At 39.5% G+C, this 64,164-nt stretch overlaps 1 protein-coding gene across 1 annotated transcript; it reads left to right on the forward strand.

The window, feature by feature from the left end:
- Window positions 1–35,860: 35,860 nt before the first annotated feature.
- On the forward strand, window positions 35,861–56,531 carry Dapl1 (death associated protein-like 1). The gene is made up of 4 exons (XM_013028490.1): window positions 35,861–35,954; window positions 44,314–44,401; window positions 47,387–47,447; window positions 56,252–56,531. The coding sequence occupies exons 1-4, from the start codon at window positions 35,897–35,899 to the stop codon at window positions 56,366–56,368; spliced, it is 324 nt and encodes a 107-aa protein (XP_012883944.1). The 5' UTR covers window positions 35,861–35,896; the 3' UTR covers window positions 56,369–56,531.
- Window positions 56,532–64,164: the final 7,633 nt, after the last annotated feature.

Genomic DNA, 64,164 nt, shown 5'->3' on the forward strand with positions numbered 1-64,164 from the left:
GCTTATCACAGAAACCAATCTGTTCTGAGTCTGTTCTAGCCACCACCTGACCAAGTGACTAATGGATGCCCCAGAGTTCTCCCCAGGGCAGGACACAACATCCTTGCTGGGGAGCCTCTGAGCTGTAAACTGCTCTTTAGGACACAGGTGGTTAGCCTTTGTTATATCTTGGACCCCCTGCATATTTCATTAAAAGAAACCAAACGATCAAGTAATCATCTAATCTTTCTGCTGCTGCACTGAGTATATCTGTTGTTTTAGGATAGTGTGTGCAGAGCTAGAAAATGATACAAAAAAATCCATGTTCTCTCTTGCTTTGAAAAGTCAGATATTATTACTACTGTGGTAGTGTCCTGCTGTATTAGTGTTTCAACCCTGTGACAAAACCTGAGGAAAATAACTCAAAAGAGGAAGGATTTATTCTGACACAATTCCAAAGGCTTCAGCCCATGGTCATTTTGCTCCATCACTGTCGACCGTAAGGTGGGACGTAACATCAGTGCCAGACTCTCACCTCCAGAGCCTCCCTACTGCTCTGGTCTCTCTTGACACCAGCCTGGGGGCAGTGGATATGGATATGCCTTTTTATAGTAGTGAGTGAAGGCATGCAGTGTTTGAGTGAAGGCATGCATTTATTAAGTGGAGGAATGCAGTGAAATGTGATTGTTGAGCTCTTTTATTGTGTGCCAGCTACCTTCAGAGGGTCCTACAGACTGGACAGCATAAACAGTAGAACTTATTTTCTCAGAAAAATAAGGAGGCTAGAAGGCCAAGATCAAGGTGTCAGAAGGAATCATTTCTCCTGCAACCTCTTCCTGGCTTGCTGCAGCTATCTCATTGTCCTCACATGGCATGTGAGGGTCCCTGGTATCTCCTCCTCTTTCTCTATGGGCACCAGTCATATTTGGTTGGGGCTCCACTCTAATGGCCTTTTTTTAACCTAATCTGTCCTTTAAAGATGGTATCTCCATAAAGTCTTATTTTGAGGTGTGGACTTTAGGGCTTCAAACTATAATTTTGAAGAAATACAATCAGCCCCATGAGTGATTTGCAATCATTTATTGAGCAAGTTAAATGGTGCCTCCTGATAATGCAATGGGCTTGTAATCACTCTTCTATCACTACTGCCATGAAAGAATATAAAGAATATAAAGGGCAGCAAATTAAGACTGAAATCCCATGGGCATCAGCCCTCTTTGCAGTGCAGTAGCTTTATTAGCTGACTTCCCTGAGAGGGGCTACTGAGTGTGATTAAAGAACAGTGTCTAAGTGTGCTTTTCCAAAACTCCAGTAACTTTCACACCACTTTGACAATAAATGAACAATTCCTAGTCACTAAATTGGAGGTGCTTTTTGACTTGATAGTTCCTGGAGACCAACTTAGAGAACAGCATCAGTCCTTCAGATCTGAATGTGCAAGGCTCTAGACTCTAGTTCTTGCTGACTAGGTAGAAATAGACTGAGGTAGAGATAGACCAGGTAGAGATAGAGTTTGTCCCCTCTCTCCTCCAAAGCAACAATTACATTTAAGCCCTAACAACACTCAACATGGCTGTATTTAGAGATAGAGCCTTTAAGGGGATTATTAAGGTTCAATGAGATCAAAACTGGGGTCCTTGTAAGAAGAGGAAGAGACTTGGGAGTTCTTTCTTTACTCCTGCACAGAAGTAAGGCCGTGTAAAGAAAAGAGGGGGCATCTCTGTAACCAGGAAAAGTCCTTACCAGAAGTCAATCTTGAACTTGGATTTCTCATCTCCAGAACTGGAAGAAAGTAAGTTGTTGTTGCTTAAGTCACCTCATCTGATTTATTTTGTTAATAAGCTTGCAAGAAATAGGAAATCCAGGTCCTGACCAAGTTGTACTGCATGAGAATCTGCATTTTATTTTACTTTATTATTAAGTAGTTACACAAAAGGATCAGCTTATGAGTATAAGGCATCTTGGTCAATGTCACCCCCATTTTTTGTTCTCCCCCATTTCACCCTCTCATCCCTACGCTCAAGTGACATAGTTCATTTTCTTACACAATGTCCACTGAGTATAATTGCATCTTCTTACCCTCCTCCACTTTGTTCCTCTGGAGCATGTGCATTTTAATAGGCAGATTTGTGTGCACACTGGGGCTTGGGCAGTCCTAGAAAACCTGCTGCCTTAAAACTCCACTCTGTTCTTGATACAATAGGATAGGTAGTCATGAACTTCAGCTATTTAGTGGAAAGACAGACAAACAAATTGAATAAAAAATTCTAATGACAAGTATAAGGAACTGCTAGTCTAAAGCAAAAATATGCAACTGCAATGCACTTCTTTCTGAGAACTGCCCAACCTATGTTCTTCCAGGGCTAGTCATACTCAGCACTCCATCAGGGATGGATGTGCTACCCATGCCTAGCCAATCAGATTTTTTTAAGCTCTATGACAAAACAGGTACAAGGTGAGAGAAAGATGCTGAGAGAAAAGAGGTCTCTTTCTTGTGCATCATCAACTGTAAGGACATAGGCCAACAGCTGCCAAGCTTCAACAGGAAAAAATGAGAACACCTGCAAACAAACCTGATAATATTGTTTGGACCCCCAAGTGCAGCTGTATCCTTGGATTTGCCTGTTGTATAAGCCAACTTGTGCTTAAGTTAGTTAGGAATGGTTTTTTGCCACTTGTAATCAATATATTCAAGAATTAAAACAACTTTCCTCAAACTGTTTGCAATAAAGCAGTGTTCATTCCAGAGGTTGACCAACCTGGAACCCACTTGTTACAATTTGGACATAGAAAGTCCTCAAAGACTCAAGTGTTAAAGATTCATCCTCAATTAGTGGCATTATTGAGAAGCGACTGAATCGTGAGAGAGTTATGAAGTTCACAGCCGAATGGTCAGGAGGACTAGGGCTAGCTGGAACAATTAAGTCATGGAGGGGGCATATATTTTCAAATACAGGTTTGTCTTCTTATTCTCTCTCTACCTCCCTCTCCTTTCCCCTCTTTCCCTCCTTTTATATCCTCTCTGCTAGCTTTCCTGACTACCACAAAATGAGCAACTCTGCTCCACTGTGCCTTCTGTCATGATGTTCTACCTCACAACAAACAGAAACGACAGAGCCACATGACCATGGACTGGAAGCTCTGAGACAGTAAACCAAAGTGAACCTGTGCCTCTTTAAAGTTGACTTTTCTCAGGTATTTTGTCATAGTGATGGACAGCTAACCTAACAGCCACCTCTTTTGTTTACTGTTCTATACCAGAAATCATGCTGAATGCCAGGATACTGACACGTAGCCCTTATCTTTTTGCTGACAATCTAGAAGCTGAGGCCAGAGAAGAGTGTGATCAAGACATAAGCAAGCCATGCAGTACAAGGGCAGTCAGTGCTGAAATGGCCTGAGAACAGTGTTGAGAATATCAGAGGCTGGTGGAGGAAGCCCAGAGATCTAGAGCAGGTGAAGGTTTGAGAAAGAATTAACATTTGGGGGTGGGGGGTGGGAGGGGAAAGGGTATACTCAGTGGCAGAGCACCTGCTTACTGTGTACCAGGCCCCAGGCCCTGAGTTGACCACTACCACCAAAAGAAACAACAACAGCAAAGAAGAAGCTGGGTACTACACTAGTGGTTCATGCCTGTTAACTTAGCTACTTAGGAGACTAGGATCTAAGGATTGTGGTTAAAGCCAGCCCCACCAAGAAAGTCAGAAGTGGAAGTATAGCTCAAGTACTAGAGCAGCAGCCTTGACCAAAAAGGCCCTTAGTTGAGGCCCTCAGTTCAAGCCACAGTACTAGCACAAACAAAAATAACCTTAGGGCTGGGAAGGTGGCTCAGTGGTAGAGCACTTGCCTTGCATGCCTGAGGCCCTGGGTTCGATTCCTCAGCACCACATAAGCAAAAAGAAAAAAGCCAGAAGTGGCACTGTGGCTCAAGTGATAGAGCGCTAGCCTTGAGCTGAAGAGCTGAGGGACAGCGCCCAGGCCCAGAGTTCAGGCCCCACGACCGGACCCCCCAAAAAAAATCTTAGCATTTGAGTAGACTACTAACTATGATGTGGAAAATAGTGTTCCAAGCTGAAGAATCTGCCTATGTGGAACACTTGAGGCATGCAGCCCATGAGGGCACTGGGACCTGACCACCAAGGGGAGGACAATGGTAAGAGGTAAGACTGCATAGGCCACCCGTGACACCATGGAAAGACCTTGTCCAGCCAAGAGCTGGGTTACATCCTGAGCAACAGTGAGCTAGTGGGTATTCCTGCACAGACTGCTGACCAGGCATAATTTAATAAGAGGTTGAATGAGATTAATTAATGGAGGGTGAATGAGATGATTAAACCATGAACACCTGATGGTAAGATTGACTAGTACACTGTAGTATTTAATAAATACTTGTTGAATAAGGGGGTGGCAACAGTATTAGTGGGAGAAAGAAAAAAGCGAGACATTTGGAGACATTGTTGAGCTAGAATCAGATTTATCAAACAATTACAGGAAAAGTATTAAAGAGCAAGTAGCAGTTTTTAGGTAAGGATTATCCCTTCTTCTGAAAGCATTGAATTTGAGGATCCAGGGCCTCCTGGATGAGCTGTGTGTAAGGAAGTTGGCCTAACAAACCAGTTGCTCAAGAGAAGCTAGAAGAACGATGGAAATGTCTCTGAAGTTGCCATCATAGAGCAGCTGTTCAAAAGACAGAGTGTTCACCAGGAGAATTAACCTCAAACAGATATCATTCAAATTAGGACTCTCCAAAGGAGTATGTAATACCTAAGGTCCTTTGTAACCATTGCAAAAAACAACAGACTCTGCATATCTTCCCTACCCCTAAATAAAGAGGCAAATGGCGCCCTGCTCCAGGGGCAGATGAGAAAGATAGCTGACATACATGATAAAAGTATATGCCATGGCATACTTGTGGGTTTTTTTTCTTTAAAATGTGTGTGTCTTTATGTATCCTATGTCTTCCTGACAATGAGAAGCTGGAGTAAGGAAGGGAAATGAGAAGCATTTAATTTTTTCTCTATATATTTTCTTTAAAAAAAAACTTGTTTGTTTGCAAGTGAAACCTTTATTTCAAAGAGCATTTGAAGATTTTAATCAATTAAAAGACAGCCCAGTACTTCAGGTCTCTGTTCTAACACGCTTGGTGGAACATTGTGGTTTTAAAGTAGGTGCCTCTTTACCAAGTCAGGACAAGTTTCTAAGGACTGGCTGTGCAAGAAGGTGGCTTCTTGGTTCCAGAGTCCCTCCCTGCCAGCCTTCTAGCCATCTCAGGTCAGGTAGAAACTTGTCTGATGCACATGTGTAGGAGAGGGCAATCTCCACCTCAGTAAATATGGGAGTTCCTGGCTACAAAGACACTTGTCAAACAAGGCCAAGGCAGGAGTACTCATCAGAAGTTCATGGAGGAATTTGACACTCTTTGCCCAGACTAACCCCAAGTTTATCATAGTCAATCTAAGCTACCATGGAAGAGATCATTGAGCCAGTGATCACGTCTAAAGCTGGCTTTTCCCAGGGTTGAAGGCAGGTGGATGCATGTTGTGAGCTGGCTTTGTGTGTGGGGTGGGGGGGTGAAGTAGATTTCTGGCTGGTTGAGGTGTCTTCACTGCCAGCTAGGGGAAAAGCCATCAGGTAGACAGGTCCTGAGAGCTACCAAGGTGAAATAAGGAGAAACTAGCTCAGAAAACACTTTATAAAGGCCGAGGAAAAAGAATCCCATCTAAGGCATTAAAAAGATTAAGAAAGACATACAAATTAATTTGGAAAACAACACATTATATTTATGATGCTCTTTAAGTATGAAGAAAGGCAGACATCAGTGATGGGCTACCCAAAAGGAAGAGGTGCTTCCGGTACATCCTGTGTCCTCACCCCACCAAAAGCTGTGCCTAACAACCTACTGTCCTCGGCAGAGGAAGCTGGGAGGGAGAAGCCAAGACAACTTCAATGCCCACCCCACACCCCATTCATTGCATTTGGCCCCCCTCCATTCCACCAAAGGGCAACCTTCCTTTTTCCACAGCTAGTGTCTCTGTCCCTCTAAACTACTTAAATGGTTTTATTTTCATGCATGTATGTGCTTCAAATCAGTCGATTCTGACTACATTTTAGTTAAGGGCTTTTATCAGTAATATGTGATGTCTAGGTATGCATCAAACAGTCTGGGGCCAAGTGGAAAATAACATGTTTTTAAAGAGAGGTTAGAAATGATAAGCTAGCAAGCCAAGCTGGCATCTTTCTCTGGGATCAGGGCAGAAGCACAGCTGGTCATAGCCTATTATTCTAAGGTACCCTCAAAAAGGACCACCAAGAGCAAGACCAATTCACAATTCAGAAACAATCACAAGGACCTGCAATCTAAAGCAATTCCACAAATCTCTGTATGATAGGCGTGCGGCTGTGTTAACCCGTGTCCCATTTAGGAGGCTTAGAAGACATTGAAGGTGTGGAATAATTGGGTTCTGTGAGGGCTTGTTGTGGGAATGGAGAATGCTGCAGTCTTTGTAGCATTGGCATGATAATCCCATACCCAGAGAATTAACACATAACCATGAAATCCACAGCAGGATGTAGTATCATATAGCTGTGTGTTGCAGCATTATTCACAAGAGCAGAAGCCCAAATGTCCACTGAAGGACGAATAAATAGATATAATGTGGTCTATATATAATGGGATAGTCCGTCTTGAAAAGGAAATTCTCTTTTGATGATACTGGAGTTTGAATTCAGGACCTCACACCTGCTGGGCAGATGCTAGTAATAGTTGAGTCATGGCACCCGTTTCTCTCCTTTTTGCTTTGGCTATTTTTCAGATAGCATTGTTAGTTCATGCTCAAGGCTACCTGGACAAATATCCATCTGTTTATGAGTCATTTAGCTGGGATAACAAGCATGTGCCAGGGCACTCAGCTTTTATTAGTTGAGACAAGATCTCACAAAGTTTTTCTCCCAGGCTGGTCCTGAATCTCAGTCCTCCCACTTTTTACCCCTTAGATAGATAGGATTACAGATGTCAGCCACCATGCCCAACCTAAGGAAGGAAATTCTTACATCTACTACAATGCAGATGTACTTCAAATATTATGCTAAGTGAAATAAGCCAATTAAGACAAAAACTATAACTCCACTTATATGAATTACCTATGGGAATCAAGTTTATAGAGTTAAAAAGTTCATATAGGTTAAAAGTGAGATCCCATTGCAACAATGATACTTACACAACACTATGTTGGAAATGAACCTTGAAACATTGGTGGGGGGTGTGTGGGGGAGGTAGGGGAGTGAAGAGATAGTGGGAGAAAGACAAAAAAGGGGATAACAATGCCTGACAAGAAATGCACTCATTACCTTACTGATGTAACTGTCACCTCTCTGTACAGCATCTTTATAATAATATAACATTTAAACAAGAGGTTAAAAAGATTAAAAAAGGAGCAGGAGGGGAGGGAATAATAAGGAATGAATATTAAATGGGTTTTATTTTATTGTGGGAAGGTTAAAAAGATCTGGAATGGACATTGGTGACAGTTACATGACACTGTGAATGTATGTCAGGCCATGGAGTTGTACACCTAAAAAATACTGGAGAGGTCAATTTTATGTTATACATATTTTGTCACACATTTTTAAAAGCCTATACTAGGCCACAGAGAATAGAAATAACTATAATGTATGCTCCTTTGCATTTCAGTAGACTATTTTCCTTCTCTGAAAGTTGGTTATAGTATCAAAACTTGTGTGTGGGGGAGTGTTGGGGTTTGTTGTTGTTGTTGTTGTTGTTGTTGTTACCATATTGTCTACTTGGTGATTTCTCTGTCCTGAACTGCCACAGCCAGCACCTGCTGCTACCTCTGTTCAACCAGTGAGTTCACAGCCCGCTGTGGCTGACCCTGTCCTCGACATTTTAGCCCTTTGGGTCCCTTTTGACTTCTAGTTGTGTCAACTTCACTGCTATTGCCTTCTGAAAGTCCTTAAGCAAATAAATTAAAAGGCTTATCTTTATGCCCTGGCAGATGGCATGCTAAAGAGGGTAGAAATTTTTATTCAAATTGTAGTATTTTAAAAGTTCTTAGAGGAAGGCATACCATCTACATGGATCTAGAAGTGTAGCCCAGATATAATGGTTCTGGGTTTCTAGCTCCTGTCATTTTCTGCATTCTCTTCTCCACCATGTGCAGAAGCAAAACCCAGGCAGACTAAGGAAATGCCCTCCGCTGGGAGCACTTTCACCCCCCTCTCTGAAACACTGAATCTCTGAAGTCTTGGGAATCTTAAAGTAAGCTTATCAGAACATTCTTTCTGGAAATATTTACTCAAAGGTATTTTAGTAAATAAACTATCCATATAGCTATAAATATACATTTATATAAAGTACATTTGCATGGTGTTTTAGACTTAATTACTTTCATATGCATCATCTGGTTTGAACTTCTCAGGGACAGTAGGAATTAGAGAGGTAGGCAAAGATCATCAGGTCTCCATCTTATAAGTAAAGAAACAGAGCCAGAGAGGTTTTACATGGCCCAAAATTAAAGCCAACCAATCAACAAACCATTACTCCAAGTCTCTTCTTCCCCTACTTCACTATGTGGTCAAAAGAATTAGCTAAGACCATCATAATCACATCTCTACATTTCTTTTGTTGTAGGGCTTGAGCTCTGGGTGCTATCCCTGAGCTCTTTTGCTCAAGGCTAACTAGCATTCTACCACTCTGAGCCACAGCAGTTCTTCTGGTTTTCTGGTGGTTAATTGAAGATAAGAGTCCCACAGACATTCCTGCTTAGTCTGACTTTGAACTGCAATCCTCAGATCTCAGCCTCCTGAGTAGCAAGGATTATAGGCGTTAGCCACCAGCACCTGGCTTCCATCTCTACTTCTTATTGTACATGGAGCTCTAAGCTAGCAGTAGGGTACCAAATTGGTTCTGCCTCCCCTCTAGATGGTTTGGTGAAAAAGATGGAATATATTCAATAAAGAGTAACCCAGTGCCCATCACCCAACATGCTCTAAAGACAGTCTATGTTGTATTTAACACATCCTACTCCTCTCAGGATGTGAGCAGCAGGACATAAACCACATAAGACTGAGTCTCTGACAGTCCCTATGACAGAGTTTGAGAGATCCAAGACTCTCAGAAAAGGCATGCTCTTAATGATGTATGAAACTCTAATGAAAGCACTGACTAAATAAATGTTGGTCAGTCCTGTGGTCTGGCATGTCCAAACATGGGCCTTCTCCACCTTTTCCCTGATAGACCCCAACAATGACTCACTTTCTTGCCACAAGCCTAGCCCAGAGTCTCACGTGTCTTTCCTATGGATTCTGCCTATCTGATCACATGTCCAGCCTTGCTTTCCATAATTGCTCCCTTTTCCTCAGCACTTTCTCCTCCCTCTCTCCTGGAATCGTGGTGCCTACCTGTCTATAGAAAGTAAAATCCTTAGACAAAGACTATTCAAGATTATCTCAGCCAGTAAGCGTTTATGAAGCTCCCATACGTGCTAAACATTTATGACCTTTGAATTTGAGTGATCGGTAGCCATCAATCACATTAACAATTAACCAGACATTTAAGTCCACAATTTAATTTATGTGTAGGTGGAGCAGGTGGCCAGTGGAAACTGCCAAAGGCCTATCCAAATTATCTTCCTATCAGAACAGGCAGCAAAACCTAGGAGACTAGACACAGCCTTTAAAGAGGCCTTTGCTGACTGAGTGTTTTTAGATTCTAGTAGCCTTGTGCTGCTAGCTGAAGGAAGGTTTCAGAGGGACACTGAAAGGGAACATGTAGATGGAGGCAGAGAAAATGGAAATTCTGAAACACAAAGCATTGGTCAATCCAACCTCATCTAGGGAACAAACAATACTTAATGACCTTGGGCAATCAAAGGTTTATCTAGGGCACCTAGTATCAGAGAAGGGAGTGTCAGAGGGAAAGGCAGCAGCGGGGAGGTCCTTTCTCTGGGTTTCACCCTGGGCCAGCCCTGAGCACTGGCAATAGAAGTCTATAGAAGGCATACACTTCAGGTCTGAACCTGGAAGGGAACAAACGTATGGTGGCTGAAGTCTTCTGGACACTCTCCAGTGCTGTCTGAATTCTTTGGAAAACAAGACCAAAGAGGCCTCTTCTTTGGAGCTCTCAATGAAACACTTCTCTGAAGCCCTTGTTCTGCACTGAGACAAGGATTCCACAACCTCCTAAAGTCTTCTGAGTAGAACAGGATCCTCCGCTAGTTTTCCCATCCATCCAGTGCACTGACCAAATGAATTTTTGCATAAAATTAAAATGGTAACTACCCTTCCTTTTGGTGGTCTGCCATATTGTTAATGTGCCAAAAAAACAGCTGAGATTAAAGCCTAATGGGGCTAAGAGCAATAATCTGTAATGAGCATTAATAAGAGCCATTAGTGGAAAACCATTAGTGAGATTGTTGTTGGGATAAATTGCCTTTGTAAATGGCCTGAGATACTGTGTGGTCCTCAGATAATAACGTGCTGCTTTTGATGCTCTGTCAAATCCAACATTTAGTGTTTACCTTCTCCTCCCCATAGTTACTAGATACCAAAATCATATCTGTAATGGGAACTTTATGGAAAAATTGTTTAGCTATTTTATATTTACAAGATGGAAGCCATCATGTGACAGTTTGCAACTGCTTAGTTTTCAATGATTTTCTTGTTTTTGTGCTTGTGAATATATGAACAGGGTGAACTGGGGTTCATTAATAGTACAAGACTTGTTCAGTGTACAAGCTATGAGTTCTCCTTTTATGGTTATTTTATTGAGGGATGTGTACTGTGTCCAATTGATTTTAACTGGAAGGACTTTTGCCAGGACCCCCCTTATGGTTCTGAGATAGAGTTGGCCAAAAGAGGAATTTGTGCAAGAGTTGGAAAGCAAGAGTGCTGCAGCAGCCACTATTTCCTAAAGGTGACAGACAGTGAGACAGACAGGTGACAACAGCTTCTAGCTTATCCTAACTCTTTCTGGCTGTGATCAGCTTTGCCCAACTGCCAAAACTACTGACCAGCGGCATCTTGCAGACCATATTCAGTTCTTGATTTCAGACCTTCAGAAGCAACTGTGATAAAGGATAATGTCTTTAACCAACTTCTCTTCATTGTCCTCCCCTACTCACTGGGTCTATCTATCTCCTAATCTCCCTACTTGTTCCAAATTGCCACCAGATCAGCAGCTTTTCTCTGGCCTTACAAATCCTTCCCTTTCTTCCTCAGCTTTTCCCACATGAATCCTTTCCTCCATAACTTTCTTAGTAATCCCACTTTCCCAGTTCAACCCTGACTGATTCTTTGCCTACCATGTTGGGAACCGTCAACCAGCCAAGGAGAATTCACACCAGAGACAAGAATTGGCTCCACTCTTCTTATTTTAAAGAAAGGCATGTAGAGCTAAACTTAGTATCTATTAATTCTCACCACAAAGAAGCACCCTATATGGCAATGTTCTGTGTACATTCTATTTTTGTCATAATCTGAAACAAGAGGGCCTGATCTTGTAAAAGGACTAGGAAGGTACTAGTTTTAAATTGCCCCCTTTCTATTTCAAAGGCGGTAGTAAATTTTCTGTATTTTCTCAATTTTACTGGAGAGTACACAATAATTCACAAAGGAAAAGAAATTGGAATCAGGGATCACAATGTTCTGTTTAAGTGATAAGCTTCCATCTTGATTCTTGAACTGTATATAACAGCAACATAGTATTCACATATTGTTTTCACCTTTAAAAGTATATTATACATGAGATCACCCAAACGCTGGGATGTCCTTTATTATTCACATATATCACCCTTTTCCCCACCCCAAAGGTATCATCTCAAACCCTCCAAATGTAGCTTCTCCTAATTATCTTGTGAAATCCTGCACAAGCTGCAACCAGTTTATGTTTACCTTCTGGTCTCTCTATGCTTTCTGAAATGCCCAAGGGACATCCTGAGCCTTGAACCCATCTGCTGTGACTTAAGAATATTCTACTGTGTGGTATTAAGCATGGCAAGAGGACTCACAACATCACATACATTATCAGAATGGTTCACTAGAGAAGGGAAAATGACAATTTAAGAAAACTTAGTAATTCACTAAAGAAACATCTGTTCATGGTTGAGGTAATCATTCAATGGAAAGTGAAGGAGCTATGGTACAAATTCCAGACAACAGCCAAAAGGAACCTAAGGGAACTGTTATATCTATATGGCTATGAACAAGTCACACTGGTATAGAAAGTACAAGCTATCCTAATATATACTTGCCCTTCTAGAGGGTTCACATATTACCTGAGTCCATGACAGCCACCAAAAATAGTGATTCTATTTCCTATGGCTTTTTGCAGTTAGACATAGACATGTGACTGAGTTTAGGTCAAAGGAATGCAAGAAGGAGATTGCATGAAAGTTTCCAAGAGTTTCCTTGAGACATCTGAAATGTAAGTCTTTCATTTTCCTCCCTTGTTTCACCGTATGTCTTAAGATGTAGAAATTTTAGATAGAACTCTATCTTGGACCATGACAAGAACTGACTTTAGTGACTAGAAGTCAACAATTGGCTCATTGGAAGAACATTCACAGAGCATGCACTACGTCTCTCTCTTCTCCCCCCCCCCCACCACCCATACACCTTCTATCACCCATATACCTTGACTAAACCTTGGTTGCCAGTGATTGAGGATCCCCTTGTATTAGTCAACTTTGCAGCACTATAGCAAAATGCCTGACATGGCTACATTTATAAAGAAAAAAGATTTATTTTAGCTTTCACTTTCAGAAGTTCAGGGCATGGTGCATACATCAGCTGTCTTGGTGAAGGCCCTCCCAACTGCAGTAATATCATGGTGGAGATATGTATGGAAACATTACATTGCCAAACAGGAAGTCAGAAGAGACAGAAAGACTGCAGTTCCACAATCTCCTCAAAAAACATGCCCTTAGAGACCTAAAGACCTTTCATCAGGGCCCACCTTCCAAAGGATACATCATCTCCCAACAGGGCCATCCTGGGGCCCAAGCCTTCAACCACAAAAGATCTTTGGAGTAGAAAAACAAACCACATGCAAACCATAGTACCCCCATGGCACACAGAGAATTTTATTTTTGTTATTTAAACCATGTTTCAGATCTGTTTTGGAGATTAAATTCTAACAAATAGTATATTCTTGACTATATCTCAGTGTCTTTAATATTACTAAGATATTGGAGGAGATGGGGAAAAACCAGTTGTTTAAGGATACAGGTGGATCTGATGCAACAATGAGAAGTACAAGTTGTCATGTCCAAAACGAGCTTTACAACGTCGGTGCGGGGGGGGGGGGAAGTAGGGGGGAGGGGGGAAGGAGAAGGATTGGGATGGGGGGAGGGGGGAGGCTGGGAAGGGATAGGAAGGGTAAACAAAGGAGGAGGCTGCAATGCTTGGTAAGAAATGTACGCATTATCCTGCCCATGCAATTGTAACCCCTCTGTACAGTATGTTCACAAATAAAATAAAATAAAATTAAAAAAAAGATTACTAAGATAAACATCTAACTGACATTAGTTACACATTGTTAAGAATACTGTTGATATAATACCTAGTAGAAACAAATGCTCTTGCTGTTTTCTGGAGCTTTTTGGCATTAAAAAATCCTTATTCTCAAAAATATCAGGACTCTCTTCTCTGGATGTTGGAAGTAAAGAGAAGAAAAAATAGAAGAAAAGTCATAAATTTGACATTTGCCATTTTGCCTGTCTACCTGGTTAATCTACTTGGCATTACTAGAGAAGGACAAGATGTCTCTTGTTTCATGGACCTCTTATGCATGCTCCTCATGGACTTGTGGGGTGAGACGTTCATGTCTTGTAACACGGGAAGTCAGTTACCCCTTTCTTCGCCATGTTTTGTTATACCATGGTCTGTATACACTGTGTCTTGAAACAGCTTCCTGTTCAGTTTCACTAGGGAATTTCCACACTCCCCTGTTGCTCCTCCAGGAGTGCCAGCTCTCCTTAGCCCACTGATACCCCTTCTTCCCTGCCACTCCTGACTCCCTGCCTTGATATGAAATAAGCTTGTTTTTATAGAAGTTGCCCACTGGTTAACCATTCCTTCACCAAGATGTGTGAAATGTATCTTTGTCCCTTGTCAGTAGAACACGATCATTTGTTATGACAAGGACACCATTACTCCGGGCATTTTTCTGGTCCCCACTGAATCTTTGTGAGTACCAAAGAAGGGTCAAATGAAGCCACATATCAGCTTGTTTCTCTTCTCTTAGAGACCCTGCTCCCTAACACAGTTGTTTAGAAAGGGTTTTCTCCCCAAAGCCGATCCTCCCTCTCTGCCTCTTTCTCCATGTTCTGGGAAGTACATTTGGGCTTTGACCTTGTTTCAAGTCTGTTTGTGCAGGGCCCATGTCTCCAAGATGCTTACCCCTCTAAGATGTTTAACCAAAGGCCTACTGATAGGAAGACTCTGGGAGAAAGTTTACCCAGACTCTCCTGTGGCCTGACTTTCCCTTTGGGAATACACCTTTTTCTGGAAGCTTCATCAGCTTCATCAGACTTTTTCAAGGGTCCGTCTATCAGCAGTGAAGAAAGGGACAGTCTTTATATTCCACTGCTGTGTGGAGCAATGCCCCACTAGGCTTAGCCAGCCATCCCCTGAGTCACCAGTTCACATGATAGATAACTGTTCCTAGTGAGCATGATCTACAGTTCTACACATGCATTTAAAGGTGGGAAAAGTCTGCCTTTCAAAAGGCTCTAATATTAGCTGGTAAAATAATTAAAATGAGCACATTTAATAGCCTGGATATGACTGACTTTACTTGATATGTTAGTCAGGATTCTACAAGAGAAGCGAAACCAATGTGGTAGACATATGTTACATTTATTACTATGTGGGTTGGTTCATTTGATTAAGGAAGCTAACAAATCTCATGATCTGCCACCTATGAGTTGGGAAATCAGGAAAACCAATAGTGGAACTCTGTTTGTATGGAGGAGTGAGAACCTGTGGAGAGTTGGGGTGGGGAACACTGGGAAAAGTCCCAGAATCTGGAGGCCAGCCAAACTAGGAGCTCTAAAGTCAGGGGCACATGATACATATATTGCATCTCACAAAGAAAAAGTTTGCCCTTTCTCTCCCATTGTGTTCCAGCTCCTACCATGACTGACAAAAAAAAAAAAAGACTTTGTTCCAGCTCTTAAAGGACCAAATGGAATTATCCAAAATGGCAGAAGTGGATCTTCTTAGGTGAATTCAAATGCTAACCTCTTCCAAAAGCATCTTTACAGACACACCAGAAATATTTTACTAGTTTTCTGAGAACCTTTCTTTTTTGGCAGTACTGGGATTTGAACTCCAGCCCTTATGCTTGTTAGACAGTGGCTCTAACTTCAGAGCCTATTTTATGCTGGTCTTTTTTGTAATAAGGCCTATCACCTATGTTAGACTACTGGGAAGCTAGGACAACAGGTACACACATCACTTCATTGAGACAGTGTCACAAAATTTGCTGCCCAAACTAGCCTCTAGCTAAGATCCTAACACTCACAGGCTCATAAGTAGCTAGGATTACAGGCATGAGCCACCATCACCCAACCTTTCTGGTAAACTTCTATGTTGACACACAAAATTAACCATCATGTTTGGGAACTGAAATAAAATCAAATGAATGTAACCTTTAGCTCTGGGCCTTAAACTACATATTTAATTCCCAAAAGAGCCCATCAGCCTTGAGAGAAGAGGGAAAGGCATAATTCTTCAGTAGCACAGAAAGGTAGCAAGACCATTTCATTTTTTGTCTAAGACAGTCCTGGCACAATCATAAATAGAATATTTTATTTTCTAAAACATCCCATTTGGAACAATGGTCTCCATGGCCACCTGAGCAAGATACCTTCAATGTGATGGCCAGCCCACGGATGGTACCGTAGTACAGGTGGTACCTGTAATGCTTAAGAAAGTGGGCTCGGTGGTCCAACTCCTGAGCTCCAGTATTTGCTTCCCTACCACACTACTTAAATTGTGATCTTAGCTATCTATTTATAGACACTGTTTATTTAAACACAAAAGGAATTTATGTAAAGGATTACTGGTGGTCATCCAAAGTTGCCAGGAGCTAGAGAATCATGCCCAGGGACTAGACTTTTTGGACCACACCAGAATTGCAGTGCAGATGTAGTGTAGTAAGGAAGCTACTGCTGGATCTTTGAGCATTATGGCATCTCCATCCCTCAACTGCCAGCACTGCAGATCCCACCACATGGACTCTACTCAAGGATTCCTGATGTCCCCAGGATTTCCTGCCACAGACAGTATTGGCTCTTAAGAGGGCTCTCCATCACCCCTGTTTCTCTGTGTTTGCAGCTCCCCCTTCACAGGCCATTTCATGTATCTCTTGGATAGTCATGTTTGCTTTTTTGAATCCCCCTACACTAGAAATCCTGGCCTATGATTTGAACATTGGGGAATAACCTTATTCAAATATATGTATGAATATTTGAGTTAATTGGCATAAGGCTCATTCTCCAGTGAGGCTATAGACCACTATAGATAAAGAAGAAACAGCAATGTAAAAATCTCCCACTTGAACTATAGAACTTGTGGGTGGGAATGGGGGAGGGGGAAACTGGGGGAGCATGAGCTAAGGGGTGACATTGTCCAAAAAAGAAATGTACTCTTTACCTGACTTATGTAACTATAACAAAAAAAGTTAAATTTTTAAAAAAAACTTTCTACTTAAGCTCAATATATTAGTGAGTTCTGTTTAGACTTCCTTTGGAAAAGGCATTACATACTGATAAAAAAATCATTAGTCCATCCTTAAATCTTTCCTTGCAATACACTCTGATATACTATGGCTTCCTTCTTTATGACTATATTGGGTAATTTTTTACCGACATTGTCCAGTACTCTGGACAGTCACAACCTAGGATTTATACATTAGCCACTGACCTTGCTAAATCAACAGTTTATTTTCTCAGAGCCCTGTGGTTTGGGGCTCTCTGGAGAAGGTGTAGGCAGAAAAACATGGTTTTTCCAGCTCTATTGAGATTTACCCCATTGGCTTGGCAAAGACATTCAGGCAAATAAGTCCATGGGAAGACTGAGCAGAATCAGCATTAAATGGAGTAGCAGATGCCATTCAGGATGGTCTCTCTGAAGCTGCCATCCCTATCCCCAGTGAACAACCAAAATAGCAACTGTGAGTGCCAGACTCCCAAATTAGAAAGCTGAGCCTGGACTCCTGTTGTCCCAATGAATTGAATGGACAATGACCAGATTTGAAAGTGATTCAAATGTTTCAGCACTCAAGCATGCCACTGGGAGAAGAGCTTCTCACTGTGCTAGATGGATTTTTTCTGTTTTAATTACAAACTGTTAGTGAACTATATTAAAAATTGTAAATAATAAGAAATTTTTATTCCACAGTTGGATGCCGTGTTTCTTCCAAATATTCACCTTTGAGTCTGTGAGGTGCTTGTGACCTAGAATGAAAGAGATGGCAGGGAGTTGGGCTATTTTGCCCATCTAGATCTGAATCCATCTGACACACTGTGCAGGTTTGCTAATGTTTCCTCTCCCCGAGCCATGAAATCATATAGAAAGCAAATTTGAGACTGATCAGAAGGCTATTTCTGCTAAAGGAAAAACAAAAGGCTGAACCTTTGTAACGCAAAAAAAAACCCCACAGTTTATATGTACAAAATGACCAAATCAGGGGGAAAAAATCCAAACTCAGTATAAATGTCCTTGAATAAATCCATTGTTGACCTTGCGGGACCTCAGCCAGCCTGCAAGCATCTCAGTGCAAATTAGAATGGAAAAAACAAACCCCACTTTGAGGTAGCTGAAGCTTTGAGGGATGCATCGCTGTGTTTCTGAAAAGGGCTGGGAGTGTATAGTTTAGTGTGGGTCTCAGTTGGAATTTAGCTCTCTCTGCCCTGAGCCGGGTACCTGAACTCACTCCACATGCTGTGTCTCAGATCAATTCCCTGATAGGCTTTCAATGGTACCTTTTTTAGGAATGGGGCTTGCTAATGAACCAATCAGAATTAGATTATCTGGATGAGACCTCATCCACTACAGCTTTGTCCTGAAAGAGAAATCTGGCAGAGAGGGAAGATGTTATAACAAGTCATGAGCAGACATTCATCTATACAAGAACTGAAGAACTGATGCTCCCACAAGATAGGAATACTTGGAACAGATCATCTCTTATGATTCAGAGAAAGCATGATGATCCTGCCACATTTTAACTGTAAACTTATGGCCTCAAAAACTGGGCGACAACAAATTTTTATTGCTTAAAGCACCCAGTTTGTAGTACTTTGTTACACTAGCCTCCAAAAACTACTATTGAGATTAATGAAATCAAAAGCAGAGCCTTTGGCTGGGTGCAGGTGGCTCACACCTATAATCCTAGCTACTCTGTAGGCTGAGATCTTTCCAGCCTGGGCAAGAAAAGTCCATGAGACTCTTATCTCCAATAAACCACTAGAAAATCAGAAGTGGCACTGTGGCTCAAGCACTAGAGCACTCGTCTTGAGCTGAAGAGCTGAGGGACAGCGCGCAGGCCCAGAGTTCAAGCCCCAGTACTGATGAAAGAAAGAGGGGGGAGGGAGAGAGAAAGAGAGAGAGAAAGGAAGGAAGGAAGAAAGAAAGAAAGAAAGAAAGAAAGAAAGAAAGAAAGAAAGAAAGAAAGAAAGAAAGAAAGAAAGAAAGAAAGAAAGAAAGAAAGAGAAAGAAATCCTCTAGCATGATGTTGGCAAGAAAGTTAGGATTCAATAAAGGTCATCGCTGCTCCAGCACTATCTTGTGAGGCTATGGAAAACACACAGTGGAGGCAAAGATGAGCCCAGGACAGGGTGAAAGGACTGCAAAGCTGGGAGAGAGCAATGAACAAAGAACCAGAAATCCCAGGCCTGTGGGGTACAGACCCATAAAGTGAGCAGCTAGCAAATAGCTTGTTAGAAGCACAGGAATGAAATCAAACTGTGGAGCCTAGATATTACAAAATAAAGGAGACAATATCTAAAGACAAGAATGAAGAGTTGGGAAGACCATGTTCTAAACCAAGTGGTTTGAGCCATTAGGAAATGAAAACATTAAGAGATGGAACTGTGGTAAGAACAACCCAGTTTAAGGAAAACAGAAACAAAGAGTATTTTTGAAAGCAAAACTGTTAATATTATGTCAGTTCTACCTTTCTCTCTTTCTATGTATATGTATATAAGTATATATGTATATAAGTATATATATGTATGTGTATTTATATATATGCATACATATATTAGTATATGCTAAACAGTTATCTTGGTAAGTATGCTTCTTTACTACAGAACATTTGACCCTGTAGAAGGATTTTCATCTAAGGCTAAAAAGGGCTACACCAAGTCCATCCGATTACATCTTACCAAAACTTTAATTAGCTCCTTCATGCAACTTTTTTTTAATGTTTTCTCTTTCCCAGAGATAAACATGAAGCAATAGATCTTCTCCCAAGGAAGCTGCCATGACAGTCACCACTTCAGGAAAGATAGTTAGATGGCTTAGGAATGAATTTACTGACTCTCTGATTACAATTCCAGAACAACCAGAACTGATGTAAGCCTGTAAGTGAAATGGAAATCAGTGTTTCAGAACAGAAATAGAATAATGCATGAACACTACCCAGTCTTTATCACATCAGAAGAGAGGCAGAGGCCCTGGGTTTTCATGTCTGTCATTCTCAACTTACCCACACATAAATGAACTGGCTAACTGAGGTATAATCAGAGTCCCAAATGAGTCCATTTTCCTAGATGGTTTCAAATCACCCTGTAACCACATTCAGTTTGAATATGCTTTCTCTATAACTCATGGAGGAATGTTACATTATCCAGGCCTCCAAATGTACAAAAGACCGTCCAGATGTTTATTCTTAATCTTCCAAATCAAGGAAACCTGTAGTTCGTTTTTTCTTCTAGAGAAAATTTTCTCTGACAGTTACACGAAAGAACCATAAATTTGTCACATACTAACAACAAAAAATACCTATAAAATGTTTGGAAATACAAATAATGATGAGAATGTTATTTTCAGCTTTGCTTTCCATAACAATGAGGTTAACTGACTGTATGTTGCATTAATCTTGTATGATGGATGTGAAATGTGTCTGTTACTTCATCTAAGTAATCTCTGAAGATGTTACCTGGAACGTTTATTATTTCCTGGAGTAAGTCAAAGGTCACTAAAGACCTAAGGAGAATATTAAATGTCATTAGGCATTGTCTTTTTTAAATCACATTAAAGGGGGCTTTACAAAAGGTGTTGGGAGTGTACAGGGTCACTGACTTTCTCATCCAGTTGGGGACATTTTAATCACTAACCAGACTCATGAATCAATCTGATCATGTTAATAAAAATCAAAATGCTTGAGAATTTTTGAACTAATATATTCTACCAGGTAGACACTCAGAAGGTACACACAAACAAACCCCACACACAACCCAACCAATAGGGTGAATGAATCAGAACAGTTCTACCTAATGGAGCCTTTAGGAAAGTACTTGCCAAACACCTGTTGAGAAACTTGAGGATCTTTGATTTACTGTACAGCATCCCTGTGAATTACCCAGCCACAGTTTCATGCTTCTGACAGAAGACAGAAGACTCCCAGGTTAAGAAACAAAGGACTTTATTTCATTTTGCTTTAAAATTTTATTAGTGTAACTCAAAGGAATTTCATTGTGCTTCTTAAACATAAATGTACTTTGATCCAATTCACCCCATCTCTGCCTCCCTTTTAACACTTTTGAGTTTTATTTTGCTATTTTCATTTCTATAATATTTTTCTTCTCTTCCCCTCCCCCCTCTTTTCATCACTTCCTTCCCCCAATAGCCTCCCCTTTTACAAGCATGCCACATTACTATTTGAAAAGTATATAGATTCCACATATGAGAGAAAACATGTGATATTTGTCTTTCTGAGCTTGCATTTATTTCACTTCAACATCATCTCCAGTTCCATCCATTTTCCTGCAAAATGACATAACTTCATTCTCCTTTTGCTGAATAATTCTACAGTGTACCACATTTTCTTTATCTACTCATGGGTTGTTGAATACCTAGGCAGATTCTTGGCTTAGCTCTTGCAAATAGTGCTATTATAAACACAAATATGTAAGTTTTTCTATTATACATTGACTTATATCCCTTCTGATACATTGCTAAGCATGGGGTAGCAGGATCATGTGGAGTTCGATCTTCAGTTTTAAGTCGTTGAGAAATCACCATACTGATTTGCATAGTGAATGCACTTGTTTACATTCCTAACAACAGTGTATAAAATTCCTTACCTCCTTTACCATCCTCCATGGCATTTATTGTTCATTTTCTTGATGATGGTCATTCTGACTGGGATGAGATAGAATCTCAGTATTGTTTTGGTTTTGAGTTTCCATTGTGGCTAAGCATTCAAATATTTCTTTATGTTTTTAACCATTTGTATTCTTTGGAGAACAGCCTGTTTGCCCATTTATCAGTTGGAGTATTTGTTCTCTAGATGTTTAGTTTTTTGAGTCCCTCTTTACATATTCTAGCTATTAATCCTTTGTGGGTGACTGTGGTTGTTTCTTAATTCAGGTAATTATTTCCATTGATCTGCTGAAGCTTTTTAATTTGATGCAATACCACTGATTCTGGCTCTTACTTTCTGAGCAACTAGAGGTCTATTCATAAAGTAATTGCCTATCTTCAAGGGTTTCCCTATATTTTTTGTACTAGTTTCAAAGTTTCAAGCCTTCCATGAAGGTCATTGAGTCCATTTGGAAGTCATATTTTTGTATAGGGTCAAAAGCAAATATCTAGTTTCAGTTCTATATGTGGTTCTCCAGTTTCCCAGCACAACTTAAGTAACAGAGGTCTTTTCTCTAATGAATGCTTTTGAGTCCTTTGACAAAAATCAGATGGCTGAAGCTGTGAGTTTATTTCTGGCTTTTCTATTCTATTTCACTAGTCTGAGTCTCTTTTTGGCCAATACTCTGCCATTTTTGTTACTATGACTCTAAAATATAGAGGTCAGATATTGAAATACTTCCAGTATTACTCTTTTTACTCAGGATTGCTTTGGCTATATTCAGGATCTTTTATAAATCTTTAATAATTTTCTGAATTTTTTTCTATGTCTGTAAGAAAAATGACATTGGAATTTTGGTGGCGATTGCATTGAATCTGTTTTTTGGTATAGTAGCCATTTTCACTATCTACTCTGCCAGTCAATGAATGTGGAAGTTCTTAAGGACTTTATTTTAATAATAAGACAGACTAAATGAGTCTCATGTGCAAATAGTTTCCTTGTTTGCCCAAAACAACTTAAATATAGAAGTCCTATATAAAAGCAGGACAGTTAATCACAAAGGCAACAAGAATCAGCACTTGTAGATAATGCTTACTCAATAAGCCTGGGTCAGAGCTGAAGAGTCTGAACTATAAGGGAGCTGCAAATAAACCTACCCAACTTTTGCTCTCAAGGGAGAAAATTTATTATTATTATTATTATTGCTTTTGGCGCTGAGAATTCAAGCATCTTATATGCTGGGCAAGTGTTCTTCCTCTGAACTACAACACAGTCTTAGCTTATTTTTATTATCTTAGATAGCAAAGAAATCTGTTGTTTCCCAGGAAGGAAAGAGACCCACATATCTTCTAAGAATATCTCCTATACAAACATCCCTGAAAAGATTATCTGTCACAAGAAATGCAGAAATGAGAAACACATTAAAAGTTATTTCTCGATTTACAGCTAGTGAATAAGTAGTCACGACATTATTAAATCCTGCTCATCAGACATGAAAAACCATACACTACACTATCCCATCTTTAAATTATGCTCAAATATATAGAACAAATGAAGTGAGATTTTGTTTTGTTTTATTTTTTGGATTTCCTTTGCCTGAAGCTTTGGACTGTAAGTCATATCTTTCAAGGGATATTGTCCATATTATATCCACTTACAGAATAAGAATGTGAAGTTAAATGAGTCCCTTGGGTTAAGGGACTTCTAAAGGCTCTTTCTGCTCTGAGGGCTTGTCACTCCCCTACCTTCTTACTACCTGTTATTTTCTTTCCAGAAAATGGTCATTTTCTGCCTCATTTGTAAATCCAGGTAAACTTCCACAACAAATCTGCAGTATATACTTTAATGTGAGTAATTTTTACAAACATGTTTCATTGTTTTTTCTTTTAAATAAAAGAATGAAAAGCATCTAAGATGGACTTTTCACAGAATTTCACCACATTGACCCAAATATCAAATGGATGACTATTTTTTAGGCAGAAAGGAGTTTAAAGTCTGTTTTTCTTTCTTTATTTTTCCTGTAATATTCAGATCAAATTTCCTTTTCCTTTTTTCTTACCCAGAGGTGCTAGCAGAGGCAGATATTACCACATGTTTTGTAAAGGTTATTTTGATTTCCTTTCTGAGTAAAGCTGGTTCTTTTCTCTTCTCTCTAAAGATCAAAAGATGAAATGAAGAAACAAATAAGCAAGCTGAGGACAAAAGATATGTAATAACAGAGTTCCTATATTGCTCAAATGAAAGTTTGCTTTGATAATACTATGACTAAATGAGCAGTGCACTAGGATTATAAACAATGGGGAGGAAGCAATGGTAGAAATAGCTCATCCTTTAGAAAGATAGTGATTAAGATGCCCTTTGGGCTTAATCATTGTAGGAAAAAAAACCCCTATCTTAAGGTCCACTTATGACCCCCTGCAGTTGTCAGACCTCTCAGAGAGTATAAACATTAGAAATCTAGAGCTGGGGCTAGGAAGGTGACTCAGTGGTAGAGCGCTTGCCTTGCAATGCATGAGGCCCTGGGTTCGATTCCTCAGCACCACATAAGCAAAAAGAAAAAAGAAAAAAAAGCCTTGAGCTGAAGAGCTGAGGGATAGCACCCAGGCCCAGAGTTCAGGCCCCATAACCAGACCCCCCCCCCCAAAAAAAAGAAAAGAAATCAAGAGCTAGAGCACTTTTGGGCTCATTTAAATGGTTATAGGGATGCATACACTCTTCTATCAGATACCTTTAATAGTCAGACCATCCATCTCACCACATGAAGCAGAATCTTCTTAGGGAGAGAGGTGGCCTTTCACAAACTACAGTATTGGTCCTACCAAAAGTTAACTGAATTTAATTTTAGAAACACTGCTCACATTGTGTTTAGGACACGCAGAAAATCAGGTTGTAACTCCTGCCTCACAGCCTTTCTCAGACACTAAGTTTTGTGGAATTTTGTCAACAGTGAGGAAATCCCCATTCAAAGCTTTAGTTTGTACATTTGATTAAGAAAGCGGAACTATAAATCCCTTATTGAGTGCAGTTTGGATGGTAAAAAATCTTTCAAAACGTGGACTCTGTAGGATAGCAAACAATGAAATGAAGTTGTTTTTTCTCTTCAAATGAATCGGGACTCAGCATGTGAAGAGAAAAGGCCAGATTGCATTTGGATTGTGCAAGAAAACTTATTAAAAGTTGATTTTCAGCAGGCCTTCTTTTTTTTTTTTTTAAAGAATTACTTTTTGAGACCCAATGGCTCTGTTTTCTACTGTAGAACAGAAAGCAGGAAGAACCACCCACCCACACCACAACCCCTCCAGGAGCCCAGGCACACAAGCCTTATTGACATTTCCACTTTAAATTGAATGGGCTTCAGCAAAGGATATTGCTGTGCCTCTGAAGCATTTCCTGCTGGTTTGAAAACAGAAAGCTGGCATTTGAAAGGGTTCAGTATTAGGTGTACTCTGCTCTTGAAATCAGCTCCCCTCCCTCTCCTCATCCTGTACCTCACCACCCAATTTCCATTTTATACAAGGTAGTTGCAATTTTGTTTTTACTTTTTCCTATCTCTTCTGCTCATTTTTAAAAATTCCGTTCTTTGCTTATTCCCGTAGTTGTTTTCTGACTATTCCCATCGTTCACAGGTTGATTTCTTTTCCTGTTATTTCTCTTTTTCAAGGAACATATGGATAGCAAAGGAGAACCCATTAAAGTATTAGTTGGGCCCAACCGTCATCTTTTTCTTCCAGATGCACCAGTAAGGTTTTTTTGGTGAAACTTTCTATCTGGAGGGGAACTCTAAAGATGAAACAAGTTTGGCTTCCTATGACTGCTACTCACTCCTGGGTACCACACAATTATGATCACAGCACCTCCTGCCACTGTCCATGCTAGTCTTCTCAGCACGGTCCATTTATTTTGTGCTTACCACATGCCACATGCCCTGAATAACAAACCGGCTCCATTGTCAGACCTCCCAATCCTATTACCTTGAAAGATAGAAATGTATGCAGAGATAAAAAATACTGGTGTTGTTAGTTAACTGGTACCAAAATTCATCAAGGATCTGAAGAGGCAGAGTAAAAAAAGTTTTTGTCATGATTGTTCTGCATCTTAAAAGCCATTTCTTACTGTTTTCACCTATATAGACAGAGGAATTTCAGATAGCATGTGACCTAGCACTCTGAAGCAAAGAGTAAAATGAAAGGATTATTATTTTTTAATCCTTATGTTATCATATGTGAAAGAAGGAATTGTTTTACCATTGAAAAGATTTTTCTTTCAGGAATCAGATCTTTGGGTAAGATAATATGCTACTTCCATTAATAATATATTAAAAATGCAATAGAAAAATGTAAAGCCAGTCATAGTGGCCCACATCTGTGATCTTAGTACTTGGAAGGTACAGGCAGGAAAATCACAAGATCAAGGCCAGTTTTGGCTTTCCAGTGAGACCTTGTCTCAAGAATACTTATTTTCAACTCTGTTTGTGTGTACTAAAAAATCTTTAGCCAATGCTATTCAATATAAGATTATTTTCAGAAAGTGGATATTCTCTCACAACTCTTCTGCTGTAACAGTTGAAATCTAATCTATAGGAACTGTCAGTGTCTTCGGATTTTCATTTATTTTCCAATTTCTAAAGTGTCTCAACCATTTGTGCAACTAGAACCAAACGTAACAACAATATAATACCCAAGAGAACAAAGTACCATGTATATCCTCTCCACACCCATCTGCTCCCAAACCCACACAAAGGTCTATCTTTCATTTGAAGACAAATTATTGCAGTTTCCTTTATACCCACAGGAAAGGGAGGCTTAAGGAGGGCCATCTGTGGAAAACTTTCAAGGAAGAGGTTTTATAATTACATAAGTTTATCACTTTAGATATCAGGACTGTGTGTGTATGCTATCTGAGTAATAAGATTGATGATATCCAGGACATGAGGGCAAAAGAGAAGCAACCAAGAAAATATGATGGTTGTAAATAGCTACAAATCCACAGGAATCTCAACATTTTAGCACAGATCATGGACCACCAAAAATCTGAAGTCTGACACCCTTTTGTTTTTTTGTTTGTTTGTTTTGCCAGTCTTGGGTCTTGAATTTAGGGCCTGGACATTGTCCCTGAACTTTTTTTTGCTCAAGGCTAGCACTCTACCACTTGAACCACAGCCCCACTTCTGGTTTTTTCTGTTTATATGACACTGAGGAATCAAACCCAGGGCTTCAAGCATGCTAGGCAAGCACTCTACCACTAAGCCACATTCCCAGCCCCTGACACTCTTTAAAATCTAATTTTTTTTGAGGGCCTAGGGGACATAAATAAAAATTTCCCCATGACCTCTGGCTGTTCATATACTGTTTTGTGTACAAAAATATTAAAAATACCATAACCTCCAGGTTATGATTATAAAAATATATGAAACACAAATAAATATTGTTTAGACTTGGGTCTCATCTTCAAAGAAGCTCATTTTTTATTTATATATATATATATATATATATATATATATATATGAAGGTTAAAAATTAAAAACCTCACTTTACCATTACCATTACTAACTTGCTAACTGCTGATTTTGCTTCTGTAAATATGCTTGCATTCAGACCCCCTTTTCCCTGGGAAATAAAATTGGGCAGTGACTCAAGGATATTGGCCGGCCCAGATGTCCGGATATCAGCCCACCCAGGACAAGGACAGCAGTTATAGATAGTACATGTTCTTCAGTTCCAGATTAATTAAGCAATCCCTGGGACAAACCTTGACAATGACCACCTGGCAAGACCACAAGCTGAGCCAAGTGTCAACCAATCATGGGCCTGTAACCATGTAAACCCCCCTTAAACCAACCATGGGCCAGTCATTTTACAAAGAGTGTTACAAAATTTCCCGGTGTATATGGTGACCTTTAAATGGACCAATCATGGGATGCTTTGTGTTATGCGTTAATCTTGTGGTTTTTGCCTTTAAAAAGGGCTTGTAGCCACTGCTCTGGGCTCCCTGTCTGCTCGGGACAGAGAGTCCGTTTGTGCAAACGTCAAATAAACTCCTCTTGCTTGTTGCATCTCCTGGCCTGGAGTCTGAGTTTTCTGGGGCGCCCTCCCGTTGACGAAAGTATCCCAGGAGTCTGGGGTCTTTCATATATATATATATATATGAATATATATATATGAATATATATATATATATATGCAAATATCCAGAAAGCTGAAAAACATATGAAACACTTGAAATTCTGAACATATTGGATAAGGGCTACTCTGTCTGTAACAGGCAATATGACTACATGTGAGAGAGAAAGAGAGAGAGGAATAATAGGATTGACATAATTTTAAAGACCATTTATAAAGCACGATTATTCACAATTCCTTTATTTGCATAATAGAGGATTATCTCTTATCCAAGATATCCATGAAGTTATATTCATTTTGCTTCCCTATGTTAGCTCTATAAGCAATTTTAGATACTGTAGAATGACTTTGGAAAAGCCATTTTTCCATTGAGAAACCACAAAAGACAGTCTTCAAAGGAGCACAACAGGTAGAGACTTGATTCCCTTTGTTTGTACTTATTGAGGACCTATCAGTTCAAATGCCAGGTTTGAATCCCAGATCCTGTAAGGTTTTATTCAGCAACCCCACCAAACATTATGAAAGATAAAAGAGGTGGAACAGGACATTCCAGGGCTCAATCAAGCACTAGACGAGTGTGAAGGGGAGAGGAAAGCAAAAGTTTTCTGATGCATAGAGAAAACAAATAAGCAAAAGTCTTCTAGAAACCGAAGGTCACTGCTCAGCCTCAGCCACTGAAGCTTTCTGATCTCAAGGACATTTTCAAAGCCCCCTGAACTCTCACAAGAGACAATGGCAGGAACATTTTTAAAAATGAAACATATTAGCCAGCATTTAAATTCTTCTTCCAAATCCAATGTAGAGGAAAAGAAAGAACAAAATGCCTGAATTCCACATTTTGACATAGTGAGCCAGCAAATTCATCCCACAAACATCTGATGGCATAATGCTGAATGGAGGACAAAAGGTAGTTTGCACAGTTTGTCCCCTGAATCTTCTGTGTTAAATATGAAAAACCAATACTGTGGGTTCCTTTTTTTGACATTTCATTTTCTATAGAGAGACAAATTTTATTTTTCTATAACAGCATTCTTTAAAAGCAGAATGCCAACTACAGTGACAGATCAACCTCCACATTACACAAAGACAACCAGACTTTATGTGTCTCTTGATGTAATTCAGCAAGAAGTACACAATAGCACCCCAACGTACATATACTTAACCAAAGAAAATAAATCACATGAATCTGATACAGCTTCCAGATCTGCATATCAGTCTGCAAGAACGAGGATATGTTCATACAACATTACAAATCCTCCAAGATCCAGAATGTGGAAAGTTCTCTAGGACTATCAATCCAGCATCTTCAACAAATAATTGTAATAATTACTTTAAAAAAATCTAACCAAGGGCAGATTAAGAAAAGTTGTAACAGCAGTGGATGTGTGTAGCTCAATGGTAAAATCAAGTGGGCAGCATGTGGGAGCCTAGGTTTAATCCCCAGGACCCCGAAGCCACAAAGAATTAGCAGGTCTGTTACCCAATTACAATATTTAAGCAAAGAGTTATAAGAGTTATAAGCAAAGAGTTATAAGACATCAGGAAAATTCAAATACTACTTACATATTGTTGATTATAAAAATGGCGGATTTTGCTTAAAAGATTTGGTAGGAATAACTTAAAACAATAACAATCATTGTGACAAAATATATAAGCACCAGAGACTTCGCAATCAAAGGCTAAAGAAAAATTTGTGAGGGGTGTGTGTAACAGGCAGGAAGAAGGTAATAACAATGAGAGCGTCATGCACTGAGACATTGCTAGAACTGTAAAATAGGTGCCTAGGAGTGTGTTGTGCTGTTCTCTCCACTTTTCTAAATGCTTGAAAATAGCAGCAGTAAACAATTTAAAAATGAATTGCAACAACATTAAAAATAACTGAATATCCTCTAGAGAGAACTTTCAGTATTTAGATCAATAATTTATGCCTTTTTTTTCTGATATACACAAGAAAACAACAAGAGTTGCTTGTTACACTGGCTATAGTATATAAAGAGCTTCTAAAAAATAATGATGATGATTAATGGCCAAATACCAACAAAACAATAAATGAGTCAACATTATTTGTGAATAAAGAATGCACTACGAAAATACAAATGAATCTTAGACATTAAAGACATGCAGTCTCACTCATAAGATGAAAAAGTCAGATAAAAATAAATACTTAAAAAAAAACCTATCAGCTTAGCAAAGAGCAAAAGATGGCAAAATGGCAAAACTGTGGGGGAAAGGGCATTCAGTTATTCCTAGTGGGATCTGCACTCCCTGGTCTATGGAGAGCAACTATGCAATTCCAGTGAAACAAACACACTTCCCTTTTGATCTCACAATCTACACCTAGGAATTTATCTTCTAGATAATCTGGTATGTGCCAGCAAAGTTGCAGTTACACAAGATTATTCACTGCAGCAATATTTGGAATAGAAAATAGTAAAGAACTACTAAAATCTTCACCAGAAAGGCACAGGTAAATTCAGGTCCATAAAATAGAAACTCATCAAGTCACTGAATAAAAGTCAAAGTGTTACATCCAATGAGAAAATTTCTTTTCAAGATGTTCCCTGGTGCTGGGTACCACGCCTATAATCATGCCTGTAATCCTAGCTACTCAGGAGGCTGAGATCTGAGGATCACAGTTCAAAACCAGCCCGGGCAGAAAAGTACTCATGAGAGTCTTATCTCCAACTACTCATAGCGCCCCGATGGCGCTAGTTCAGCGTTGGAATGCTAGCTTTGAGCACCAAGAGGCTCAGGGACAGCACCAAGGCCCTGAGTTCAAAACACAGGACTGAAAAACAAAAACAAACAAAAAAAGAAAGTTTCTGTGGCTAGAAAGAAGTTAGGTGTAGAATAAAGCATGTATATGCTACCAAATACATTCTAACAAGGAAAATAATTATAAAAAGAAATTTTCTCCCAAGTATATGAAATGCCTTAAGAAAACTGATAACTTTTATTGCTTCCATAGAAGGAACTAGAGGTGCAGAAGAATGGCGAGGGGAAGAAATGAAGATGTAGCTTTTCACTATAAATCATTTACCTTTCAAATCATACGAATGTATTACCTATTTAATAAATAAAAATGTTGCTGCTTGGGCTGGGAAGGTGGCTCAGTGGTAGAGTGCTTGCCTTGAATTCGTGAGTCTCTGGGTTTGATTTCTCAGCACCACATAAGCAGAAAAAGCTGGAAGTGGCGATGTGGCTCAAGTGGTAGAGCGCTAGCCTTCAGCTGAAGAGCTGAGGGACAGCGCCCAGGCCCAGAGTTCAAGCCCCATGACCAACATAAAAAATAAAAATAAAAAAATGTTTCTGGTGCCAGTATGTCATACCTCAAATCCTGATTACTCAGGAGACTGAGGTTTGACTATCACAGTTCAAAGCTAGCCCTAGCAGCAAGGTTTATGAGACTCTTTTTTTTTTTTTTTTTAATTTTGTTGGTCATGGGCCTGAACTCTGGGCCTGGGCACTGTCCCTCAGCTCTTCAGCTCAAGGCTAGCGCTCTACCACTTGAGCCACAGCACCACTTCCAGCTTTTCCTGCTTATGTGGTGCTGAGGAATCGAACCAAGGGCCTGCAAGGCAAACATTCTACCACTGAGCCACCTTCCCAGTCCTATGAGACTCTTGTCTCTAATTAATCACCAAAAATCTGGAAGTAAATGAATGAGAGGATTTTCCCAATAGTAGGATAGGATTTCATAGGAACAGGCCAGATCCTGACCACTGGGACTCAAGTTCATGAGAAGGAGCCCCAGAAAACCACCCCAGCACCCTCTCATACACCAAGAATGTTACTACTTAGCTCCCATTATGAAGGAGCAATAGAGAAAATAATGAGTGAAGTTTAAAGAGAAAACAAAGCAAGCGAATTGCAATAGACTAAAAGGAAAAATATTACAGTAAAAACTGCTGAGATTGTTTTGTATATCCATTTCAGCTCTAGTTTTTATTTATCAGGGAGGGAAGCCATCAATGGAGCAGAGAGTGGCCCACAAAGGGTCTGGCAAATTTCCATCTCCCTCTTTCTCCCCAACTCCTACTCGGTTCTTTGGCTGTTGCTAATGATTTGTTACTTATATTCCCAGATTGACTTTTCAAATCGTTATTTCATCCTTGACAATAATGATTGACCAACAATGAGCCAAGCATTTCTCTGTAGCCTTGTTTTGTTTGACGACTAATTTACTTCTCATTATCTCTTTTTATGCCTTTTTCCTACCTGTAAAATGGGATGAGTAAATTTTATCTTTATAGAAGTGGAAAGACAGAGGATTGCAAAAATTAGTGATTTTGTAATCTTCTCAAGTGACTATCTATAAACAAGTAATCTATTTTATCTGCTATGTAAAAGTATTTGCTTCTTGGCTCTAACACCTAACACAAAAACTGCAAAGCCCCAAGGCAAGAAAAATTAATTTTTGTTGTTTCCCTTGTTATCAAGATTGGGTGGCTTCAAAACTATGCTTATATGTCATTCCTGCACCCAGAATTGAGCCTTGTTTGGTGCCAGGGAAAGTCTCCTGTATACAGAAACATCTGTGTAATAACTACCAGGAAAAACTCTTATTACTACATGCAAAACATTCTCAGGGTCTTTGCTTCAGACACAGTACATTGAGAAGGAAGACAAAAAAATCTGTTTTAAAAATACCAGGAATTGATGATGTCTTTGGATAAAAGGAACGCCCCCAGGGTTTTGAAGAGAGAGAAAACATTCATGCTGCATCTTAAAAACAAAACAAAACAAAAATCTAGTAAATATGTCCAGGCAGCTTACAGAACAGGGCAGAACCCCTGAGAAGAGGCTGTCTTCTAAACACAGAACAGCCACACTCAGTTGGCTTTTCTACCTGAGGTTTCTGACACAGATTTCTCATACTTTCAGAAGCTGCCATTAGATGACCCCATATAACCAACATTAAGAAAAAGTTAAATGGAAAAACGAGATGCACACCACAAAAACATGAGCACAGGAGGAATGTAATCATGTCTCCTCAGACACAAATTAAAAGAAGAAAGTACCGTGATGAAAGTGAAGCTTGAGTAATGCCATCAGTGCTATATTTTATGCTTTCATTTAAAAGACAAAAGGCAATCTGGCAACCTTACCGTGGTGAGAATCCATTTTTACTAGACTGTGGCATTACACAGCACAATCCCAAATACTTTGGTCTTATGAGGAACGACTCTCCCACTACAGTTAACCAGACTAATGTTTCTTTTAAAGGGTAGTTTATAAGCCCATTCAAAGGGTAATAGCATGTTGCCTTCCTTCAGGGTAACTTTCATCCTAATGGAAATGCTAGTGCATCCCAAAGTAAATAATCTGGGCTCCACTTAACTCAGAATGTAAAAACAGGCCTGGGCTTTTGATGACTAACATAAAGTCACAGCATGGGAAAAAAAAACCTATCACCCTCATCGCTGCCACATTTAGAGTTGAGACTTGGGGCCTCTGAGTCCTGTGGAGACAGATATTGAAGTAGATCAAGCGTGCACTGAAAGAGGACATCCTTAGGCCCCCTTTACTCATATTTTATGTTTTTTGTTATTGTAAAGGTGATGGGCAGAGGGGTTACAGTTACATCAGTCAAGTAATGAGTATATTTCTTATTGTACAGTGTCACATCTTCCCTCGTATTCTCCCATTTTTTTCCTCCCGTCTTTCTTCCCCACAAGTTATGGAGTTCATTTTCAAAATAGTATCTCGTGAGTATCACTGACACATTTACAGGTTATTTACCACTCTTTTAAAAAAATTCTCTTTCCAAGCCCTGTTATCCTTCAGAATATTTTCCACTTGTGGGTAAAGGAAAAACCAGTGGTCATACTGACTTCTATAGATGGAGTGGCCCTTAACCAAAATGCTTAGGATCTCAAGTGTTTCATATTTTTTTCAGCTTTCTACATATTTGCATATACATTATGAGCTGCCTTGAAGGTGTAACCCACGTCTAAACATAAAATTCATTTGTGCTTCATACACACCTTATACACATAACCTGGAGGTAACTTGCTGCAACATTTTAAGTAATTTTTATGCATGAAACAGCTTGTAAATGAACAACCAGGAGTCAAGTGTGGAAATTTCTATTTGTGTCCCATAGGTGCTCAAAAACTTTTAAGACTTTCGGTAGGGATTCTCAAGTCTGTGGTCCATGACCTCTGTGTTAGTGCTTAGAGATTCCTGTAGATATCTAGTTGTTTATCGCATCCTATTTTCTTGGTTGTTTCTCTTTTACTACCATGTCTTGGACATCATCAAATCCATTACCTCAGGTAACTTTTCCAACTTGGATTTCAAGAGCACAAGCTGTAAGGGGTATGCCTCAGGAGACTGTAAGAACAAAGCTTTCCTTCATGGAAGTGTGCATACTGGATCCATGTATTGAAGGCTCTACTTCTGAGTGATGTGTCAGGAAGCCTGGTTAACATTACTTAATGGCTAAATACAAAAACATCTGCTCCAAAGTAGCTCTCTTTGCCTTATATTCTGGTCCCTTCATGTGGCCTGGGTGTTATGCTACAGACCCATGGAGATTAATATTTGAGCCATAAGCTGGAAGCAACTTACATTCATATCAATTAATATTCTAGACAATCAAATTACAATGGTTCAAATTAGGACTTTTCAGCTCAATCAGGAGGCAAAATCATCAAGCTTTTACTTCCTGTACAATATTTAATAAATTTTGAGATAGCCAATACATTATTGTAAAAATAGGCTCTGTATTAGACTATTTTTTCCCTAATATAGGTTAATGTTCGTGTTCTGAGCATGTTAAAGGTAAGCTACAATCTTTTGTAGGTTGTGTGATAAATGCATTTCAACTTACATTTTCAAGTTACTGTGTTTATCAAAACATTGTAATTCTCAATACCATCCATATTGAAGTTTAAATGTAATTAAAATTAAAAGTTTAGTGCCTTAGTTGTAATGGCCGTATTTCAAATACTCAAGTCAACATGTGGCTTGAGGCTACCATTGTAGTGAGAACAGATATAAAATGTTTCTATCACCTCAGAAATTTCTATTGAACAATGCCACAATAAACTTTGCCAACCATGGAAGGAATTGTGTTGGCCTTCTCATTCTGTCTTCTGCTTCCCCCAAGAGACTTCAAGATCTAAGGAGAGCATAGGTGGGGTGTTACCTCTGAACCTGGCTCCCACACCCAGCCCTGCAGGGAGGCCCATGTACAAGTACTTGCTAGATGGTATGGATATTCCCTTCTCTGCTCCTCAAGCACACACCCACCTCTGTAACCATTCTGTATTAGCAAAATTCCTTCCCCAAGAAAACTTTAACTGATTTTACTGACTTGAAAAGTAATGGAAACCTGATGCCATTATGCCTGAAATCCTAGCTACTTGGAAGACTGAGATCTGAGGACCCAAGTCTGAAGCCAGCCCAAGCAGAAAAGTTTGAGAGATTCTATATCCAGTTAGCCAGCAAAAAAGTTAGACTGGAGGTCTGGCTCAAGTGATAGAGTACCAGCTGTGACCAAAAACTGAGTGAGAGGGAAGGTCCTGAGTTAAGCCTCAGTATGGACACACACACACACACACACACACACACACACACACACACACACTGGCTCATCTTCATGTTCTTACCCATATTCTTTGAAGAGCACTTTTTATTTGACTTGCAGACCAGATATTGAAGGCCATATATTAATATGCTAAACCTTGGCCCTGTAGTTAAAACATTGTCTAAACTTAAAGGTATATCTTTTTATTTCAATAAAACTTGCATCTGGTGATTTTCAGTCTGCCTTGTCACTAACTTATTACTAGTTTCACATCATTAGATATTATTTGACAACGTGATTTACATTATGTACTACATTGTATTTTTTGTCACTACATCTTAATTTAACTAGCCTCTCTGTGTTTTGAGGTGTTTATATTGACTCCCATCAAAACAAAAGAGAAATACACGATTCCCATCCTCTGTACATATCTCCAATAATTTTTTTAGTAAAAATACTTGTGATTGCAATGGGATAGACAAAGACATAGTGCTTGCTTATAACTGTCTCTTCAAAAAGACCGGAGTGGTTGAAGCAAACATCTTGTCTTGCCCTTGGTATCCTGCCAGGCTATGACAAAGAGCCTGTCACACTGGTACACTAGACTAACAGGAGGAAAGAATAGTTGGTGATGAAAAGAATTCCACCAAATCCCAAGAGTCTCCTCTTCTGCCTGGGACAGAAAATCAGAACATCCTGTCCCCTGTAGATGTCTACCTTGCCTTTTTAGATGAAGAGGAAAAAAGTTGCCTTTGAAGAGAAAGTTTACCAAGGAGATGCAGACTCCCACAGAGCTGGGTGACAAACCCTGTTGCTGCTCAGCAAAGCCCTCAAGGGGCCCCTCCCCTGCCAGTATAAAGGCAAGGTGCTGGGGCAGCTGCAGCTGGCACTCAGCCTGCAGAGCACTGGCAAGGCCCTGGCACACACACACACACCATGACGAATGAAGTGCAAGTTTTGCTGGCCCCGCGGAAAGGGGGGCGTCCTCCTGCAGGTAGGCTCCCACTGGTCCTCTGGCCTACAGATGGCTTCAGCGAATGCCTCTGTCTCATCAAAGCCCACAGTACCTTCTCTCCACCCCCAGCTGAAGTTCTCCACCAGCCAGGATTTCTTTTTCAGCCTGATTTCCTCCAGTGTCTTTCATCCTTCTTACCTGGTGCATAGAGCCACCTGGGGATTTTGTCAGGCCACAGTGCTACACTTGCCTGCCTGTAGACTGCTATGACACAACTACACCTGGATGATTCGCTAGCTCCCCCTTGAAGTCCCAGCTCTCAGACTGTCTGCCTACTATTTCTGTATGTCATCTGCCCTTGTGCCAAGGCAAAGCAGCTCCCCCACAGAAAATAGCACCCCATCCCTCTCTCCTCAGGTTTGGGGGTTGGGTAGAGTATCTAGGAGGTAGTTTGCCTGTCAAACTGAGAAGCACTTTTTAACAAACACAAGGATGAGACTCAGGGGCAATGGTTGGAAAAGGTAGCTATCAAGGGGTTTTGCAAATCCTCCACAAATAGAATTTTTCTAAAAAATGCTATTTGTATCAGTTCTATTGTACTTCAGCATATGTTCACATAGATTGGCTGAGGTGTACCTGTCTATTTTTAGTCTTTTCTTCTTTGAACTGTCTTCCTTCTTTTTTTCCTTAAACAGGATCTCAAAAGCAGGACTGTTTGGTGCCTGCCTTTCTCTACTTAAAAAAATTGAGTTATGTGTATAATTCTGTGCACCTCCAAGTCGAGGTTCAGTATCTCTACTGCAGATGTGACAGCAGCTGGGGAGAGGTACAACCTTCTCAAAGCGTCAAAGCCTGACCTAGTTTCAGGGCTTCTGGTGGGCAGTACAATGGAAGGGCACTGTGGCCTGATTTTCTTGAGCAGTCTACTGACATGTTTGTAATTGCATTTAGTGACATTTAACATTATCTACGTTTAAAGGTAATGATGATACAACTTAATGGTAGGGAACTAGATGTGTAAATTATTAGAAGGGAATCTCAACACACTTATTTTAAGAAGGGGGAAAAAAGACAATGTTCTCTTCTAACCACTTCTACCCCCAATCCTTCATAACATGAGCAAGTGAAAATCTGATTTGCTCCATTATATTTCTACACAAGAAACACAGAGATAACTTAAACCAAATGAAAGTTTGAAACCACCAGGAACTTTCTGTCCCCACCATTAATGATTGCTAATTACTCTGTGTACATAGCACACCACGACTCCATCAAGCATGTCACGATGCCTTTGGCATGACAATTAATTATTATAAACTGTGACACTACAGATAAGAGGTTTGGGATAATTAGAATGGAGATGAAGGCAGATTTTCGCCTCCCCACTGAGCCCAAGGGAACAAAGAAGCTTCACCCTTCAGTTGGTTTCACTGCATTTTTTAAGTTTGAACCAGTTTGCAATAACACTAAATTTTATTTATGGAGTAAAAATATGTAGATGCTAACATACTATCTTCACTCAATTTTTACACGCAAAATACAGATCTGAGAAATGGAAAGCCAATCTGATGTAATGGAAAAGATGTGCTATGACTTTTGGAATCACACAGAATGAGATTGAATGTTGCCCTACATCTTTTTCTTTTTTCTTTTCTTCTTCCTTTCCTTTCCTTCCTTCTTTCCTTCCTTCCTTCCTTCCTTCTTTCTTTCTTTCTTTCTTTCTTTCTTTCTTTCTTCCTTTCTTTCTTTCTTTGCCTGGACGCTGTCCCTCAGCTCTTCAGCTCAAGGCTGGCTCTCTACCACTTGAGCCACAGCACCACTTCTGGTTTTCTGGTGGTTTATTAGAGATAAAAGTCTCACAGACTTTGCTGCCCCAGCTGGCTTTGAACTGTGATCCTCAGATCTCAGACTCCTAAGTAGCTAAGATTACAGGTGTGAGCCACTAGCGCCTAGCTAAGCCTTAATTTTTTGTTTTTTGGGTTTTTTTGGGGGGGGTCTGGTTGTGGGGCCTGAACCCTGGGCCTAGGCGCTGTCCCTCAGCTCTTCAGCTCAAGGCTAGAGCTCTCCCACTTGAGCCACAATGCCACTTCTGGCTTTTTTCATTTTGCTTATGTGGTGCTGAGGAATCGAACCCAGGGCCTCAGGCATGCAAAGCAAGCGCTCTACCACTAAGCCATCTTCCCAGCCCCTGAGCCTTAATTTTTCTAGCTTCCAAAAGGAGATATAAATAATATCACTATACTATGGTTGTTATTGTGATTATTAGGGCCAATAGGTTTTTTTATTGTTGTTTGAGTGTTTTTATTTTTAGCATAAAATAGGTCAATCTGAGGTTTGAACTCTCACTCACATGGCTTGCTTGGCTAACACTATACCATTTGAGTCATGCCTCCAGCCTGGCCTTTTGCTAGTTAATTAGAAGTGGAGTCTCTCAGATTTCCTCCTCTCTCTCTCTCTCTCCTCTCTCTCCTCTCTATTCTCTCTCTTCTCTCTTTTTTCTCCCCCTCCTCAGTATCCTCCCTTCCTCAGCTGGATATGAACCGAAGAACTCAGCCTCCTGAGTAGCTAGGATTACGAGCATGGGCACCTGGACTTAGCAAAAGTAATAGCTTATGTAAAGTGTCTGTTACATGAACATTGACCCTTTAAAAATGCAGGCCTATTAAAATACCCTGCAGTCAAAAATGATGTTCCCCCATTTCAATACCTCCTGAGGTTGGAGTTGCATTAGGCCTTGCTACAAACATCAGGACAGCAAGAAATTGCAGTGGAAATTATACTTGTACCTGCTGCATCATCATTAAAAATGAAGCTACTCAGAAGTCAGCCAACTGTAACTCTCCCACCTACGTGTGGAGTGCTTAGAGGTTTTTCTTTCATGTGTATTAGTGTAATATATTGCACCTCTGTTAGTACTGGTTATACATTTATGCTGTGAAACAAAACTACATTAAACATAAGGTGGCCTGGGCTCTAGGAAGGATAGCTTTGAATTGCCTGCTTTTTTGATTTACCTCACTCTAAGTTTTAATAAGAACCCCATTGCATGAACAGCAGTACCAAAAATGTGAGAGTAGAAGGAGATCCAGATGAGATAAACACAGATGAACAGAAAGACTAGCAGTCCTTCATCAATTTGTCTATATTTCCTGTGCTTCTAAAATGATTTACAATTGAATCCAAGCCTTAAGGGGCTAACACTGAATCCTTAGAGAAACTTTCTGGCTCATTAGAGAATGGAAAATTTTGGGCGAAGAAGTTTGCACAAATGTGAAAATTAATACAAAACCTGTTCAATGACCGGGACTACATAAGGGCCAGTGTCATTTTAAAAACAAAAACAAAATAAAAGCTTGATTCTCTCGATTCTATCATCTCAATTTATGCGAGTTGAAGGGGACTGACTTATGAAGTCAAAGAGATAGATTATGAGATGCAATGTTCCAAACATCACAGGAGATGAGTGTTTGACTGTAGGAAAAGCTGCTATTTTCTCAGTGCTGACTGGGGACCTGGCATAGCACAGGCATTCTAGATATGGCAGCAGCCCTACAGATGGATGACAGAAAAGCAAACTGAGTCTCGATGGGATTGAGGGACCAAAGCCACACAGCCCTAGGGCCATCGGAACTGGGATTGAAAAAAAAAGTTAGGCCAAGTACTAGTGGTTTATACGTGTACTGTTAGCTACTCAGGAGGCTGAGATCTGAAGATCACAGTTCAAAGCCAGCCTGGGCTGACAAATCTGGGACTTTATTTCCAATGATCCGCAAACAACCAGAAGTGGAGTTGTGGCTCAAGTTGTAGAGTGCAATCTTAAAAGAAAAGTGAGAGCATGAGGCCCTGAGTTCAAGACCCCTCCCTCCCCTCCAAAAAATAAAAGAAAGTGAGTTAGTTTGGTGCCATTTCCCTCTTGCTTAAAAACACCAACTTGTTCTGCAATCTTTTCTTGTTGAAGGTTTTGTTATTGGATCTTAACTGACTGAAAACTGAAAATTTACTGATAAATCAACTGTGAACACCAAGTAGGCATTTTGCAAACATTTGCCTTTTAATTTTAAAATCTTCAAATAGAAATTCTTGATCATAGGCAGAAGGTGTTGCACCAACTTTTGTGTCTGCTTTTTCCACAGAGATAGGGAAGAAAAAAATTCTAATTTTTTTGGTAGGCTTCTTTTAATCTTGACTACTCTCTACCTCTCCTACCCTTCCCCTCAAAAAAAAACATACAAACTGTCTGGAAAAATCTTAATTTGAAAAATTATTATATAGAATTCAAAACTACAAAGCTTATATTCAAAAATTTATAAGCCACAAATTCTACCACAAGTTCAATTTTTATACAAAGGTAGGGAAGCAAAGTGTTAATTTCTCCCTCTTAAATTTGTTTCTAGTTTCAAACACTCTACCATTGAGCTACATTTCTACCTCAAATTTTGCTTTTCTAATGAAGCTATCTAAAAGAACATCTTTTATACTTTATTTTCTAAATCATCTTATTTATTGCAAGGTCCTAAAGTCTTAAGTTTTTATACTCAAATTTTACTTTTCCACTAAAATGTTAAACAGTTCATATTTTACTTTGCTCAACTCTAGCTGATTTTTCTACAAAGTCTCAAGAAACATGGAGTTATGAAATGATTACAATTTAAAATATTTTATTTTGGATACAAGGAGATCTTGGAAAGATCCTTTGAGCCAGACTTATTTGTTATAAACAAAATGGACCAGAACATAATTGTGTTGTGTTATAAATGATGGCTCATCTAGATCCTGGGAAACCAGTGTGGCCAATGTTCCCAAAGGAGCTTTGAAGATGACCTCCCACAAACTGGTTCCATGTGATGGAATTACCCCAGGCAGTGAGAGCCATAATCCATAATTCAGTGAGCACATCACACTGAGGATTTTACTTTCTGCTTTTCTCTACTGTATGTGGATGCGAGAGGAGGTTATCTCCTAGAACGGAGTTGGTAAAAAGAACTGTAATCTGGAAATCCAAGGTATGGTTTCCTTATGCTTCCTACAGCACTAAGTTATCATCCACAGCCCCAAAACAGAGAAGAGTTAAAGGCTGCTGTATGGTAGAAAGAATCTCCTTAAGAAGGAGCTTTAATTCCTACCCCCACATTACTCTGTTTTATTGTTCTTAAAAAAACTGATCTTAAGAACTGGGCACTGGTGTCTTATGCCTGTCATCCTAGCTACTCAGGAGGTTGAGATCTGAGGATGGCAATTCGAAGCCAGCCCTGGAAAGAAAGTCCATGAGACTCTTATCTCTAATTGATCACAGAAAAGGCTAGAAGTGATGATGTGGCTCAAGTGGTAGAGTGCTAGCCTTGAGCAAAAGGAGCTCAGGGACATTGCCCAGGTCCAGAGGTCTAGTCCCAGGACTGACAAAAAAAAAAAGGATGTTAAGAGTTGTGCACTGGTGTCTGATGCCTGTAATTCTAGTTATTCAGGAGGCTAAGATCTGAGGACATAGTTCAAAGCCAACCTAGGCAGGAAAGTGAAACTCTTATTTCCAATTAATTAGCAAAAATGCCAAAAGTAAAACTATGATTCAAGTGATAGAGCACTAGCCTTAAGCCAAAACAGTCAGGGATAACACCTAGGCCCTGAGTTCAAGCTCCAGGACAGGCACACATAAAAAATTAATCTTAAGATCCATTGTACTCATAACCTGACTTATGAAATTGAAACCTCTTTGTGAATTACTTAATACTTTAAAAATGATCTATTATTATGTTTATGTGGGCTTTTAATCTTTCAGCATTTATTTCTCTGCTAAGATTTCAATCCCAAAGAGGAGAGTGATGGATTTTCTTTTGGAGATAGATACAAAGAGTTAGAATCACAGAAAAGACTTTATCATAAAGATTATATAGCTCAACTTCTACCAAATTCTGTGCAATTCTCTGGTGTTCATGACAGGTAGACTTCTTTCTCTCACTTTAATGTATCAAGACCAAGTAACTCATTATTGTGCTAGGCAATACATTTCACATTGAATAACACTACAAATGTCTGCAATGCACAAACATTACCAACAAAATAAAGAAAAAGCAGTACAATAAAATATTTTATATTTGCAATGAATCTCACAGACAAATAGCTCCTATAAATCAATAAGATAAAGATGGAGAAAAGACCAATGGGAAAAAAGACCAAAGGCTTGAAACAGTTCATAGAAATGACTCCCAAACAAGCTCAACCTCTAATAACAAATGAGATACCATATTTTATTTTTATTTCTTAGTGGTACTGGGGTTCAAATTTAGGGCCTCACACTGGTTAGACAAGCACAGTATCACATTAGGCCATGCCCCTGGATTTTTTTGCTCTCATTATTATTCAAACATAGTCTCAGGTTTTGCCTAAACCACAATCCTCCTATTTATAATTCTTGCATAGATGGAAAGATAGATATGTACCACAACAGTTAGATTTTTATTGGATAAGATAAGGTCATATGAACGTTTTCCCCAGGCTAGCCTCAAATTGGAGTTCTCCTAATTGATCTCAGTCTCACAAGTAACTAGGATTTCAAGTGTGATCTACCATGTCCAGCCAAGATGCCCCTCTTTCTTTAACTTAGTAGTTGACAAAATGAAATGTGTTCTAGCTCATAGTTACTAGTAATCTTGAGGAATGATTACTATCACCTTAATTAATGAGATTATAAACTGGTACAAGCTCTGCAGGAGACAATTTGGTGAGATTTAACAAAATTCCAACTGTACACACTCATGGCTGGGAGACAAGACTCAGTGGTATAGCACTTGCCTAGCAAGTGAGGGACTCTGGGTTTAAACCCCAGCACTGTCAAAAACAAAAACGAAAAACTCCCAAATGCACATACTCTTAAGAGCTAACAAGATCATTTCTAGGAATTAATTCCACAAATATATATTTGTGGATACATGTGTGGATATATCTATATATGGCACAAATTATGTATAACCAATGCAAGATTGTTGTGCTAGCAATAAATCAAAAGCATGAAATGTTCAACATTAGCACACTGGTTAGGTAAACACAGAGAAAGTTTGTATAATGGAATTCTAAAATAGACACTAAAATGAAAGACAGATATAAATACATAAATATACAACTTTCTCCAATATACAAGGCTAACTGAAAAAATAAAGAATATGTAGGAAAAATATTATTATCTGTTACAATTTTCTAAAAATGACAGAGGCTGGAAGTATGGCTCCAAAAAGTGGTAGAAATCCTTGCATAGCTAGCATAAGACTCTGAGTTCAAATCCTAGTACAAGAAGGAAGAGGAAGGCAAGTAAGGAGGGAGGACAGGAGAAAGAAAGAAGGTGGAAAAAGAATATTTGTGAAGACATTAAAACCCTATAAGATTAGCAATATCTGTGAGATGATGTGGGAGGCTGGGAAATAATGGCAGGAGGAGCCTGTAAATCTTTTTATGCCTTTTGAATTGTATTCAAAAATCTTCCTTCATGAATTCCAAAAGGAGTAGATAATAACTTTCAAAAAAAAAACTATGATAAAGTCAATTCACAAAGGCATTGAGAAATAGGTTTTCTTTATTTCAGAAACTTTTGGGAACTAGTTGCAGAAAATTGTCCATGTGGCATTTCCATAAAAAGAATGAACAAGTTCAAACAAATCAATGTCCATTTAGCTGTTTCTCATTTCAGCTTGTCAGATTTTAGATGTATGATTTTCCTGGGAACCAAAAAAAGTATTTGCTTTGACTTGCAACCTGAAATGGGTTGTTCTTTTTCAAAAGTTGATTTCATCTGACATGGTTAAACACTTGAATTACTGTTAGGTCATCTGTAGCTTAATTAACACTAATTGATCTCTTGAATGGCAGAATTATTAATTCAATTTAATTACTTATTATAACCTCTGAGCTCAAACACACAAAAGTTTGGGATCTGGGATGGAAGGTTGGCATCCGGTGGAATTTGAAGCACCTCTGTTGAATTGCACGGCTCATCTCTCATCTTTCAGAATCTAGCTTTTGGAAGCTTTGGTTGAAAAAAATGCAAGCCATGCAAAAGCTTTAATCTTGTGGGAAAAGAGGTCACATTGTGATTGTGAAATGCTATTATGAAGAATGTAATTGGCTTGATCACACAAAAAAATAAAAACAACAGGTTTTCGGTGGAAAAACCTATGGGCACATGTTAATTCTTCTCTCCAAATCTAAGATAAAACCTGCTTTTTCACCCTCGGCTCTACCTCTCTGAGTATAAACCAGCAAACCTCAACCTTTCCTGTCACCCACTTTTTTGTGGTATTTTAGGTAAAAGTTTCAAGCTTTAAAATAGAAACCTGGAAAATATTTTCAAAGCTGACATCATACCTTGGCAATCCTGTTCTAATTTCTATATGGATGTGTATTTGTTTTACAGTAAAAGCTGGAGGAATGCGAATTTCCAAAAAGCAAGAAATGGGCATCTTGGAGAGACACAACAAAAAAGCGGGATTAGAGAAATCGAGGTAGGAATTGCTTAATCTCTTCTCCCTTAACACCTTGAGGAGTTTTAAATGGCTCTGCTTTCAAAGTTATTTTAGAGCAAACCAAGGTCCTAGATGTATTTGGGCAGCCAGCCAAGGGTGGAGTGGCAGTGAGTGTCTTGATAAGTATTGACTTGAGTTACCACCCAGAGGACTCTCTGGGCCCCACCATGACCCCTACCTATCCCCTAGCTCCTGCAGTGAACCCAGCTACCTCCTACTTGGAAAACATGGTTCTAAATGTATCCAAGCCTGATGCACACCTGTTTATCCCTTTTTCCTTTCCCTATAGTGTCCCTGGTCTAGCCTTGTTTTCATAACATGCTTTCTGCTGAAGCAGATCTCCTAAATTAAAAACAAATGCTTTTTCTCCTGTTGTTGTTTTGAATGTATTACTCAATTATTTAAGAAATAACAGCCACTATATTTGGCAGACACACAGCTACTGAAAGGTGCACAGCTACTGAAGCTGGTTTCTCCCTGATCCTCTGCCAGGACCTGAACACACTGGCTATTCCTAGAGCCAAGCCAAGAGGATGGGCTGGATCCCTTGCACAAATGGTCCAACCACTCACTCTAAGCCTTGGCTAAGGAAACCTGTGCATCTAAAGAGAAATAAGCATACAAAAAAGTAGCCTAATGAGGGGTTCTTGAAAGACTGAATTCAAGATGGTTCATCTAGATTGGTGGATGAGTGATTCAAAAGAGTTGATAAGTGAGGGAGGATGGAATGGGAAGGGGACACAAAGGAGGAGGCTGCAAAGCTTGATAAGAAATGTCCTCATTATCCTGCCCATGCAATTGTAACCCCTCTGTACAGTATGTTCACAATAAAAAAAGAGTTGATAAACAGATGTTCAAGGCACTTTAAATCTCAGAGAATCTCTGCAATATTAAATTATTTGTAAATGACTTTTCAAGTTTTCTTTCCAATTCCTGGTGAGCAATTTTTACAGAATTCCCCATCCCTCCATTGTTAGAATGAAATACTGATTTTCTCACAATGGCAGATAGTGGTTTGATTCTTCTACTATCAGAAAATAGCCAGCCCATGATGAAAGAGTGAGGGGTGCACAGTATTTATCTTCTGATCCAGCATCTTGGACAGTTCCTAAAACAGCAAATGCACATTGTAAAGGGGACCAGACTGTTGTTGACTTGCAAGCTGGTTAATTTAGGAAGTCTGTTCTGTTTCTAAAGCTCCACTCAAGCGTAAGCCTTGTTTATTGTCACACCAGTTAACATGTCTGGGCCAGAGTCTCAGGCACTAAAGAATCTGGGCTTGGAAATGACTTCTAGCAGGCAGCCAATGGACAGGTCATTCATTTCTCTGCACCTCAGAAAAATGGGGACTCATTGTGAATTCAAACAGTGCAGGGGAGTTGGCTGGAGAGCAATAAAGCAGTGATTGGAACCTTCTTTTAAAAACTCATTGTTTTTTAGTAGTTATTAGAAAGAACTTAAACAGCAAACGGCAAGAAAGAACAGTCTCTTCTGCTCTAATTGCCAGGGACCGATTCAAATTATAGGAGACTTGAAGAATAGAGAATGGGTGAAGGGATTTTTAAAGAATAACCAAAAATGACAAATACAAAATGGCCCAGCACCTTGAAGCTGTGACTGCATTGACTCCATGGTAAATCCTCCTGTGCTATTCACACACTCTGGTGTGTGCTCTATTTTCATGGATGAGCACTTCTTAGAGAATAGCTTTTTTAATATATATATGTATATGTGTGTATTATATATATTCCATTTATATTTGATATATATGGAATATAATATATTGTGGAATATATTATATATGGAATATATATAATATATGTATATATAATGTATATGTATATATGATATACATATATTCCATATAATATATATATATATTCCATATATATACATAGAGAGAGAGAATATATTTCTTTCTTTCTTTCTTTTTTTGGGTCCGGTCATGGGGCCTGAACTCTGGGCCTGGGCACTGTCCTTCAGCTCTTCAGCTCAAGGCTAGCGTTCTACCTCTTAAGCCACAGCGCCACTTCTGGCTTTTTTCTTTTTGCTTATGTGGTACTGAGGAATCGAACCCAGGGCCTCATGCATGCAAGGCAAGCACTCTACCACTGAGCTACCTTCCCAGCCCCAGAGAGAGAATACATTTCTAAGCATCATCTATCTATGTCTATTCCCTAATAACTTCTGCTACCCAATATAAACTGTCCAGGAAAAAATATGCCAAGCACATTTTCCTTCAAGAAATTGTACCTCAGACTTGACCCTGATTGAAAATTTCCTACAAAACAACTTGACCTGAGAGAATAAAGCCAGATACAAAAGAGTACATGTTACAGATGGTTCATTTGATGAAATCTAAAATCAGAACTAACCTATGGGCTCTAAGTCAGAATAGTGTGAGCTTTTGGTGAGCAGTTGATTTGTTAAGTGGTTCCAGTTTATGACTATTTACCTAGCTATGCACTTCAATGGGAAAAAAACACAATTATAATAGTAATTTGGCCTACAATGCTCATGTAGCACATGAATACACAGAAACAGAATGTTCATCTTCTAGGTATGATTGAGCAGAGTGAAACTTGAAGGTCAAGGAGCAGCCCTCTGTATAAATCATTTAGTGTGAGCATTTTATTATTGTGTGTGTGCACGTGCGAGCGCACATGCGTGCGCGCACACACACACACACATCCATGCATGTACCAGCACAGGGGCTTGAAAACAGGGTATGGTTGCTGTCCGTTAACTTTTGCTCCCAAAACTACCACTCTACCATTGAACCACAGTTCCACTTCTAGCTTTTTGTTGATTAATTGGATATGCATCTGGTGGACTTTCCTGGTCCCAGTTGACTTGCCAGAGACCCTCAGATCTCAGCTTCCTAAGTATCCAGGATTGTAGGTGTGAACCTCCAGCTATTGAAAATTTTTGAGTCTTATTTGAAGTTTCTTTTCATCTTCACAGTGCCATTGCAAATGTTGCCAAAATACAGATGTTGGATGCTTTGAATGACACACTGGACAAGGTAAGCCATGTGTAGGTGACTTATACAGTGCTTTACTGAGGTATTCACCCAACAGATCGGGCGGTGGGGGAGGGGGTATGGACCACCAAAAATTTTCCCACCCCAGAGATTTGATTCCCTTGTGAAAAACTTACTGCATTCCCATTGGTCAGAGAAACAGTATCCATTTGAAAAATATGATAGGAAATAAAGTGAGAATCATACTAAATTGGCAAAACTTTTCCCTCTCAAATATTTCTGGGAAACACTATAAAAGACAGCCAGTCTATGTTGGAAATTCAACAGTTTTTTGACCTCCCTTTCACCCAATATTCCCATAAGGAAATGTTTTATTTAAGGCAAGGATGGCTAAAGAAGATTGCATGATTTAAGGCTACAGAAATCCTGGACATTACTTGGGTTTATCCAGTAAAGTTTGCTTATAAAGCTAGTTGACCAGTGCTATTTTTGCTTCTATATTTAAAAATTTACCAAGTTAGCAGTATAGTTTCGGGGGATTCTTTTGTTTTTGTTTTTGTTTTTGTTAAGTCCTGGGGCTTGAACTAAGGGCTTGGGTGCTGTCTCTGAACACTTTTGCTCAAGGCCAGTGCTCTACCACTTTGATCCACAGTGTCTTTTCTGTGGTTAATTGGAGATAAAAGTCTCATAGACTTTCCTCCTCAGGCTGGCTTTCAACCACAAATCCTCAGATCTCGGCCTCCTGAGTAGCTAGGATTACAGGCATGAGCCACCAGTTCCTGGCTAGCAGTATGGTGTTTTAGAGTCAATAGTTTTTTCCTAAATTTTGTAGACTAGTGAGGGCTCTCACTCCATGTCAAGTACATTCAAGGTAATAAAGAACCTCTCTTCTGCTCCCCCTACATTCATTGAGGGGGCAGGACAGGGTAGCCTCTGTAGAAGGGCACAAGGCTGCTAGAGTGGAGTGTAAAACTCTCCTCTCTCTCTCTATCTCTCTCTCTCTCTCTGCATTTCTGAGATTTAATCACTTAGTCTGAAATAAACAGGTGAATAGAAGAAAGGGCATACAGATTTATTGTAGACACAGGGGCATCACAGGGAAGAAAAGTGAGGATTAAACAACCCAATGAGACTTAGAAGCTGCCACCTTCAGCTTGATTGGAGAAAGGGAGAGGAGGGGAGGAACATGAACAATTTAAAGTGGAAATGCCGCTGTAATCTTCCTTCCTGTGATATGCATGCATTCCCTTGTTTGTTGATACATCTGAGGAATGAATTTGTCTAGAAGATCTGGCCACTGGGTAGGTAACAGTGAGACTTGAGAGAAAGCTCCTTCCTACAGCCGCTGCTTCCCAGGCTCTTGCCAAAGTCCTAAACTTAGAGCATTGTTTTGTCAAAAGCAAGGGTCTGACAACCATCAGTTCGACCTTATAAAAACATAGGAGAAGAAACTCATATGTTTAGGGTCCCCACTCAGTACTGTTGACAATGTAACATGACCCTGAGCAAGTTATCTCTCCTGTGCTTCAGTTTCCTCATTTGTAAAGCAGGGTAAAGAACAAAATGGAGCTTGAAGGACTGCTGGGTGAAATAAATGTGTTCCCAGACACGAAGCTCTTTGGAGAGTGTGAGGTACAGAGTGATCTCTGTGCACTCTCTGTGAAGGCTAGTTGTATGACAATGAAATGAACAAGTTTGTCTAAAGCACATGACTGTTCAGGAAGAGTGCAAGAGTAAGCTCTTGATGGTGAGTTATAGCTATAGTCTTCTAAAATGGTTTGGTTCTTTCATTTAAATTTTGGGGTGAAGTCACAAATGACTCCCAGCCTCCTTGGCTTTGGAGGCCAGGCTGATTAATGATCCCCACCAAGGTGATGCAGCTGCCACCATGGTAGCTTACACTTCTATTCCTGTTCCCTGAACCCATTGCCCTCAGGGTAATAGCTACCACCACTACCACCACCACCACCACCACCACTCATTTGTTACTACAATTGTGTAGAAGAGACTCTTCACCTAAGAATATATGTGTTGAACAAAAGAACCTTTCACTAATTACTGATCATTTTATATAACAAGTATAATGCTAGATTACATTGTGTTCTTATAAACAGATAGGTGTATGTCTGTGGCATGGAAGGTTCTTTTCTTTTGCATTAAAAAGCTATCATTTATTTCAGAGATTAAAAAGAGTAATCTCTTCCCCAGTAATTAATAAGTCATAATAAGTAATGTAAATGATAAGCTATGCTTAGAAACCCTAAGAGACTACTAATGGCATGCTATTGCAAATATTTTTTTACAGCAGCTATACCTATTTAAAGCCAGTGCGCACCACAATCAGACTGTAGCTAAGGGTGTGAAGCCTCCTGGCTCTGACAGCAGGTTTTCATATCTGCTTAGTACCTAGGCTGGCTCTGTCACTCACTAGCTGTGTATCTGTGGGCAGTTTTCTTCTCTTTCCTCATCAGTACATGCATCCTCTTCATAAGAAAAGTGTGTGATAGTAAAATGAAGTCATATACTAAATACATGCAAAGTACCTAGTATAGCAAGCCTTCAGGCAGTGTTCACTTCTGTTCCCGGGCAGGCATCCAGCCTTCTATCATTTGGAATCCCAAGCAAAGGATAAGAAGCCAGAAGCAAAAATAAGCTCCAAGATTACCATAAACGACTGTCTCAAATATGGAAGTTAATGTGCTAAGAGAAAAAAGAGAAAAATCTGCCTTGAATACATAGTTCAACCTATAGCAAAGAGTGATTCATAATAAAAGTCTGGTGTTGAAACCCACCAACTAATAGATCTGTGAGGATTAGTGGCTATCATGTATGGGGACAGGAGAGGGGTGGGGGGAATGATGGCATGGTCCTATGTGTAGAGGGGGGGGCATAGAAATGCACTCCTGAAAACTCGGTAAGCAGAATACTAAGATAGGTAGTTCACTATGCGTGAATTTGACCTTGATTTTAAAAAATGAAATGATATGCCATATAACTGTATAGACTAGTACCATAAAATCAAAAGATATAAATGCTGAAATTGAAATATTACTTGAAACTGGGCATTAGTGGCTCATGCCTGTAATCCTCGCTATCTAGGAGGCTGAGATTTTAGGATTGAGGTTCGAAGCCAACCTGGGCAGGAAAGTCCATGAAAAAACCAGAAGTGGAGTTTGGGCTCAAAGTGGTAGGTCACTAGCTTTGAGGAAAAGGCTTAGCACCCAGGCCCTGAGTTCAAGTCCCACAACTGGAAAAACAAAACAAAACACTTCTTGGTAGATTTCCCCTGTATTACAGTGTCCCTCCCCTCCCATACCATTTATTGTCATGGAGCCCTAACAATAAACAATTGATCAGAAGAAATATAGGGTATAGAGTAGTAGAATTGAGGTCATTTGTTAACATTTATTCCCATCCTCCACTGAAGTTACATCTAGCCCCTAGATCCATGTTATTTCTGATACTGATTGTAAGAATTTAAGAGTCTAAGTCAAGCTGGGAAGTTGGCTCAGTGGTAGAGCGCTTGCCTTGCATGCCTGAGGCCCTGGGTTCGATTCCTCAGCACCACATAAGCAAAAAGGAAAAAAGTCGGAAGTGGTGCTGTGGCTCAAGTGGTAGAATGCTACCCTTGAGCTGAAGAGCTGAGGGACAGCGCCCAGGCCCAGAGTTCAGGACCACAACCGGAAAAAAAAAGAGTCTAAGTCAACCTCCAATCCATAGAGACATCAATTATTCAATCACAGCAGCAAATTCTCTCTGTATGCTATTCATCTCTGCATATCCCACTTGAAAGCTGTCTTAAGGCTTAAGATGGAGACTGAAAACAATTCCCAGAGGACTGAGATTATACAAATCTAAATAAGAGTCTGAACTTCTCTTTCTCACTATTTCCTTGCTGTTACCTTATTTCTCCACATAGACTCCTTTTTCCCACCCCACCCCACTTCTCCTTTCCCACCTATCTGTCCAGCCAGTGCTTCTCATCTCTCCTGTCCCAAGTAAAAGTATTCCTGTTGTCCAGTGCTTAATCACATGCTATGATATTCCTGCACAGAAGGTAATATGAAATGCAAAAGCTCCTTGGATTAAAAGTTTTGCACACCTGATCTTAAACCAAGTTCCACCCACTACTTAAAGGTTATTTGACCTTTTAGAAGTCATGAAATTCCTCTGAGATTTGTGGTTGCTCATTTACTTTAAAAAAAAATTACAGCCGAGGGCTGGGAATGTGGCTCAGTGATAGAGTGCTTGCCTTGCATGCTTGAGGCCCTGGGTTCAATTCCTCAGCGCCACATAAGCAAAAAGAAAAAAGCTGGAAGTGGCGCTGTGGCTCAAGTGGTAGAGCACTAGCCTTGAGCTGAAGAGCTGAGGGACAGCGCCCCGGCCCAGAGTTCAGGCCCCATGACCGGACCCCAAAAAAATTACAGCCTAGAGTGAAAGAACATGACACTGCAAAATATTAAATCTATGAACAGTCATGGAAGTTAAATTTGGCAATAAGTGTGACACTTCTCAGCACTAAAAGTATTCAGTTAAAACATTAGTAATGGAGTTGGATTACTGGGAAGGTGGAATGTTGGTGCCTGGTTAAAGTTCAGACCCTTTTTTTTTTTAACTCGCCAGACTTTGGGTCACCACTAGCCAAAGTCAGTAAGAAGCCCGTGAAATTGAATCCTGGAGAAGAAAAAACTTATCAAAGGCATCTACAAATTTTAAAAGGTTCTTCTTGTTCTGTAGATGAACATCAGTGTAGGAGTATCCTTGAATTTCATTGATGTGAACTGAATGTTTGAAGCATGTTGCTTAACAGGGTGCAGAAATTTAAGGGCCAACTTTGGAGTTGGAAATTAGCACCCCTGAAAGATGAACGAAGAGCTCGAGACTGCTCCAGCTACCCAACTTCAGATTCTAAAACAAATACCTTTATCACACTTCTTTCACTTTTCCTCTGAAGCTAAACAATGAAGGTAAATTCTCAGTGTGGAATTTTCCTTTGTTCTGCCTTTTGTTGTTGTTGTCACTGGTTTGTTTTGTGGATTTGCTTTTCAAGACTGACTCACTCTGTAGTCCAACTGGTTTCCTACTTGCTATCATCCTAAATATCCTTCAGTTTCTCAAGTGCTGGGATTACAGGTATGTGCCACAAGGCCTGGCATGCTTTCCATTTTTAATATGTTGCCCCAGTGAGGAAGCCACAGCAAGACAGAATGGACATATATTTCCATAATGGGTTTCATTAGATTCTCTTATTCTAATGAATCAGACAAGAAACACATTTCATTGTACAAGCACTATCGTTTTACAAATCTTACAACAAAAATTCTAGAGCTTCACCAAAATTTCCAGATTAAAACACAGCCCATTGTAGGTTGTACTCTGGAAAGCTGTTTCTATTTATTTCTAGTTCAGACTTCAAAGTAAAATTTCTCTGTCTCCATTGATATAAACTTCATAACAAAGAATTGCTGCACTTGGTGACTGACCTAAATGCACTTTGCAGTTTCATCAACCTTTCGTAGACTGTCCACCAAACAATCCCCAGCGCTTCTACATCAGCATGGTCCTGATTGACAGGAATTGACTCTTCTTCTGTTTTCATATTATCAAGAGTTGCTGTGAAATGCAGCTGCAGGATCCACAGAACCTGTATACTTGTAGCTTAATAATTATGGGCAATTTCCCTAACTTTGTGAATTGATCTGGGAAAATTTGGGAAGAAAAAATAAATCAACAGGACTGAGAAGGAAGTGGAAATAATTCTGGCAAACAATCCACAGGCCCCACGGACTAACTCAGTCTTCCAATTATTCCAATTTGTAATATTTCTCTTGTAAGGAGCAGTTGAGCAGTGCTTTTAGAACTTTAGTTGCATTCCTTAGTTAAAACATAATTTGTAACATTTATGCATCACTGATGGGCGCATAAAATGGTACAGATGCTACAGAAAACAAGATAGTACTTTTTCAAAAAATAAATAAACCATAGAGCTGCCAGATGATAGCATAGTTCTTCTTCTGGATATACACAAAGGAAATGAAAATAGGGACTGAAGCAGATATGTGTGTACCAGTGTTTATTACAGCATCATTCAGCCAAAAAGTGAAAATAGCCCCCAAGCTTCTGTGGGTGGATGAATGGATAAACAAAGAGTGGTGTATACTACAATGAAATGTCATTCAGCCTTGAAATGGAAGGGAATTATGACACATACCATACCCGGAGTGAACCGTAAGTGTACTCTATGTAAGCGAAATAAGCCAGACATATAAATAAACCTCTTATGAATCCACTGCTTTGGGAAACCTAGAACAGTCAGACTGATAGAGGCAGTAAGTTGAATGGTAGTTGCTAGAGACTTGGGAGAAAAAGGGCTTAGAACTGTTGTATAATGTTGTAGAATGAATATACATATAGTTTCTCAGTGGAGTTTACATTAGATTCTTTTATTCTAATGAATCAGACAAGAAACACATTTCATTGTACAAGCACTATCATTTTACAAGGTCTAAAAACAAAAACTCCAGGTTTTTCCCCCAAAATTGCCAGATTAAAACACAACTCATTATAGGTTGTACTCTGGAAAGCTGTTTCTATTTATTTCTAGTTCAGATTGGGATGATTCCAAGTTTCATATTGTGGTGATAAAAGTTCTAGAGATAGATGGTGGTAATGGCAGCAAATCACTGTGAATTGTGTTTACATTAATGCAATAGACATGTACATATACATAAAAATAGACAATTCCATGTTACATTCCACTATAACTTTTTAAACGACGAAGACAATGTAACCTCTAAATTCTGGGGATTATCTGGAGATGATCAAATAATAATAAGTGTTAAATAAGCAGTAAGTATGGACTAATACACTACTTACTATTTTTTACTGTTTCCTTTCCTAACTCCACCTATCATTTCTCATCCTTAAAGAACAATCTGTGGCTTTCTCTATTGTAGTTCCTATATATTTTCTTTTCTCACACCTTAGCTATTTGCCCCATCTCTGTTAGACCACACTTACTTGTTTCCTTTCTTATGCTCTTTTCCCTTACATTTGACCATAAGTAACTTACCAGATTGTTTTTCCCTGCATGGAATTTCTTGAATGTGACTTAAAACTTGCCTGAACTATGCCATATGTTTTGGTTGAAACAACAATAACAACAACAACAACAAAAACCCCACCTAGTCTGGAAGCGTGTGAAAAGGAAGACAAGGCAAAACACTCTATCCTTCTCACACTGTAAAATGCACCATCCACACCAAGGAGTATTGTCCTGACCAAAAAAGGTCCCCAGCTCCTTTTCAGACTCTAAAGCAATGCACATAACCAATATCTGAATTATGTTGTTCCATTGAGCTAGAATGTCAGCAGAGATCATCCTTGAGTTTATTTAGTATATAACTTATACCTACTTATTGTAAAAGAAAAAAAAACAAAAGTAGGGAAATAATGATAAGTATAACAAAGACTGAGAATTGCTCAAGCTGCTATGCCCCAGAGATAAACATTGATAACACTATAATGTGTTTAATTTTTTTGAGATGGAGAAGAAAAGACATTTTGGAGTCAAGTTTCACATGAAAGAGACTGCCATGTGCTCCTAGCTTGGGCTAGGATATTTTAGAAGAGATGTAAAGCACATATGTTTTCCATGGCTTAGGAAAGTCCAAACAAACCATAAACAATGTGATGCTTGGGGTCATGAGCAGTTTATCCCTTCCTTTTATTTAATTTGAGTGTCAGAGCCAGGCCATCTAAGTTCAATAGTGATTAATTAGCTTCCAAGTGAACCCTTTCTTTGCTGGCTTGGGGAGATATCCTGAGGTACTCTCAGACAGTATTGATGAACTTGGAAATCAAAAACTAGAATAGACCCAAAAGGTCATTGGGTTCAAACTGTCCTAGGAAAACTACGTGTGCAACATTGAGTCTCAGCTGGACAGCTGCCTCATTGTAAGCTGCCCTTAGTGCAAATTCCTTGTGGTCTCTTGGTTTCACAGGAAATTTATTCTCTAACAGTCTCGGGCTATGTTCATTTAAATCCATTTAAGTCTTCTTCATAGATGTCTTGGGTAACTTTTGTTACCTGCAGCCATTTTAGCTGTTTCTCAGTTTTCTTTCATCAAGCTATTTAGATCAAATAATATGGAATGATCTTTATACCACTTTAACAGACAACATTGCGATGTCAAATGCTTTGACATCACAAACAGTGTCACTCTTCCAGAGGCTCTTTCTTTCTGATCTTTTGACAGTGAAAGAGATTTCTCTGCCTCAAGATTTTGCCCAGTGTCCCAATGGCTTTCTTAGGATATAGTGACCAATAAATGCATACTGAATGGCTTCAAAATTGCTATAATTTCACAGAGCACTGCAGATGTAAATTACTGTTTTCTACTTTTTAAACTTTTCAAAACATGATAGTTGGACATGCATATAGGTGTATATATTAAAATCTGTATGTATATTATAATGTTATATATGAATATGTGCATATGTATGTGTATGTCATGTACTGGTTTTGTTTTGGGGTGGTTGGGGTTTTTTGAGTCAGGATCTTGCCCAGGCTGGTACTCAAACTCATGAGTGCACCAACATGCCAGGCTCTATAGATCTATATCTTATAATTTGAAATTTTAAAGACATGTTAATGAGGTAAGGGCCAGTTTAACACATGCTTCTGCGAGTTCAAGACAGGATGTGGTATGGAAAAAAAAGGTATTATCAAAGAAATAAACAAACCAGTGAGATTTCCCTGACCAACTACATTGTTTTCTACTACTTTAATATTTCATGACAAAAAATTCAATATGCTTATTTCTTCTTCCCTTCTCACCTTTTAGCTCAACCATAAATTTCCAGCTACAGTGCACAAGGCACATCAAAAACCTACACCTGCTCTGGAGAAGGTCGCTCCGCTGAAAAGGATCTACATTATTCAGCAGCCTCGAAAATGTTAAGCCAGGACATAAAATACAGCCGTCTGCCAGCTGCCTCAAGCATCTGACAGCTTAGCAAAAAGACCAAAACTTCTGTAGGCCTAGAATACTTGCTTGGTAAATAAGACAGCTTTTGTATCTTCCCTTCTGACTTTAGATAATAAAGCATCCCAGACTGTAACTCCAGTGCATTCTGTGCCCCTTCTCAGTGCATGCCAGGGTCCAGTGGATGATTACATAGGTAATTCTGTAGAGTAAGTGAGGCATCTTTGCCAGCATACTGAACCTGCATTAGTCCATCCATACTGTATTCTCCTTGCAGGCCACATTTAGAGAGCAGCACACTGAGCTTTGCAAAATGGGGTGGTGGAAAAAAAGAGCCAGTTGCTCTGGATTTTCAGTTTTTACTTCATTCTGATGTGAGATTCTAGTCCTTTGGGATTGTATAGTATACTAAAATAACCTGGCTTACCATGAGAGAATTCTGTGGTGATATGGCCACACATGCAGGAAGGCAAAGAGGCTGCCTACCCCAACTCAGTTGTAGAGCCCTGCACAGATGTGCTGTAGCTCAGGTCAGGAGCTCCTGAAGGTGAGTCAAGACAATGGGAGAGGGGAGTCAATGGGCTGAGGACTCACGGGTAGATACTCTTATGTAGCTCATGTCGATTCAACAAACTCTATTCTAAGCAGCATGATACAAAGATAAATAAGGCACTATTTCTGCCAACAGAACATCTTTGACCAAAGGGATAAAAGCTTGCCAACAAATCAATAGAGAGAGTTTAGATATGGTTTTGGGTGGGATCAGAGAATGGGGATCATGTGAAGTGAAGGAAAAAGATGTGGTGGCTGTGTAAAAACAATTACTCATATGCAGATTTTATGAACTTGACTTATTTTATTATGATACTTTCAAGAATTCCCAAAGGTTGGGTCAATATAATCATGTGGCCAATCTCACTTTAGCTATATTAGTAAGTATCCAGTCTCTCTCCTGCCTCCTTCTCTCCTTCTAGATATGTTTGGAGAAAATTACAATAATAATTTCATCTAAAAATGCTTCTTATGTTTTCTGTAAAAGATAAGCTCTCAGCTGGGTGCCAGTGGCTCACGCTTGTAATCCTAGCTACTCGGGAGGCTGAGATCTGAGAATTTCAGTTCGAAGCCAGTCAGGGCAGAAAAGTCCCCGTGAGATTCTCCAATCAGCCACTCAAAAACCAGAAGTAGCACTATGGTTCAAACTGGTAGTACGCTAGCCTTGAGCAAAAGAGCTCAGGAACAGCACCGAAGCTCTGAGTTCAAGCCCTATGACCAACAGCAACAATAACAAAAAGATAAGCCCTCAAAGAATCTCTCTCTCTCTCAACTGACTTTTCACAAATATTATGTAGTGTTTGTGTAAACTACCAAGATTCTTTAACTATAAATGTAGACTGCCATTGCTATACTAGCTACAAAAGCCGAAGCAAACCAACAAACGAAAGACAAACAATAAGATAGGTAAGGTAATTCACGCCTTTAATTCTTACTACTTGAGAAGGCAGAGACTGGGAAAATAGCAGTTTGAGGCCAGCTACACATAAAAGTTTATGAGATTCTACCTCAACCAATGGCAGAGCACCAACCTAGCAAGCACAAGGCCCAGAGTTCAAACCCCAGTGTCAATAACAACAACAATAATAATTAATAATAATGTGGAAGTTTGAAAGCTCATGAAAGTAAACTGTACTGAGAAAAAAGAGAAACCACTAATTGTTCAAGTTTAAGAACCACTGGGTGGGGGGGAGGGGGAGGGCGGTGGAAAACCCTGGCTATGATGGCACAGACCTTAATCCCAGGACTTGAGAAGCTAAAGCAAGAGGATCACAAGGTTGAGGCCAGCCTGAAGTACATAGTGAACTCTTGTCCCAAAGAGGAAAAATAATAATTACTACTCGAAGGTATATATTTAGCAGTCTGTGAATATAACCATTGGAATACAATAAGATCAAAGGAATCATAATTCAAAACGCTAGAGCTCATAAGACACAAAGTAAAAGACTGTCTTATTTCTATTCGTGCAACAGTAAGGATTGAACTTAATTTCTTGAAATGTAGGATCAGAAGGATAGAAGGTCTTCTCCCTTTAAATTTTTCATAATAATGAAACATTCTTCAAATATCACAGAGAGCTTTCTGAGAGAATATAGCTAGAGGCTTTCAAGAATAAAATAGATATTGCTGCAGAAGCAGTTAAGAGAGCACGGAGAGATAACGAAGGTGAAGACACTAGAGCAGAACTGGCGAAATCAAAGAACAGATGAAACAGAATGGAGGAGATGAGAGCAGGGAAAGGTCACGCAGAACAAAAACACTCCCTTCTGCCAGCTGAGGTCCAGGGGAAGAGGTGATTGTTGCAAGATTAAAATGGGCAGAATGCGAAGGTACAGGGAAAAGGCCTAGAGATAATGGAAGGGCTTAACCAAACACTTGGAGTGCAAGGAAGGCAGCAGTGAGCTTGGCTGTGGGCTGATGAAGGAACAAGCAATTTGACAGCAGACATCATGGGTCAAGTGGCTCTAAGAGAGCCAGGCTTTAGAGGGACAGACTCCCTAGTCTGGCAGGCATGCTACTTAGTCGTAGCAGGCTTTTAAGAGCTGAGCAAACCGCTGTTTTCTATGGCAGATACTTGAGAGGAAAGTAAAGTGTTCTGAGCAAGGAATTGTCAATAACATTTCAAAAAATAAAAATAAAAAGAGGTGGATGGTTAGATATCGGGAGCAAGACAGCCACTATTTCTATAATGTTAGCATCTGGTAGGAGACTTTTATAGGCCGTTTCCCACAATAGCAGACTTGCCATGATGTAGCAGAATGCTGCACACAGTAAAGATGAAGTTATCTGGACCGGTATCAAATGAACAAAAATGCTTGGTACTTAGCCAAGGGTAAGGGACAATGAGAGTAGGGGAGAGACAGAAGGTACAGAGCTGTGGCCACATAGAGATTTGCTCTCCGACGTCACCTTCCTTTCTTTCCAAAGCCCAGGGAAGAGCTGAAATAACACAATGCAGCATTTTTATTATACAAGAACAAAGGTCCCATATTGCCACATCATTTGATTTGATTCAAAAGATCTGTATACAATATCCCTATTTGTATATATTGCTTCAACTTTATGACTAACATTATGTATTCTGCAGGCCGAACAATTTCAGCCTGCATGTTGAAACCTGCCCATGGGTCACCATTTTGTACAAACCTGGATTTTCACCTCAAGTCTGCACAGCAACTCTTGAGTTCCTGATGAGCTGAGGGATGAGACAGAGGGGATTGCTGCCTCACAGGAAAAAAAAGCCAGGAGAGTTCAAGAAGAAGTAGTTTGCAAAGATGCAAACACAATTTAAGCAGGGCCCAATTTCATTCTTCATGGGTAGCGCTACCCTGGCAGTTACTGAAGGCATGTACCTAGACTTACAAAATGAAGAGTAGGTCAAAAATTAAAAATAAAAACTAGGGGGGATTTGATAATACTGATGGTCTGGCTGGATGATGAATTTTAGCCCATGAGGATTTTTGCTTTAAGGTTTGGAAGGTGTAGAGTAATAGCTATCATTTGTTGGGAATTTGCTGTGTGCCAGAGGCCATCCACTGTATCTAATGTCTAATATTTCTAGCATCCTATTTTACAAATACCGAAGAATTGTGCAGAGGGATTAAGACCCACAGCACCCATGCCCCTAGGCTTTTACTTAGGTTCTTTACTTGTGATTGAAAATGTTTCTACAACTTTTTTTGGCCAAGATAGTCATGGTAACATTTATAATATTTAGAAACTAAGAAGTGGCCAGGTAATTCTACTCCTTGGGATATACACAGGAAAAAAACCTTATGTTCAAATGTAAGCTTGTGCACAAATGTTCATATCAGCATTATTCTTAACAGCCCCAAATTTGGTGGGTGTGTAAAATAAGCTTTTATATCATTTGACAAAAAAATAAACAAAAGAGTAAGGTGTAGTGGTAGTACATGCCTGTAATTCCAACCATCCTAGAGGCAGAGGTAAGAGAATCTCAAGACCAAAACCACCCCAGGTAAAGTTAGTGAGTCCCTATATCATAAACAAAATGCAAACTGGGAATATGGCTCAAGTGGTATAGAGTGCTTATCTAGGCAGCACAAGGCCCCAGATTCAACCCTCAGTACTGAAAATTAATTTCAATAAAGGGACTGGAGGGACTTCAGTGCTAGAGCATGCTTAACATATGTTAGATCCTGCACCAAAAGACAAACAATACAAAGAACCGACTGCTACAACATGGATGAATGTTGAAAACATTTGCTCAATGAAAGAAGCCAGTCACAATAGGGCCACGTACTGTTGCAATTCCATGAAATGTCCAGCACAGGCAAGTCTATAGAGATAGAAAATAGACTAGAGGTACCTAAGGACATTTAGGAAATCAGAAGTATCTGTGTTATATCTAAATTGCATAAGGTTTCTAAAAATGTTCTCAAATTGATTGCATTGATAGCTGTATAGCTCTGTGAAAAATACTAAAACCATTGGACTATACTCTTAACTCAGCAAAAATATATATCAACTCTATCTCAAGAAAACTATTATCAACAACGACATAAGGAAATACTGGTTTTCAAATATGAGTTGTCTTTTATGAAGCACATAAAGAAAATAATGAAAAACTGACATTGACTTTATATTTTAGCTTGCTCACCCACCCAAACCAAGGCCAAATCTTAGGCTTGATACCTTTCATATAGACTTAAGCTCTGCTTCAGTACTTAGGTAGGCAAGTGGAATGACTTACAGAGCCTGGAGTGGAGCTGGAAGAAGCAATGGATGGCAGGGATCACATAAGTACTTTACATGCGGAATCTCATGCTTTTGTGCAGCCTATGCAGAAGGCATTATTGCCATTCTCAATGGACAGATGAGGAAATACAGATTAAGACTGCATCATTTACTAAGGAGTGAAGCAAGCCTGTTTAGGGCAAAACCATGTGCAAACCCATGGGTAGGACTTCTCATGACAAACCACTAGAGGTCAGAGGGTCCCTAACAATGGACCACACATTCTCGTCCAGTCTTACTACCAATTGCAATACTCATATTGATTATGTGGCAATTGCCACTTATGAGTCTCACATTCTCTTGTATCAACTGCAAATTGGAACTGACTTTCTGAGGAGTAATTTAACAAGCGATATCACATCTTCCCTATGACCACTCCTGGGCATCTATCCAGAACATCACAAGCTGTAAAGACACTTGCACACACATGTTCATTGCTGCACTTTTCACAATAGCTAAGTTATGGAAACAGATCAGATGTCCTACAATAGATGATTGGATCAAAAAATGTAGCATTTATGCACAATAGAATTTTACACAGCCATTAGAGGAATACATTTGCAAGGAAATGGATTATGGGCCTAGAACAAATCATGTTAAAGTGAGGTGAATGAAGCTCTGAGAGACTAACGGCGCATGTTTACACTCATATGCAGAAGCTAGTTCTAAAACACACCATGACACGGTAAGTTATACAGGATTCTAGGCATTCACACTCAGTGAGACCAAAGAAGGATGCTGTTAGGGGAGGAACAGAACAGTGCAATGCCTCTGTGCCTCTGATCATATACAATATTTGTCAAAATGAACTCCAGGGATGGAAACAAGACTTTTTCTTTTGTCTTATTTGTTCGTGTATCTGTCTTTAGAGATGCAAAGGGGAACAGAAATGATGGGACAAAGGGTGACCAAATGCAGCAGTGGTACTAGACATTATGTTGAAAATTAACTACACAACTTGTGAGCGTGGATAGGAGGGAAGAAGGGGGAGAGAGCAAGGGAAGGGGTGACATTGTCCAAAAAGAAATGTGCTCATTATCTGACGTAGGTAACTGCAACCCCTCTCTACATTATCTTTATAATAACAATTAAATTTTTTTAATTATTTTCAAAGGAGGGACTGGGGATGTGGTTAGTGGTAGAATGCTTACCTAATATATGCTAAGTCCTGGCTTTGATCGCCAGCACCAACATAAAACAACAACAACAAAAAAAAAAAGGGTATAGTGACCCAGACTGTTATCTAGCTACTCAGTAGGCTGAATCAGAAAGATCAGAAGTTCCAGTTCAGGAAACTTAGTGGAGTTATTGACTAGCATACTTTGGGCTGTGGGTTCATTCCCCGGGTCTATGAAAAGATAAAAAGAAACATGGAACAAGTAAACAAATATGAGGTATTATAAAACATTTTAAAATAAAATCTCCATTTCTGGCAGAGTATATTCAAACACAGCGCATCAAGAACAGATGAGGAGAGCAAGGGAAGTGAGAAGAACTAAAAGGTTAGATAGAAGAGTCCTATTCCAAACCAGGTCACAAGTCCCAGTCTATGCTGACATATGTCACCCTCTTCCCACCACCAAAGTTTTCACCAGAGTTGCAGCATAATATCTATTCATGACAGGACCTTCTTCAGCTTCATTCCCCAAAACTTGTCATCTGGCATTAATGTACACACACAATGTTTCTGAAATACCTAAAAAGCATATGTTTGGGATGCATCATACTATCTTGAAATAGTCAATGCAGCTGTATGAGACTGGGACCATGGAGAGAAGGCACACCCCCTTTTCTTCCTTAGACTTTTCAGGGTTACCCCTACCTCCACATTTCTCCTCTCTCTTTGCCCAATAGAAAGGAGCAAGCTCATCTGCAATCAAGAACAGATGGCAAGGCCAGAACCTGACCACGTGTACTACAGTTGCAGATGAAAAGCAAACAAATTATTTGGAACAAATTTATAAGATGACAGCCCTTGTCTAAAAAGAGACGAACAGCCTGGTGCTAAATTTATATTTTTAAATCACTTCTAAGCAAGGTATAAGTGAAGAAGATTCTCCTAATTCCATTATAAAACTATAAGAGGAACCTAGACAACATCTTTAATTAGAACTTCAAGGAAGCTACAGACTTTTAAAAATGATTGTTGAAGGGGGTGACACAAATCAAGATATACTGTATTTATAAACTGCTTTGTTAAATGGCCAAAAATTCATTATATATCCTACAAAATGAAGAAAACTGGAAGGGATGGGTGAGAATGTTGAAAGAGGTGACATTGATCAAGCTATACTGTTTTTATAAACTGTTTTGTTGAATGGCAACTCCTTTGTACAACTACTTAAAGATAATACAATTTTTTAATGTTTAAATGTATATTTTATTGTAAAGATACTGTACAGAGGAGTTACAGTTACATAAGTAAGGTAATGAGTACATTGTTACCCCCTCCTTTGTTTTTCCCCTACTATCCCATCCTCCCCAACTCTTCCCCCCCAACCCACCCCCGAAGTTGTAATGTTCATTTTCAACATAGTGTCTTGTACATCTCTTTGTTACAATTGGTCAACCTATATCCTTGTTTCAGCATTTTATTATTTACCTTACCCTCCCCAAATTATAAAAATGTATATACAAGATGCAGGGCACCGGAATCAAATACAGTGAAACAGGGGTTATACCATGGAGGAAGAACATACAAAAGAAACAAAAAATATCACATAGTACCTTAAAAATAACAGCAAGAAAGATAAAAACCTCTTGTGTCCCTATCTTGGAGTTCATTTCACTTAGCATCAAAAGATAATACAATTTAGAAGAAGGAGGAGGAGGAGGAGGAGGAAGAGGAAGAGGAAGAGGAAGAGGAAGAGGAAGAGGAAGAAGAAGAAGAAGAAGAAGAAGAAGAAGAAGAAGAAGAAGAAGAAGAAGAAGAAGAAGAAGAAGAAGAAGAAGAAGAAGAAGAA

The sequence above is a fragment of the Dipodomys ordii genome, unplaced genomic scaffold, assembly GCF_000151885.1.
Source record: "Dipodomys ordii isolate 6190 unplaced genomic scaffold, Dord_2.0 Scaffold5, whole genome shotgun sequence".
Taxonomy (NCBI): domain Eukaryota; kingdom Metazoa; phylum Chordata; class Mammalia; order Rodentia; family Heteromyidae; genus Dipodomys; species Dipodomys ordii.

Coding starts and splice junctions, on each gene's coding strand:
- Dapl1 (XM_013028490.1), top strand. CDS start 35,897: ATGACGAATGAAGTGCAAGTTTTGCTGGCCCCGCGGAAAGGGGGGCGT. Junction 35,955..44,313: donor AGGGGGGCGTCCTCCTGCAG/GTAGGCTCCCAC, acceptor TTTGTTTTACAG/TAAAAGCTGGAGGAATGCGA. Junction 44,402..47,386: donor GCGGGATTAGAGAAATCGAG/GTAGGAATTGCT, acceptor TCATCTTCACAG/TGCCATTGCAAATGTTGCCA.